General features: G+C 36.8%; 3 protein-coding genes across 5 annotated transcripts; all 3 read right to left on the reverse strand.

Moving 5' to 3' along the window:
- Positions 1–18651: 18651 nt before the first annotated feature.
- Positions 18652–29601, reverse strand: LOC134839441 (uncharacterized). The gene is made up of 10 exons (XM_063854989.1): positions 28577–29601; positions 28165–28363; positions 27669–27853; positions 23224–23544; positions 22104–23020; positions 21139–21913; positions 20789–20954; positions 20219–20520; positions 19482–19811; positions 18652–19383 (listed from the first exon to the last, which is right to left on the reverse strand). Exons 1-10 carry the CDS (start codon positions 29364–29366, stop codon positions 19088–19090), a joined length of 4281 nt encoding a protein of 1426 aa, XP_063711059.1. The 5' UTR covers positions 29367–29601; the 3' UTR covers positions 18652–19087.
- Positions 29602–30961: 1360 nt separating this feature from the next.
- Positions 30962–46273, reverse strand: LOC134839259 (negative elongation factor E-like). The gene is made up of 5 exons (XM_063854754.1): positions 45986–46273; positions 43862–44053; positions 36984–37152; positions 34288–34443; positions 30962–31400 (listed from the first exon to the last, which is right to left on the reverse strand). The coding sequence occupies exons 1-5, from the start codon at positions 46178–46180 to the stop codon at positions 31099–31101; spliced, it is 1014 nt and encodes a 337-aa protein (XP_063710824.1). The 5' UTR covers positions 46181–46273; the 3' UTR covers positions 30962–31098.
- A 14737-nt stretch (positions 46274–61010) lies between these two features.
- Positions 61011–64066, reverse strand: LOC134839260 (transformer-2 protein homolog beta-like). 3 transcript variants are annotated; one of them, XR_010162374.1, is made up of 7 exons: positions 64006–64066; positions 63295–63526; positions 62808–62996; positions 62342–62499; positions 61924–62096; positions 61654–61792; positions 61011–61417 (listed from the first exon to the last, which is right to left on the reverse strand). XR_010162374.1 is itself a non-coding variant. In XM_063854755.1 (6 exons), the coding sequence occupies exons 1-6, from the start codon at positions 64032–64034 to the stop codon at positions 61779–61781; spliced, it is 795 nt and encodes a 264-aa protein (XP_063710825.1). In that variant the 5' UTR covers positions 64035–64066; the 3' UTR covers positions 61465–61778. The 3 variants fall into 3 exon arrangements, 2 of the variants coding, with proteins under 2 accessions (XP_063710825.1, XP_063710826.1); XM_063854755.1 differs by lacking the exon at positions 61011–61417 and having other exon boundaries at positions 61465–61792; XM_063854756.1 differs by lacking the exon at positions 61011–61417 and having other exon boundaries at positions 61468–61792; positions 63301–63526.
- Positions 64067–72089: the final 8023 nt, after the last annotated feature.

Below are 72089 nucleotides of genomic sequence, written 5' to 3' on the forward strand. Positions count from 1 at the left end.
ATAGCAGGACCAAAGCTGCATTAGACAAACAAAAACATTATCGTCAAAAATTATTCAGTAAAAGCAAAAAAAAAAGACAGAAACTAATCTTGAAAGATTAACTTTGAAAAATAACAACTAGTGAAGCATATAACATGAACATAGCAGATAGTTTGAGACTAGAAGCTTGTCTCAGTTGAATTATGATTTCTATTTAAGAATTCTATTAAATCTATTTAAGTGCGCTGCACTCGAGTAGGTCGCTTATCTGCTAAGCATCTTCAGCATCAACAGAAAAACACCTATTCCAAATAAAACCTAGACTGCTTGTATCAAGGTGAAGCCCTGGATGTTCCGACTGCCTTTTAAGGTTTTTGGAGCAGTAATAACATTGAAAAATTAATTGTAATAATATGCAACGAATTTTTTTTTCTAAAATTTGAAATCATCCCCCCCACAAGCCACATAAAGTACAAAAAACTGCTTTTGCTCCTTGTAACAAATCAGCAAATAAGCTTCTTTCAACCAATTTCGAACGACTTCTAAGACGGATTAAATCTCCGCTTACGCGTTAAGAGCGCGAAATATATCGCGCGTTAGTTGTCACAATTTGGCCAAAATGGCAATATTTAAACCCCCATAACTTACAAAAAATGTTCACAGATGAAATATCTTTTCAAATTTAAGCTCAAGACAATAATACCTTTCGAATGATATAAAAAATTAGGTCAAAAATGGCTGGTTAAAAAGTCGAAATTTGTCTGAAGAAAAAAAACCCACCCCGAGCACAAATATTCCGTTACTTTCTTATCGAAAGTCGGAACAATAAATTCGAGACCAGATAGAGCCAGGCCTACGAGCAGCAACAAAGAACATCCCTCCCACGCAGTGGCGGATCCAAGATTTTCTGGAGGGGGGCGGATTTTCAGAAAATTTTAGAAAATTTTGTCGACCTTTTTTCATGTCAACCAAATGGAATTCCGAGCTCTCGCAAAGCGCTAAAAAGACCTTATATTGGCCAAATTTTCTGCGCAGCAGGCCAAACAGGCCAAAAAAGCGTTTTTAGGCATTTTGGAAAACTCTGACCAGAAAATTGCTTTTTTTTGGGCGCGCACTCCCCTCAAAATTAGTTTATATTGGCGCTGAATTTTTAGAGTCCATCGCCAAAAATGGGTATCTCAAAATAGTATCAAGGGGGACCCTTTGGGTCGGCAGGGACTCGAAACCCTGAAAAGAGAAGCGTCCGCCCCTCCATCCCCCCTCTAAATCCGCCCCTGCTCCCACGGTGATCTCTAGGATAGATGGACTTCTCAAAAAATCATGACAGCAGCCGCGGACATCAATTTTAGCTCAAAAACTTCTATGAAACTTAAAACATAGCCAACCGACAGTAGGAAAAGAGTCATGCACGCAAAAAAATACGGACTTGTGTTCTGAAAAACGTCAACTTTTGAAAATGACTTTAAACTTTAAGAGCAGTTTGTCTGAAAATCTGAATTTCTTTTGATATAATAAATCCAATTTGAGCAGAGGCAAATGTAGGATTTTCTCGAAGGGTTGGCGGATTCTCAACGAAAACATGCATTTGTCATATTTTTTTAGGTCGACCAAATTGATTGTCATTTCAAATCACTATAACGACATTGTTTTAGGCCACTTTTTCTGCGCCACTGGCAAGTTTTTGAGAACACAGGCCAAAAAAGGCGTTTTCAAGCTTTTACGGAAATTTTTAAGGGCTACCCCTTAAAAATTAGTATATTTTGGCGTCCAAGGCGCTTTAGAAAAACTTAGGGTCGGTCTGGGGCCGTTTCTTAGAATACTACCAAAGTGGGGACCCGCAGGGGCGGCAGGTTGTCGAATCCCTAAAAAAACGCGTACGCCCCACCCACTCCCCTAATTCCAACACTGAATTTGAGAACACTGGATTAATAGGTAAATTTTTTATTCCGTTGCAAAATATGAAAATTAAAAACCACTTTCAAAACTAGACGTCGATCTCATTTTCCGTGACCTGTTGTTTGCCTTTATTTTACTACAAAAGTAATAAATTTAATGTACAAAAAACCGAAAATCAAACCGTGAAAAATGAAAATTGAGCAAGCCATGTACCAAAGGACATCACAGAAATATATTACAGAAAAGTTTTCAGCAACAATAATCAAGAAGGCTGAAAACAACACAAGACTGACAATGGTTGTTTTACAATTGTGCAGACTACAAGCAAACGTTCAACGAGCTTAAGAGGTGGCAAAATTGTGACAAGGAACGACTGCCAAAAAAGCTGATTTGTCACTTCAGCTAGTCCCACAGGACAACATCAGAGAGAAAGTATCATTCACGTGAACATTTAGCATCAACGCCTGCAGGATAACTTCAACTCAACACCAACCGACGCAGGGACATTCACATTAAATCAAATTTCGTTAAATAATGATTTAAATAGTACAGACGCCAATATGGACAGTTTTCTAAAGCAATGAACAAACAGTTACAAATGGCAGAGCCAAACTGCGGACAATTATGCAGCAAGTCAAAACAAACAAATTAGATTTTTTTTCTAAAAACACTTCAGATGAACACCAACATGCAGAAGGATCCGGGTACTATCTATTTCTGTAACCTGAAATAAGTCAGAAAAAAACTAGCCGAAACACTAATGGCATCAAAACTCCTCGCCTGCTCAAGAAAGCCGCTCCATTTATGGCCAATGACAGCAATTCATCTGTAGCATCGGTAGCACACGAGCCAACCAGATAGATGGCCTCAGTTATTAACAATTGCATCGTTTTACAGCCTCAAGTTTTATATTGAGACAAGACGACCTGGAAGAAAAAAAACGCATAAATGGATAGAAAAATATGCGGTTGGGCAAAAAAAATGGGACAGCAAAAACTTAAAAACAGGATTCTAAACATGACGCACGCGGATACTACAAGCAAAGACAAGTCGAAAATCTTCTTATAATTTTGACTAACTGCATCTCAATCTTTTGCCCGGAGATGCATGAAATCAAATTTCAGTAACCATACGAAGCTCAACATTAGTTGCTTACTGAGCAAAATACATCAACAGATGATTTAACGAGGAATCCAAACTACTACCAGTAGCAGGACCCATGCGACTACATACAACTCTCTGACTCGATCCATTTCGTATGCCCTGAAATTCGTCACCACCTTCTTCCCGGTTTGGGCGACCGATCATAAAGTTTTTCAATACGCGTTTTTAGCGCCAATATAATCTAATTTTGTGGGGAGCGAGCGCCAAAATTTTTGGTTAAAAACTTTTAAAATGTGCCCAAAAACGGAGTTTTTTGGCCTGTTTTTGTCAAAAATACACATGCGGTGAAGAAAATTTGTTCAAAGTTAAGATATTTAATGTGTTTTAAAATTTTTGAAAAGTCAATGTGGTCGAACTAATGAACCGACTTAGGTGTAGCGACTGAATTAACATTTTAAACTTTGTTTATTTTGAGATCGAACGTTAAACAAACCTTAAATTACGTGTAATTGAATTTTCGTTTTAACGAGAAAATGCCAAACTTTGGATTAAAAATGCCAAAATTTGTTGAATGTAACTTAACGTGAACAATTTCGACCAAAAATTTCCGAAAAAAAACTAACCACAAAGCTGGGTCTCAGATCCCCAAACATTGTGATTACTTTTAAAAACACGGCTAGAAAACCTTAATTAAATATGTTTCCACAGACAATTATGTACTAAATCCATAAGAGATGAATTGACTCTTTCCTCGACTCTAATTGCTCATGCTCTGAAATAATAAATTAATATCTGAGTAAATTGAATGCGTTCAGGGCCTTACAGCAGCTAAATTATATCGTTAATGTTTGTCAAAAGTCTCTGGGCATCGGGCCTCTGGTTCCGTACTCTCCCGGAGATATTTTTGTTATCTCCCATTTTCTGATGCAGCGGAGGGTTCGGATCCGTCCTGAATGTCCCACTGGACCTTCCTTTTCCTCTGTATTTTGCTAATAAGCACCTAGTCTTATCCTTTGTATTACGATAAAGAGGCTTCGTTTATCTTCTACATTCTTTCTCTTCTACATTCTACATCTTCTACATACTTTATTTTATCGACTATTTTCCGTCTTGCTCAGCTGTTGTGTTTCCCTGCATTTCAGGTCAAATTGGCCGTTTCTCGAATTTCTCAGAAATGATCCAGTCCGAATCTAAATTTTGGAACATCCTGAAAATTTTGAACATTCTGAGCCTCCTTCTCACTGTAACTTCATGGACAACCCCTTTAACGTTGTTTTTGGCGTTCGGAAGGTTCGAGTGTGCCTTTGGGGGGAATGTCACGGTTAACTAAGACTAAACCAAACACGAAAGTCAAGTTGACTTAATTAGTCTGGCTTCACCTAATTTAACGTTAAGTTAAGTTAACTAGTTAACATCGAATTTTGTGTCGTTTTAACGTATCTTAACCTAATTTAACGTTAAATGGGAACTTGAGCCTAATAATACGCCTACACGTTACGTTTAGGTTGAATAAGGAACCCAGAAGTTTATTTCATTGAAGGTATTTGCACCAAGCGTAACGTTAGTCAACGTTAAACTAACTACGGGAAACAAAGTTGAGCCCAGTCAGTTAGCCTCGCCTAATTTAACTTGAAGTTACGTTAAACACTGATTTCAGAAATTGTCGATACTTAACGCGCTTACAAATAAATAAACGTTAAATGAGAGTAAAACGATCAGGTTTGCTACACCTGAATTAACGTTAACTAACGTCAAGCAGTGTAATCTGAACTGAGCTTCCTTTAACCGACTTCAACCTATAAATTTATAAATTCGAAAAAAGATAACAAATCAAGCCGTAGAATTTGTGTGTGATAAAAGCACGATGAGGTTAAGCCAAACATCTTCGAAATTTTGCTTGATTCACAGCTATTTGCGTTTGTCACGGGGCATTTTGAAGCTAGATTCTAGAATCTTGCAAGTAATCATGTTAATGCATGAGCATGTTTTGCTGGACTGACTGAAGTCTGAAAGCAATTTTAAGGTTTTGTTGTTTTGTAACATATTGATGTTTTGCTACTCCTTACTTACCGTTAGTTTATTTTGAACAATGTTAATATAGGTTAAAAATTGTGAGCCCTCTAGCGGGCGGTTTCTGAATTTTCTATAACTGAGTTAGTTTTTTATTAACAAATATGGTACAGTCAAGCGTAGTGATTTCCCGATTATGCGGACCGAAATAAAAACTCGGGTCCCGCTACACCTAACGTACTCTAACTTAACGTTAAAATAAACTCGTTAAACGTTAAAAAACGTTAAACACTATTAACAACGTTAATAGTGCTTAATCAATTTACACGTTATTTAACGTTAAACAAGGTTAAACTGATAGCAGAAAACAAGTAGAACTAATAAGTATAATTGGAGTGTGGTCTGTATTCAGACAACTGCAAATTACTACTCGTCAGTAAGCAGAAAACAAGTACTAACTAATCAAAATAAGGTGAAAGCAAACTCTGAATATATAAAAAATTATTTTTTAATTTCTTCCTTGTCTCGATTCTGGTTGGTTATTACAGTTTTTGTCAGCTTAATGACGAGTAAGAATACGCGGTTGTCTAAACACTGCTACGTAACCATTCTGTTTACACCATATTTAACGTCAAGTTAGATTGATCAATTAACCATTGAACTTGTTTCGTTTAACGTATCTACAATTAGCTTACCGTTAAATTAGGTTAAGACGTTTACAGAAACCAAGTTGAACCAAAGTATTTTGTCTAACTTGGCCAAACATAAATGAACGTCATCATGTATACTTGTTGTTCAACGTTAAACCACGTTAAATTACGTGTATTAGCAAGTCCGATTTAAAGTTAATGCGAACCGAAACAAAAAACCCAAGATTAATGAAACTTTGTTACACATGATCTAACGTCATTTAACGTTCCACAAAAATAAATCAGGTAAAATTGCGTCACCTTCTTGCGGCCGTGACAAATATTGCGGCCGTGGGAAAAACGCAGCATCATGGAAACTTTGTTACACGTGATTTAACGTTCACACAAGGTAAATCAGGAAAAACTGCCTCGCCCTCTTGCGGCAGTGGCAAAAATTCGTGTAGCGTCAACCTTCAGAATCATTTGATCGGGCGTGTTTCACATTTCAGTCAAACTCAATTCAATCTTCCAATCTCACCAAAACTCATCAAAACATGACAGTGCCAGTGTCAGAACCGACAGGGACAGCATCTCAGCGAGAGTCACCGTGAAAACCTGGCTGACTCCAGACAAACTGTAAACACTTTCCACTTGTTCTTCTGTACCTTGTTCCGTGAGTCTTTAGCTGGTTACAGCTGTTTATTGTACCTTGTATTATGTAATTTTTACACGCTGTTTAACGTTAGCCAACGTTTTAAAAAGTTTCCATGATAGCTTATCTCTTAACCTTCGTAGACGCTTTTTAACTTTAAGCAAAGGAAAATAACGTTGAGTTAAATGTATTCGCCCCCTTCTTGATCAGAGAGGCGCAATATCCGCCACAAATTCTAGTTAAGAAACTACTGGAGACTGGTGCGGCAGTGATTTTGAAATGGAAGAGGAGTAATGACTACTGATCCTCAGACAAGAACTTTCCACAGCTGAGCTTGGTGGAAAAGTATCTGGAAGACGTCGCAACAAGGGACTCAACTAACAGCGATCGAGGTGATGCTCTTGATGATTAAGATGGTGCTCCTGATTCTTCTACTGCTGATGAGTGTGGTCTTGGAGCCGGTTCTCCTCCGCTTTTCATCGTTAATGTTTGTCAAAAGTCTCTGGGCATCGGGCTTCTGGTTCCGTACTCTCCCGGAGATATTTTTGTTATCTCCCATATTCTGATGCAGCGGAGGGTTCGGTTCCGCCCTGAATGTCCCACTGGACCTTCCTTTTCCTCTGCATTTTGCTAATAAGCACCTTGTCTTATCCTTTGTATTACGACAAGAGGCTTCGTTTATCTTCTACATTCTCTTTATTTTATCGACTATTTTCCGTCTTGCTCAGCTGTTGTATTTCCCTGCATTTCAGGTCAAAATGGCCGTTTTTCGCATTTCTCAGAAATGTTCCAGTTCGAATTTAAATTTTGGAACATTCTGAAAACTTTGAACATTCTGAGCCTCCTTCTCACTGTAACTTCATGGACAACCCCTTTAACGTTGTTTTTGGCGTGCGTCGGAAGGTTCGAGTGTGCCATCGGGGGAAATGGCACAGTTAACTAAGGCTAACTCAAACACGAAAGTCAAGTTGACTTAATTAGTCTGGCTACACCTAATTTAACGTTAAGTTAACTAGTTAACATCGAATTTTGTGTTGTTTTAACGTATCTTAACCTAATTTAACGTTAAATGGGAACTTGAGCCTAATAGTACGCCTACACGTTAAGTTTAGGTTGAATAAGGAACCCAGAAGTTTATTTCATTGAAGGTATTTGCACCTAGCATAACCTTAGTCAACGTTAAACTAACTACGGGAAACAAAGTTGAGCCCAGTCAGTTAGCCTCGCGTAATTTAACTTGAAGTTACGTTAAACACTGATTTCAGAAATTGTCGATACTTAACGCGCTTACAATGAATTAAATGTTTAATGAGAGTAAAACGATCAGGTTTGCTACACCTGAATTAACGTTAACTAACGTCAAGCAGTGTAATCTGAAATGAGCTTCATTTAACCGACTTGAACCAATAAATTTACAAATTCGAAAGAAGATCACAAATCAAGCCGTAGAATTTGTGTGTGATAAAAGCACGTTGAGGTTAAGCCAATAATCTTCGATATTTTGCTTGATTCACAGCTATTTGCGTTTGTCACGAGGCATTTCGAAGCTAGATTCTAGAATCTTTCAAGTAATCATGTTAATGCATGAGCATGTTTTGCTGGACTGACTGAAGTCTGAAAGCAATTTTGAGGTTTTCTTTTGTAACAAATTGATCTTTTGCTACTCCTTACTTAACGTTAGTTTATTTTGAACAATGTTAAGTTAGGTTAAAAATTGTGAGCCCTCTAGCGGGCGGTTTCTGAATTTTCTATACCTGAGTTAGATTTTTATTAACAAATATGGTACAGTCAAGTGTAGCGATTTCCCGATTATGCGGACCGAAATGAAAACTCGGGTCCCGCTACACCTAACATACCCTAACTTAACGTTAAAATAAACTCGTTAAACTTAAACAACGTTAAACACTATTAACAACGTTAATAGTGCTTAATCAATTTACACGTTATTTAACGTTAAACAAGGTTAAACTGATAGCAGAAACCAAGTAGAACTAATTAGTATAATTGGAGTGTGGTCTGTATTTAAACAACCGCATATTCCTACTCGTCAGTAAGCAGAAAATAAGTACTAAACAATCAAAATAACGTGAAAGCAAACTTTGAATATATAAAAAATTATTTTTTAATTTCTTCCTTGTCTTGATTCTGGTTGGTTATTAGAGTTTTTGTCTGCTTAATGACGAGTAAGAATACGCGGTTGTCTAAACACTGCTACGTAACCAGTCTGTTTACACCACTTTTAACGTTAAGTTAGATTGATCAATTAACCACTGAACTTGTTTCGTTTAACGTATCTACAATTAGCTTACCGTTAAATTAGGTTAAGCCGTTTACAGAAACCAAGTTAAGCCAAAGTTTTTTGTCTAACTTGGCCAAACATAAAGGAACGTCATCATGTATACTTGTTGTTCAACGTTAAACCACGTTAAGTTACGTGTATTAGCAAGTCCGATTTAAAGTTAATGCGAACCGAAACAAAAACCCCAAGATTAATGAAACTTTGTTACACATGATCTAACGTCATTTAACGTTCAACAAAAGTAAACCAGGTAAAATTGCGTCACCTTTTTGTGGCCGTGACAAATATTGCGGCGTGGGAAAAACGCAGGATCAAGAAAACATTGTTACACGTGATTTAACGTTCACACAAGGTAAATCAGGAAAAATTGCCTCGCCCTCTTGCGGCAGTGGCAAAAATTCGTGTAGCGTCAATCTTCAGCATGATTTGATCGGGCGTGTTTCACATTTCAGTCAAACTCAATTCAATCTTCCAATCTCACCAAAACTCATCAAAACATGACAGTGCCAGTGTCAGAACCGACAGGGACAGCATCTCAGCGAGAGTCACCGTGAAAACCTGGCTGACTCCAGACAAACTGTAAGTACTTTCCACTTGTTCTTCTGTACCTTGTTCCGTGAGTCTTTAGCTGGTTACAGCTGTTTATTGTACCTTATATGATGTAATTTTATACACGCTGTTTAACGTTAGCCAACGTTTTAAAAAGTTTCCATGATAGCTTATCTCTTAACCTTCGTGGACGCTTTTTAACTTTAAGCAAAGGAAAATAACGTTGAGTTACATGTATTCGCCCCCTTCTTGATCAGAGAGGCGCATTATCCGCCACAAATTCTAGCTAAGAAACTACTGGAGACTGGTGCGGCAGTGATTTTGAAATGGAAGAGGAGTAATGACTACTGATCCTCAGACAAGAACTTTCCACAGCTGAGCTTGGTGGAAAAGTATCTGGAAGACGTCGCAACAAAGGACTCAACTAACAGCGATCGAGGTGATGCTCCTGATGATGAAGGTGGTGTAACAAAGTTTCCTTGATGAGTAATGACTACTGATCCTCAGACAAAAACTTTCCACAGCTGAGCTTGGTGGAAAAGTATCTGGAAGACGTCGCAACATGGGACTCAACTAACAGCAATCGAGGTGATGCTCTTGATGATGAAGGTGGTGCTCCTGATTCTTCTACTGCTGATGAGGGTGGTCTGGGCGCCGGTTCTCCTCCGCTTTTCATCGTTAATGTTTGTCAAAAGTCTCTGGGCATCGGGCTTCTGGTTCCGTACTCTCCCGGAGATATTTTTGTTATCTCCCCTTTTCTGATGCAGCGGAGGGTTCGGATTCGTCCTGAATGTCCCACTGGACCTTCCTTTTCCTCTGTATTTTGCTAATAAGCACCTTGTCTTATCCTTTGTATTACGACAAGAGGCTTCGTTTATCTTCTACATTCTCTTTATTTTATCGACTATTTTCCGTCTTGCTCAGCTGTTGTATTTCCCTGCATTTCAGGTCAAAATGGCCGCTTTTCGCATTTCTCAGAAATGTTCCAGTCCGAATCTAGATTTTGGAACATTCTGAAAACTTTGAACATTCTGAGCCTCCTTCTCACTGTAACTTCATGGACTACCCCTTTAACGTTGTTTTTGGCGTGCGTCGGAAGGTTCGAGTGTGCCATCAGGGGGAATGGCACAGTTAACTAAGGCTAAACCTAAAACGAAAGTCAAGTTGACTTAATTAGTCTGGCTACACCTAATTCAGCGTTAAGGTAAGTTAACTAGTTAACATCGAATTTTGTGTTGTTTTAACGTATCTTAACCTATTCAACGTTAAATGGGAACTTGAGCCTAATAGTACGCCTACACGTTAAGTTTAGGTTGAATAAGGAACCCAGAAGTTTATTTCATTGAAGGTATTTGCACCTAGCATAGCCTTAGTCAACGTTAAACTAACTACGGGAAACAAAGTTGAGCCCAGTCAGTTAGCCTCGCCTAATTTAACTTGAAGTTACGTTAAACACTGATTTCAGAAATTGTCGATACTTAACGCGCTTACAACTAATTAAACGTTAAATGGAGTAAAACGATCAGGTTTGCTACACCTGAATTAACGTTAACTAACGTCAAGCAGTGTAATCTGAAATGAGCTTCATTTAACCGACTTGAACCTATAAATTTACAAATTCGAAAGAAGATAACAAATCAAGCCGTAGAATTTGTGTGTGATAAAAACACGTTGAGGTTAAGCCAAACATCTTCGATATTTTGCTTGATTCACAGCTATTTGCGTTTGTCACGAGGCATTTCGAAGCTAGATTCTAGAATCTTTCAAGTAATCATGTTAATGCATGAGCATGTTTTGCTGGACTGACTGAAGTCTGAAAGCAATTTTGAGGTTTTGTTTTGTAACAAATTGATGTTTTGCTAATCCTTACTTAACGTTAGTTTATTTTGAACAATGTTAAATTAGGTTAAAAATTGTGAGCCTTCTAGCGGGCGGTTTCTGAATTTTCTATACCTGAGTTAGTTTTTTAATAACAAATATGGTACAGTCAAGTGTAGTGATTTCCCGATTATGCGGACAGAAAAGAAAACTCGGGTCCCGCTACACCTAACATACCCTAACTTAACTTTAAAATAAACTCGTTAAACTTAAACAACGTTAAACACTATTAACAACGTTAATAGTGCTTAATCAATTTACACGTTATTTAACGTTAAACAAGGTTAAACTGATAGCAGAAAACAAGTAGAACTAATAAGTATAATTGGAGTGTGGTCTGTATTCAGACAACTGCAAATTACTACTCGTCAGTAAGCAGAAAACAAGTACTAACTAATCAAAATAAGGTGAAAGCAAACTCTGAATACGCGGTTGTCTAAACACTGCTACGTAACCATTCTGTTTACACCATATTTAACGTCAAGTTAGATTGATCAATTAACCACTGAACTTGTTTCGTTTAACGTATCTACAATTAGCTTACCGTTAAATTAGGTTAAGCCGTTTACAGAAACCAAGTTAAGCCAAAGTTTTTTGTCTAACTTGGCCAAACATAAAGGAACGTCATCATGTATACTTGTTGTTCAACGTTAAACCACGTTAAGTTACGTGTATTAGCAAGTCCGATTTAAAGTTAATGCGAACCGAAACAAAAACCCCAAGATTAATGAAACTTTGTTACACATGATCTAACGTCATTTAACGTTCAACAAAAGTAAACCAGGTAAAATTGCGTCACCCTTTTGTGGCCGTGACAAATATTGCGGCGTGGGAAAAACGCAGGATCAAGAAAACATTGTTACACGTGATTTAACGTTCACACAAGGTAAATCAGGAAAAATTGCCTCGCCCTCTTGCGGCAGTGGCAAAAATTCGTGTAGCGTCAATCTTCAGCATGATTTGATCGGGCGTGTTTCACATTTCAGTCAAACTCAATTCAATCTTCCAATCTCACCAAAACTCATCAAAACATGACAGTGCCAGTGTCAGAACCGACAGGGACAGCATCTCAGCGAGAGTCACCGTGAAAACCTGGCTGACTCCAGACAAACTGTAAGTACTTTCCACTTGTTCTTCTGTACCTTGTTCCGTGAGTCTTTAGCTGGTTACAGCTGTTTATTGTACCTTATATGATGTAATTTTATACACGCTGTTTAACGTTAGCCAACGTTTTAAAAAGTTTCCATGATAGCTTATCTCTTAACCTTCGTGGACGCTTTTTAACTTTAAGCAAAGGAAAATAACGTTGAGTTACATGTATTCGCCCCCTTCTTGATCAGAGAGGCGCATTATCCGCCACAAATTCTAGCTAAGAAACTACTGGAGACTGGTGCGGCAGTGATTTTGAAATGGAAGAGGAGTAATGACTACTGATCCTCAGACAAGAACTTTCCACAGCTGAGCTTGGTGGAAAAGTATCTGGAAGACGTCGCAACAAGGGACTCAACTAACAGCGATCGAGGTGATGCTCTTGATGATGAAGGTGGTGTAACAAAGTTTCCTTGATGAGTAATGACTACTGATCCTCAGACAAAAACTTTCCACAGCTGAGCTTGGTGGAAAAGTATCTGGAAGACGTCGCAACATGGGACTCAACTAACAGCAATCGAGGTGATGCTCTTGATGATGAAGGTGGTGCTCCTGATTCTTCTACTGCTGATGAGGGTGGTCTGGGCGCCGGTTCTCCTCCGCTTTTCATCGTTAATGTTTGTCAAAAGTCTCTGGGCATCGGGCTTCTGGTTCCGTACTCTCCCGGAGATATTTTTGTTATCTCCCCTTTTCTGATGCAGCGGAGGGTTCGGATCCGTCCTGAATGTCCCACTGGACCTTCCTTTTCCTCTGTATTTTGCTAATAAGCACCTTGTCTTATCCTTTGTATTACGACAAGAGGCTTCGTTTATCTTCTACATTCTCTTTATTTTATCGACTATTTTCCGTCTTGCTCAGCTGTTGTATTTCCCTGCATTTCAGGTCAAAATGGCCGCTTTTCGCATTTCTCAGAAATGTTCAGTCCGAATCTAGATTTTGGAACATTCTGAAAATTTTGAACATTCTGAGCCTCCTTCTCACTGTAACTTCATGGACAACCCCTTTAACGTTGTTTTTGGCGTGCGTCGGAAGGTTCGAGTGTGCCATCAGGGGGAATGGCACAGTTAACTAAGGCTAAACCTAAAACGAAAGTCAAGTTGACTTAATTAGTCTGGCTACACCTAATTCAGCGTTAAGGTAAGTTAACTAGTTAACATCGAAATTTGTGTTGTTTTAACGTATCTTAACCTATTCAACGTTAAATGGGAACTTGAGCCTAATAGTACGCCTACACGTTAAGTTTAGGTTGAATAAGGAACCCAGAAGTTTATTTCATTGAAGGTATTTGCACCTAGCATAGCCTTAGTCAACGTTAAACTAACTACGGGAAACAAAGTTGAGCCCAGTCAGTTAGCCTCGCCTAATTTAACTTGAAGTTACGTTAAACACTGATTTCAGAAATTGTCGATACTTAACGCGCTTACAACTAATTAAACGTTAAATGGAGTAAAACGATCAGGTTTGCTACACCTGAATTAACGTTAACTAACGTCAAGCAGTGTAATCTGAACTGAGCTTCCTTTAACCGACTTCAACCTATAAATTTACAAATTCGAAAAAAGATAACAAATCAAGCCGTAGAATTTGTGTGTGATAAAAGCACGATGAGGTTAAGCCAAACATCTTCGAAATTTTGCTTGATTCACAGCTATTTGCGTTTGTCACGGGGCATTTTGAAGCTAGATTCTAGAATCTTGCAAGTAATCATGTTAATGCATGAGCATGTTTTGCTGGACTGACTGAAGTCTGAAAGCAATTTTAAGGTTTTGTTGTTTTGTAACATATTGATGTTTTGCTACTCCTTACTTACCGTTAGTTTATTTTGAACAATGTTAATATAGGTTAAAAATTGTGAGCCCTCTAGCGGGCGGTTTCTGAATTTTCTATAACTGAGTTAGTTTTATATTAACAAATATGGTACAGTCAAGCGTAGTGATTTCCCGATTATGCGGACAGAAAAGAAAACTCGGGTCCCGCTACACCTAACGTACCCTAACTTAACTTTAAAATAAACTCGTTAAACTTAAACAACGTTAAACACTATTAACAACGTTAATAGTGCTTAATCAATTTACACGTTATTTAACGTTAAACAAGGTTAAACTGATAGCAGAAACCAAGTAGAACTAATTAGTATAATTGGAGTGTGGTATGTATTCAGACAACTGCAAATTACTACTCGTCAGTAAGCAGAAAACAAGTACTAACTAATCAAAATAAGGTGAAAGCAAACTCTGAATATATAAAAAATTATTTTTTAATTTCTTCCTTGTCTCGATTCTGGTTGGTTATTACAGTTTTTGTCAGCTTAATGACGAGTAAGAATACGCGGTTGTCTAAACACTGCTACGTAACCATTCTGTTTACACCATATTTAACGTCAAGTTAGATTGATCATTTAACCATTGAACTTGTTTCGTTTAACGTATCTACAATTAGCTTACCGTTAAATTAGGTTAAAACGTTTACAGAAACCAAGTTGAACCAAAGTATTTTGTCTAACTTGGCCAAACATAAATGAACGTCATCATGTATACTTGTTGTTCAACGTTAAACCACGTTAAGTTACGTGTATTAGCAAGTCCGATTTAAAGTTAATGCGAACCGAAACAAAAACCCCAAGATTAATGAAACTTTGTTACACATGATCTAACGTCATTTAACGTTCAACAAAAATAAATCAGGTAAAATTGCGTCACCTTCTTGCGGCCGTGACAAATATTGCGGCTGTGGGAAAAACGCAGCATCAAGGAAACTTTGTTACACGTGATTTAACGTTCACACAAGGTAAATCAGGAAAAACTGCCTCGCCCTCTTGCGGCAGTGGCAAAAATTCGTGTAGCGTCAACCTTCAGCATCATTTGATCGGGCGTGTTTCACATTTCAGTCAAACTCAATTCAATCTTCCAATCTCACCAAAACTCATCAAAACAAGACAGTGCCAGTGTCAGAACCGACAGGGACAGCATCTCAGCGAGAGTCACCGTGAAAACCTGGCTGACTCCAGACAAACTGTAAACACTTTCCACTTGTTCTTCTGTACCTTGTTCCGTGAGTCTTTAGCTGGTTACAGCTGTTTATTGTACCTTGTATTATGTAATTTTTACACGCTGTTTAACGTTAGCCAACGTTTTAAAAAGTTTCCATGATAGCTTATCTCTTAACCTTCGTAGACGCTTTTTAACTTTAAGCAAAGGAAAATAACGTTGAGTTAAATGTATTCGCCCCCTTCTTGATCAGAGAGGCGCAATATCCGCCACAAATTCTAGTTAAGAAACTACTGGAGACTGGTGCGGCAGTGATTTTGAAATGGAAGAGGAGTAATGACTACTGATCCTCAGACAAGAACTTTCCACAGCTGAGCTTGGTGGAAAAGTATCTGGAAGACGTCGCAACAAGGGACTCAACTAAAAGCGATCGAGGTGATGCTCTTGATGATGAAGGTGGTACTGCTGATTCTTCTACTGCTGATGAGGGTGGTCTGGGCGCCGGTTCTCCTCAGTATACTCAGATACAGTCTTTTCAGATCAATGATCCAACAATAAGGAAGCAAGTTCAGTCGACCATCAACAAGTCCGCGAACTGTTTTCTCCTAGACATTCCCGCTCTGACTTCTAATTAAGTGAGTTAACCTTAAAAAAATTTTTTTACTGTTGGTATATCTTGTTTAACGTTAAGTCGGGTGTTGTTCTGACCTCCAAAGTTTTTTTGTTTACCGTTGTTAATCCTTGCTTAACTTAATTCAGGTGTTAAAATGACCTCCAACATTTGTTTTACCATTGTTAAATCTTATTTGACGTTAAGTCAGGTGTTATGATGAGGCGTTTTTTTTGGTGTCCGACTTAATTTGTTACTCGTTTTAGATACAAACAGCTGCACCAATCTTGATTACTTCCGCAATCAGCGATGGCGGGCTGAATCTTTTCTCTGATGGGACGTCCTGGAAAACGAGTCCCGTAAAGGAGAGGGCCAAACAAGTCGAGGAAGTCGTGGTCCTGGACGATAAAGGAGCTCGCATTTCAAGTTCTGTTCAGGTGCAGCTGACTCCTCATCGGATATTATACCTCGTTAACGCTTTTTAACGTTAATTTATGTTTTAGCGCAAAGTGGATGTTGCAGTCAATACAAACTTGAACAGGCAAACACAAATAAAATCTATAGAGACGCTACTCCAAAAGTTTCTGGTACAGGATGCGGTCGCACTGGAACATCTAATCTGCATGAGTATGTCAAGTGCTTCAAATGGTGTCAGTGGCTCAAGTTCAATTATATGGTCACCTTTTTCCACACATAAATTTTGTCTACACCTTTCTTAACGTTATTTGATGTTAACCAGTAGTAACTTTTACAGAAACTTTTGTTTGAAATCACCCCCTTCCAACCAATGCCTGTTATTTGTTGTAAACATATAATATGTTTCAGAAAAGGGCTGCAGCTATTCGATCTGAGTAAGGGCCTGTGTCCGTCTTGGAAGACTGAGTCTTTCATGACGATAATGAGTGACCAGATCGCGTTGTGTTACTCAACAGAGGGGAAAAGGGGAAACTCTCTTTCGCAGATGATGGCATCCTATTCATCTTGGTTTAAACGCTGCAGTGTCATTGTAAGTTAGTTAACGTTCTTGTGTCTAGTGCAAAAATCGCATTTTAACGGAAGTTAACGTTAAGTTATGTTTTTGAGTTAATCAATGGTGTTTGTGTTTCAGCTTCCACGACGCATCCCCAAACCATGACACCAGTGCAACAGTGGAGGGTTTTAATCAGGCGTGGTTAGGTTACAGCAGAATTGAGCCATGTTCTTCGGCGCACCCTCAACCAACCATTCCAACAGTACCATATCCCCGACGCGGGTCGAGAGGTCGCTCATCATCTTCAAGCTCGCCAGGCAACCGCTCCGGTCAGTGCCGCCAAGATGCAATAGTGGTGCCTAATTCTGGTTTTGATGATGATGAAGAAATACCAGAATCTCAACAATGAACTCAACTGCCTCTGAAAATCTTCTCAAAACTCAAACTCATTTCGCATTTTCCTTTCGTAATCGTGCATTCCATGATTCATCTTTCTGATTTCGCAACGTTAAGCAACTATGAGCAGACCATCATATTTTAAATTAGTTCAACTTGTTGAATTGAGTTAAAACATGATGATCTGCTTATAATTGTTCAACGTTAAATTAGCTTAAACAAGGTTTACGGATCATTTTTGAAAAATTACTTTAATCTTAAGTAACGTTAAACGGATCTTCATATTTCAACCTAAGTTAAACTTCATTTAACCCAACTTAACGTTAAATCACGTGCAGAGTTTTGAAGACATTTAACCTAACTTAACGTTAAATTAGGTGTAGCGCTAAGAGCTTGTTTACATTTTGACCAAACTAACCTGGACCTAATGTTAAATTACCTTAGATTAGGTGTAGCGTTTGAAAACTAGTTCATTCAACTTAACCTCCTCATATAACCCAACTTAACGTTAAATAATGTTAATTTCGAACGTTAAATCACGTTTGGTCAGAGAGCAATTAGCGCCTATTTGGTCCTAACGTGTAACCGTTACAGGTAACGAAAGAGTGCTACACTTAATTTAACGTTAGAATTAAACTAAACCACTAGACGTCATTTAACGTTAAATAACGTGTAAAACTTCGAAGTTTTGCCCACAGGGACTCAAGTGAAATCCTGATGCAAGCTATAACCCGCAATCGAAAAGAATTATCGCAAGGAAAAGGAAAAGTTCCTTCAATCAATGAGCGTCTTGAACGGCGAATTTGTGGAAAAACTAGTTTTCGCAACTGAAATTTCTGCGCCGATATGAGTAAACGATAAATTAATAAATTTTTTCTCCAAACTCATCAAGTTGTTCTTTAAATTTTCCGCCCAAGTGACTAAAACCGCATTTTTGGCCCGTTTATCAAAATTTCGCTCTCGACGCAGGAAATTTGACCAAAATTGGGCCTTCTCAATGCTAGCTTTGGGATAGCTTAGTCCTTCGGGAGAAAATTAATTTAGTCAGCCTGTTTTGACTGATTTGCAAAAAGAAAGGGGGGGGGATTCGTTACTAGGTATCATAGCGGCGGGAGGAACAGATCCGGAATTTTCTCTGGTCAATTATTCCCGGTAAGAAAAAGCCTGTAAAACACTTGAATTCAATCAACTCTCAATAGTAACACTTCTACATACATACATATTTACAACTGCACAGCGCTTGATTCATTTTAGACAACTTGGAGAGAACACACTTGAGAAATAGAGAGAAAACAAAAACACAATTCAGTTACAAGACAAACAATATTGGTGATTAACTTCATTAGTGGCACAATCTTTAAAGCGTTAGTAGGTCGGGTCGTTCTAGAAACCATCGGAAAACTTCATTATTTTGAGTCACGACTTCAATTGCTCCAAATTTGCAATAAACAACATAGCCAACTGGAAGTTGGAAAAGAGTAATGAATGCAAAGAAACAAAAAAGCTCAACTTTTAAATCTTAAAGAAAAAAATACATGCCCATTAAGCTTCTTGAATTTCCTGAACAATAGATAAATTTTTTATTCCGCTGGGAAATCTGACCTTCCCAAACTAGAAGTCGATCACGTTTTTCGGGACCTTATACTTTTACTGTTCGATAGTGGAGTTTGCCTTCCTTTTAACAAAGGAAATGAACTGAATTTAAAAATAAAAATCAAAAGTCAAACCGCGAAAAATCAAAACTTAGCGCCAACAAATTTCCTGAAAAAAAATCACTATGACCTATATGAAAGTACTCACTACGTTCATTACGCTTAAAAATGAAATTTGGTATAAGCTTTTTATCTAGCAACCATTTTGACAGATGGGTTCAGAATAAGGAGCAAATTTGATAAATTTCAAGCACGCAATTCATTTCAAAATGATATTTAAAAAAAAAACTCATCAAATTATGTTAGCCTGGAGTTCAAATTCATTGTTTAGTAGGGGGCATCTTTGACCAAATGTGAAAAATACCGAGTCCTTTTCATTTTGGCGTACCGTGCCGGTTCCTTGGACAATCCCAAGCTTCCAATTCCAACAAAAGTTGGTGTGCTTTTCGTAAACGTTTTATTCATCTTCGGCTTTTCATCACTCAGAGGCGAACTGGCAAAAAAATTTGGTATAATTGCAGTGTTTCGACAATGAGGTGCAGCTTTCTGAGGGCTGTTTGTACTGACTTCTTCTTGTAAATTTTCAATTGCTGTCAAAGTGGCTACCTTCGATTCCGATGAGTCTAAAGATACATCAGGAATTATCAAATATGCAAAATGACCTGTCTTTTCCCAAAAAAAACCCCACCCTCCTGACAATATAAGTTAAAATTATTCTTACCTTCACTCCCTACGGTTTCGTCCTTTTGGTCACGGTTGTTGACCTTGACCTCATGGACAGTTTTGGATGCAACGTCAATTGCCTCTGTCGTTTCTTTCGTACTAGGACTACTTTGACCAGACTGAGTGCTACTGCTATCATCATTGTTACTTTGAGTCGTGCAGCTACTTCCACTGTGTAATGTATTGGCTGGGGATGCCGAAATAGATATCGATTGGGTGACGTCAGTCGCTAGTTCAGTAGTCACCGAAGACGAGTACTGCCGCCAGTTTGATCTTTCATTTGTTGTGCATTTGTGGTCTTCTGTTGTAACTCCATTCGAAGCAACGCCTATATTAACAAATAAGACCAGTTCTACCCGAATTCATGACACTAGCTTAGTACCAAAGCTTCCTCAAAAACTAAAATACAGTTAACTGGACAGTTGCTCCAATCAAACAAGTTTCCTATTAATCGAATGATACTAAGTTTCACTGCATTTGCTCTACTTATATCATCTACGATTTTTTCTTAATTAAAGCACGCCTTTCATAAATCTATAGACTTTTCCCCCACACCTTACACGAGCATCATTTTTCTGGTATATCGAGGTGTTTTACAAGCTTAAATATGTTTGTGATAGCCTAATTAGTCTGCATGTCAATTTTCATAAAAATCCGACAATGTGAACAGTAATTTCAATTATAAAAATTTGCAGGTGGGGAAAAGGAAAAATAGCTAAGATATATTTAACGAACCTCGACTGGAGGTTGTGCTCCTCAGAGGAGGCGACTTGCTCCTTTGAGGCATAGGAACTACTCTAGTAGTCAGTCGACTAACTGACACATCTACACCAGCAGAGCTAGTTTGAGTCGAGTCTCTTTTCAGCTCGGTAGTATTCGAGCTTATTTCCTGTTCCTCCTTTTGGTCGTTTTCCTCCTGTTCCAAGGTTTGCTCGGGTTCACCTTCATTAGTGCAAGCTTTGATAGTTGTTTCTGTCTGCTGCTCGACATTTCGGTCTATATTCGAATCACCAGACCGATTTAAGCTGACCAGCGATCTAGAATATAAGAAGACTCATCATATCCAGATAAGACGAGCTAAGATCATAAAAGCCTGACAAAAATGCTCATTGCGAAATATTTAGTACTACAAATTGTATATTCAACATAACAAGACACAAATCTGCGCGCAATAGAGTTAAATCACAAAATGATATGGGGAACGCAGCCGGTTAAACATCTTTTTTTTCCTGCGCTTTATCAAGATGATTTCACGATTGTAAAAAAAAGCATTCGTCAACAACAAAAATAACTAACTGATCTAACCTATATTTGCTAATGAGGGAAGTGCTTAATTCTGTAGAGAATGCTGGCAGCTGAGACCTCGACAACTTCGGACTGTTACACGGACTCTGGACATCAGAGATCGAATGAATTGACTTCGATAAATGCGTTTGTTTTTCTATCTTGTCATTATCAGATGGCTTGACTTCTAAACAGGTAGAAAAAAGATGCGAAATAATTAATGACAAAAAATGTGAAAATTTCTGCCATTTTGGCACAAATAACAAAAAATTATTCACTCTGGACAAACTTGAATTTTATTTTCGGTAACTCAAAACTTGACATTTTTCTTTTAACAAAAAATGTAGTTTAAAAAAATATTCAATCCTTACCTAAACGACAAAATGAAGAAATCTTCCGTCTATCCAAACTTTCTACGACACATGATATGCTTCCGTCGTCCGATAACTTACAATCGTTCAAGTGTAATTCGAAGCTGTTCACGCCGCTTTGAACCTGACATAAGCGGTGATCATCTTTGATACAAATTTCGTTCATCAACCAAGACACTGATTTTATATCTTCACTATTAACTTCATCACTTAAGCTGACTTTAAGTATAACCTCTTCTCCTTCAAATGCGATTGTATCTTTCAAGATGGTTGAAAACTTCATAAGAGGTTCCTGCTCAGTAGCATTATTATCCTTCAATGATAGCTCATTCACATTTTCCATAACATTTAACAGAATGTCATCTTGCGTTTTTGTTGTTTTGATATTTAAAAGTGTATGTTTAGTTGAACTCTGCTCTTGCGAGACTCCAACTTGAATTGGGGGAAAAGAGTCCGCTGATTCGCCCAGTGCCGTTACTGCTCTGACAGTGACAGAAAACTGTTGCTTGTTCACATCCAGACCCTGAATGACCGCGTTTGTTTTCGCGGCTGAAACCACGCCTCTCGGGACCCCGTCGACTACCAACTTATAACTTAGCACTGACACTTGAGGGTAACCGAGATTCTCCAAAGGGCTTCCCATTGTCCCTGTGTTGGGTTCCGGGTGTTTCCAGGAAATTAGAAGGGACGAGTTGTCTTTGATCTTCACTCGGACGTTGGTGGGAGCGTTAACTGCAGTTGGCGACAGGAGGGCAGAAGCAGAAAGGAGGTCAACCTTAATATAAAGTATATGATTTCAATCTAGTATTTATTTATAACCGAGTCGTGCGTAACCGAATCGTTTCGATCTCTATTTTAAATACAATTTTTAAAAAATCATGCCGCTTTCATTGACTTAGTTTTTAAATTATATATCTAGTCGTTTAAACTAAATCTGAAAATTCAGTCAACAATTTGATGCCAACCTGTTCTGATTCTGTGAATGTATCATCATGCACACTCCCTGTACCTTCCTCAACGCCATTTCCATTTTCCTCGTCCGGCTGGGTCAAATGATCATCCAAACCCCAATGACTCAGATCCTCTTCAGTGAGCGACATTACTCTCAGCGAACTAGTTGAAGTGTCATTTGCCTCAGTCATCTGAGAATCTCCGTTTCCAGACGTGAACTGACATGACATTCTAGAAAACTCATCACGCAGTGCATTTAATGTATCTTTTAATGCAGGCTCCACGTTTCGGTTTTTTCTCCCATTGGTGTTATCAGCGTCCAGTTGTAGTGTTGAGGTTTCATTCAATGTTTGTTTATTACTCTGAGTCGCAACACTTTTCTGTGAAATGATCTTCGAGAAAAGTTGGAGAGTGATAGCTTGAAAACTCCTGCTATTGTTAATTTCTTCGGTTAAATGTCGGACTTGAATTCGCAAACTTGCTAAATTTTTGGTCAATCTTATTGTAGTCCAATTCGATTTTCGGTAAAGGTACCCGCGCCAGTTAGCTTGAATGATAACCGCAGCTTCAGTAAGTAGAGCTAATAAAGCGTTATCGGATGGTAAATGAAGTCGACCTGAAGTACTATTAGCGTTTCTAATACGATTGCCAAACTGTATTTGCACAGGGCTTTGGCATTCATTTGATATTCGTACCTCGCTTCGATTCGGTTTAACGCGCATATCTCTAGATGAACGAACTTGTCGGTTGCTTGATTCTTTGTTATTGTGTGTTACTAAGTCCGATACTATACTTGATGTTTGCTTCTGTTGATTTGCAGGTGTAGGCGATGCTCGTATGATAGATATGACGTCATTGGGAGAAGTGTGAGCTGGAGCTGGGACAGGAGGGAGGTCTGGCCCGGGCATTAACTCCGAAAATGACACTTCGTCTAAAAAAGAACCATGGTTGCTGATTACCCTACCCAAGTGAGGACTGCATTCGGAAACTATTCGATCTTCTGGCAAAACTTCTATTTCGGATAATGTCAATGACAAGGGGTACCGAAAAGAGAATGATTTTGAAACAATCTATAAAACAATCTCTTTTATTGTTTTATAGATTGTTTCAAAATCAAAGAGTTTCCTTACGTACCTAGATTGGATGTGGCAGCAAGCGTAGTCTGTCTCGAGTTTCTCACATTCGATTCAATCTCTGCCAATGGGATAGCGGGCGGACTTTGAGCTGGTAGGAGAAAACTGGATGACACCAGTAGAGATGAGCCAGCAGATAATCCAGCGTCACTCAAGTCCAGTTCCTCCTCGATTTCCTCGTCATCTACATGACTGAGAAATTGTCTTGACTGTGAAGAATGGCCGTGATTGGCAGGTAATCCTGGTCGATGAGTAGTTGAAGATTGAATATTGCTTGAGGGTTGTACTGAACTTGCTTCAGCATCGTTTCTTTTTGGTGTGCCTAAGACAGAACAAGACAATTTCGCTCAAGAAAAAAAGCTATGTAAGCCTTTTTTTCAACTGCTAGCAGCTCAGTATTCTAGATAGCAACTGCAACAAATAGTTAGATAACAATCCGCCAGTCGTTGATACTCTATTAGAACACCATGAACAAACACATTAGTGCGCCAAGCTCGTTTTTATAGCAAAGCACATATTTGTGGTTTCAGGTGTCTGGATTCTCCTCCACACACACACGCACACCCGCACACAAACACTCACGCACACAAACACGCACACACACAAACACACACATCATCTTTTGCGAGTGTAAGAGACTTTTTTCAGTTATTTCCACAAATTAATGATGACCACACAAAATGCCGGCAACATATTTTGGTCATTGGATTCCTGTGACAAGCGTTTATTGACCATTGATGTGGATTCCGTAACATATCGCTGGACTCCACAATTTTGTCAGTAGATTCTGTAGTTAGTTTTTCCTTTTGTCGCCGGATTCCACTGTTAGTCAGTAGATTCCGCAGTCAATTTGTTAATTTTTTGACAGGCTTCCACAAAATTGATTATTGAACTACAGAAAAAAATGCTGAAAAAGAGCAAATCGATTGCGGAATCAACTGAACAACAGTGAAATCCGGCGACATTTCGCTTCAATTTGCTCCAACTGCCAAAATGCATTTACCTGCGGAATCGAAAACAAGCATGCACTTTGCCACTGAATTTCAAATTTTTGCTCGCTAGCCAAAACTCAGATTTAGCATTTAGTGCTTAAGCATTTGTCTTGGATTCTATCAGATTCCGACTTGAAATTTTTTTTCGATATGTTGTGGAATTCAAGGGGCAATGTATGCCGAAACCAAACCATTACCCGAAGTAATCAATGAAAAAATTAAAAATTATTGATAAACAATAGACGGTGTCCCAAAGTAGGATACAAACTCAAGATGCGAATAAAGTGACAAGACAGATAAAATTTTGCAAATACATTCAGTATAACAAGATACATATTTCTCGCGCCACTTGCAATTCGGTTACTGGAAAAGATAAATAGCTTTCCTTTAATAAATTAATTTATATCGATTTCAAACAAATATCCAAAGCGGAGCTTCGCACCACAGCCGATACTACACAAACATAGATACTACGCAAATAAGCTAGCGAACAGAAAACGAGACGAAGTCAGCAAGTAGAAAAAAAACATGAGAAAAAAACGTAGATAGAATCTATGTCCGATTTGAAGGAATTTTCGAAAAAAAGCGGAAATTTATGAATCTGTAATTAAGACACCAACTGAGCCGAAAACAAAACTGTTGTCATACAAATTTCGAGCTATGAAGTTTTGAAATTCCCCCTCACTCTCGAGAAACACAAAGCATAAAAATTGATTTTTCTTTCAAGCAACGCAATATTAGGTGATAAAGCCAATATGATATAAGCCGACACCATTTAAAGCAATTAAACTTTTTAAAAACATTGATAAAAATTACTAAATCAGGGCTGGTAAGTTTGAAAACACAGAGACGAAGCTGAGCTTCGCACCACTTGCGATACAAAATTAAGCGCCAAAAGTACAAAAAAAATAATGAGTTTCAAACGGAAAAAGAAAAACCTGAATGAGTTTCGAAGAAATCTTAGGCTAACAAATCAAGAAAATTTCACTCAACAATTAAAGAAATCAATTACCTGAAACAAAAGAAGGACTCGGGCTTATATCCATTCAGTTCTTTCTCAAAACCAAACTGTTCATTGAATCTTGCAGCCAAACAATTTGCATATCCAACAGGAACAATCGGGGATAAAAAAGGCCCTAAAAGCTACTTGCTATTGTATCAGATCAAAATGAACAAAAAATGTAAAACTTCAAAAAAATTATAGCAAAATTACAAACAATTGCCCCGAAAAAGAGCATATAAAAATCTGAAAATAACTCTCAAAGCCTAGAAAAATAACCCAATTACATCAGACTTATCCAATTTGAAAGTTATACGCAACGGTAAGAGAGCTAGCTGGCTCACAGCAAAAAAAAAACGACATTAAAAAGGCGCCAGTAAAGGAAATAAAAAACAAAATGTCATTTTTTTTTCAAAAATCTCAGCTATACGTTATACTCCTGGATTCCGTGCACCACTTGCCGCCACATTCTTTTGTAATTTCCAACACTTGCCACAGTCCAACACTTGCCGCCACATTCCTTTTTAATGTTTTCATTACTTGTATGAAAATTTTACTGTTATAAGACTTATTTTATAATTTTTTAATATGTTAATATGGCTACACGAGTAAAATTGCTACGTAATGCACGACGAACAAATGTTCAGATTGCTTGAAAAATTCATTGTGCTTGACAATGTTAGAGCTGTTTTTCAAAAACGAAAGGCGGAGCTTCGAATATTAGCAACTCGAAAAAAACCACATATACTGGAAACAAGTTCTGCATCCAGTGAGTTTATTCTAACAGCACCGAATTACAGGGTTGGCAATTTTCAAATTTAAAAAAAACCATTATCTTTTGTGAAGCTTTTTATATATAATTTCTTTGAAAAAATTAAAACTGACATAAAAAACGTCACATCTCGGAAACTAAAAGAAACTGAGCAGTCGCATTTGGAGGCAAGATTCGCAACCCCCGAGAGTACTCTGACAGCCCCCAACTACAGGTTTGAGAAATTCAAAATTTAAAAAATAATAATATCAAGTTTTCTGAAAACTACAAGGATTTGAGCAGTCATACTTGGAGGCAAAATTCGCAACGAGTACACTGACAAAGCTTTAGAGATAAGAACTTCAAATTTTGTGGAATTTTTTATATCTAAGTTTTTTGAACAATTTAAAAAAAAACAGAACGAAACATATCTCGGTGCAAAACATATCTTGGTGCATTTGTGCAGTCGCATTTGCACGCAAGATTTGCAACAGAGAACTCCTAAGAGTACCATAATGGTATCCAATTAAAAAATTGAGAAATCCAAATTAAGAAGAAATCATAAAGTACGTTATATCTCGAAAACTACAAAGACTTGAGCAGTCACATTTGGGGCAATACTCGCAATCCTTGAGAGTACTGTGAGGGCACCCAATTACAGGGTTGGGAAATTCAAATTTGTATATTATTTTTTAATTTGAATTTTCTGAAAACTTTTGAAAAAATCACAAAAATCGTCGTATCTCGTACACTTAAAGGATTTGGGCATTCATATTTGGAGGCCAAATTTGCAACCTGGGAAACCCGGACAGCATCCCACTATTGGTCTGCTTATATTCGGTTAAATGAACACTGAATTCAAACTGGAAAATCGCAAAAAGTTCTTAGCCATTGCAATATACGATGCAGCTCAAACATGAAAAAATCCTTTCGTTAAACATGCAAAAATAATACGTTGAAAAAGCTTAAACATGGCGAGATAGTGAAGCCCGCATTTAAATATATAATAGATGGATAGATCGATATTACTCGACAATTTTTCGTCCATGCAAAATCAGGTTAAAACGTTTAAGCACAGAAGCTATGCTGCGCTTCGCCAACAAAAGCAAGAAAACGACAAAATCAGCTCAAACAAAAAAAATAAGAAAGGTATAAATAAGTCTCGAACTTTTAGAACTTTTGAAATGTGTGGGATTGAAGCTGTGACCTCGAGGTTTGGAGTCTCACGTTCTCGCAACTTCGCCACGGTCCATTTAAACTCCCGTAACACTAGACACGAAAAAAAACAGCTACAGATACTGATAAATTGCAAACGCTGTGCAGTAAAAAACAACCAAATATAAATGAAACAAATGCTAAGTGCGCATCGAACCTCGTACTTCTGGAATAGGAGTCTCAAGTCCTTCCATCTGTACCACGATGGCTTGCAAACGCGTCTAACACTAGCCACCAAGTAAGTAACAAAGAGATACCATGAAAATTCCAATGCTACAGATCGTAGTTATAGCAAAAGTACCTCCAAATGAGCACTTTTATTTGCGACTTAGGTTGGAAAAAAATTTGAGTCTACGCGTAGTCTAATACTATTAGACTACGCTCGCATTTGTAAAAAACTAACAACAACCATAAGACAAAGTTCCTCCCAACTCTTAGTGGTCGGAACAAAAATAAGCGAGCAAATATTCCCTAACGGTTGAGCATACCTTCCTGTTGACGCTTTAGGCTTTCGTCATTCCGCACAGGAGCTCTTTTTGCAAAGGGAGCCACAGTTAAAGTGGAGAACTCGTCCAGCGAATTCTGTGTCGCGTCCACTCTCCTATCCCCGTTTATAGCCACTGCACTTTCAGATACCCTGTAAACACCTCGGTCTCCACCTCCCATTTCGGCCCTAGAGAAGGCAATGGTGTCGATTTGTATAAAAGTAAATAAATAAATAAACACATAAATAAATCATAAACAAAGAAATGAATAAATAAAATATATGCCCTGAAAAGCTTCAATCAATTTTAACTCAAACCACTTAAATATATCAAGCCCGATTTTAATTTATTGAATGAGAAAAAAAACCGAACGTGAAAAATGAAATTTGTGCGTCTAAAAACATACAAAACAATTTAAAGTTATCATCGACCATGTTCAAAACAAAATAACAAACCTGGTGCTGAAACTGTTCATCTTATTTAATAAGGGAAATTCTACCTTGATGTATTGGACGAAGCAGTGTTGCTGTGTAATTGTTTCTGGTACTTCAGCTGTTTGTTCAGCACTCTCGACAATCTGATGTCTTCGCTGTTCTCTTCTGGTTCCGACTGTGGATCAGAACTGTTCAGGGGACAGTGAGTTTTCAGATAATCAATTAACGTGTTCATTTCTCCCGGTCGGAACTTTCGACCCTTTCCTAAATATCATTAGCTACACATTGGCCATTTCAAAAAATTTGCTCTGAATAATTAAACTTCAAACAAATTTTATTATTTTTTCCAGGTTCTGGTCATGAAGCTGCACATACGCAGTGCAATCTTCAATTATTTTAAATCATTTTTCCGTTGGTTGGATTAACCAGAACTGATAGAGACCACTATCAAAAGTTAGTATCGCGAAGAAAACCAACCTTGTGTGTAGAGCCATTCAGCTTTTAAGCTCTCTCTGTGCGTAACTGGTGACGAATCTAACATGCTCAAATTCAGACACCAATTTAGGATATAAGGTCTATAGTCCAGTTTATTCAGACAAAACTCAACACAGGGGTTCTTGTGAACAGTCAATTGTTCCAATTTTGGCAAACATGACAAGTAGCAGAAATGGCAGAGGTCTGAGACTTCGTTTTCGGCTAGGGAGAGTGTCGTTATGCTCATAGGCAAGCATTGAGGCGCTGTTGAGAGAGAATTTATTAAGTTACCCTGCAACATCAAAGTTTTGAGTCGGGTCAACGATTTCACGTCTGCACTAAGCGCCGTCAAGTTATTATGAGACAGGTCCAGATAAGTTAAATTCGTGTTATGACTCACCCCGTCCAGTGACTTGATGTTATTATTGCTCAAATTCAGCCAAACCAGATTTTTCAATTGGTTCAGTCCTTCTATAACTGCAATGCTGTTATGAGGAACATTCAAAACTTTCAAATTTATGAGCGTTGACAGACCTACTAATCTAACTAATCTATTGGACGCCACTGATAATTGCTCTAACGTATTGGCAAGAATTTCAAGGTTCTCAATTTTGATGATCTGGTTTTTGTCCAGCATCACTTTTTTCACAACTCCGTTCGCGGCATCATCAGGCAGTAAAATTTTTCTCAAATTTTGATTGGTCAGATTGAGAACACTTAAAGCGCCATTGGTAGATGTTGCTGCGCTTCGTTCGTGCGAGCTGTCGGGAACTGTAGACGAAGAAACATCCATAGTTAATGAAGATTCGCTTATTATAATTGTATAACTAAACTAAGGCATGCATCACAAGCGTTACAGATATCTATGAATATACTGATAGACAAAGGCAGTAGGATGAAAGATGCAGAGACATGAGTTCTGAAAAGAGAAAAACAGGCATCAACCTAGTGCAAAGTTCAGCATTGCAATAAATATGAAACCATAGAATTATTCGACTCTGGAGGCACAAATGATCTATGGAAGCGTTTAAGGAAAACTAACTATCGTCTCTTCACATTTGTACCCGAATAAATGTACATTTAGACAGAAACATAGCCAATCCAAGATTGCAACAGAGTAATGAACGCAAGTAAACAAAAAAAACACTGACTTGGTTGAAAAAATCTCAACTTTCGAATTTCAAAAAAAATATAGATACCCTTTAAGCTCTTTGAATTTCTAGAACGATTTATGATTGGCACTTTTTTGATAACATTAAGCCAACTTGAGAAAACTGGATCAACAAAGTTCTTATTCCGGTAGAAATCTAAAAATTAAATTCCACTTTCGAAACTAGAAATCGTTCACGAATTTTTGCGCCATTTGCACCTTCATTTTTGGAGAGTGCTATTTACGTCACTCTCAGCAGATTGATTTCAATTGAACTCAAAAAGTGCATAGAAACTTAGTGCATCAATATTTTGAGACTTTTTCCTTAGAAAAAAAAATCAGCATGACCTATATGAGTCTTTACTACGATCATTACTCTTAAAAATACTCAAACAAAACACCAAAACCTTCTTCTCAATAGTCAGCAAGTTTGGGATAATTAAGAAAAATGTCAAGAATTATACGGGAAACAAATATAAATTTCGTTTAATTGTATGAAGGTAGAAATTTCAACGGTAAAAATGTAAACACACTGCTTTCTTCTAAGAAATTTAAAGTAGCATCATAGGTACTCCACCCTGGCAAAAAATTTTGCGATGGACTATGTGATCAAAATATTTTCCTGGTGATTCAACCAAGGAAGAACATTTTTAAACAGAGACGAAGTTGCCAATCGCATACACAAGCAAAAATGTGACCGATAACGCTACTGGAAAAACTGAATGCGTTAAACTTTGAGACTACAAAATTTTTTAAATGACGCACGCCAATTATGAGTCTACATAGTTGCTAAGTGACGCAAGCCAAATATGACGCATTAGCAGTGCCAGTCAATTTGAAAAAAAAAGAAATTTAACAACTAAAATGCCTCAATTTATTGAGTGGACGCATTTTAACTAGTATACGAATAAGTTCATTTAAAACATCTGACCCTTCCCCGTTTCAAACCCTCTGATTTTGTTGCGGGTCTCCTTCCCAAACAACCTCTACGCTACAGATGCTTAATACCTTGAAGCTCAACTGCTATTTTTAATATAATAGTCTGCGTTAATATCCTTAGCATTGGCTGTACTTAATAGCTGGTAATTGATCAAAATGAACACATTTTGTCGCAACAAAATTTGCGACTTGGGTTGGAAAAAAGAGAGTTCATACTATAACACAAGCTTTGCTTGTGTAAAAATAATTATATACACATAATCGAGCCTTTTTTCAAAAATTTGTACAAAGAAAAAAAACTAATTCTAAGCTTTATTCTAATGCTGATCCACATCTAAATTCCAGAATTCAACACCAAAAACTAGCGTTTTCAAGGCTCCGAAAGGTGCGACAACTTTAACTCCAACAATAATTGTTACTTGCTGATAGTATAAACTTAGAATGGTTCATCGTCATATACAGGTATATTCCTCTTCTTTGTTCTGTCGATTTCTTCTGCTGTCTGCTTAATTGGCTTCACAGCTGCACTGATTCTGGACCAGTCGTGTTTCAAATCCTGTGCTTTGTCCATGTGTCGTTGTTTCTTGGCGTAATACACTCGCAGTATCGTGTTTTGCAAACTCGCAAGTATAACAAGTTCCTCCCCCACTATCTCTTCTGTGAGCTGGAGCCCGTCTAGTTTTTCTATCGCAACTTCGGCTGCTTGCACTGAAGAGAACGTAACGAAACAACGGGTAGCTGAAAAAAAAAACTACTATATTGAAAGAGATAATGATTAGATGGATGAATTGTAATTAGTTTATTTACAGCCAGGGTCGTGTTCAAGGGGAGGGGGACCACCCTTATCACTACCCAAAAGGCCTTCGCTTTGGTAATACTTTATGAAGCCCATTTTGAGCCAGCCTAAAATTTCTAAAACTTTCTCAAGGCGCCAATATATATTTCAGAAAGTGGAGCGCGCGCGTCAAAACACGCATTTTTTGGTCAAAACATTCCAAAAATTGCCTAAAAACAGCCTTTTTGGCTTTTGCAAAAAACGATTTTTACCGTGTTTAGAGAAATTGGAAATTGATATGATTAACCTGAAAAAATCTGTAAAATAAGTTTAAAACCATTTTTTGATAATTTGCAGGCAACGGTGGGTTATTTTCTACAGATCTTACGTGCAAACTATGACATGGACTGGGTTTTCCACACAAGGGGATGACCGGTATGACAAAGAACTAGAGATACTGATTGATTTGTTGTTGTTTTAAAACGTATTTCAGGCTATTGATACCTAAATTTTGGTAATCTTGTGGCCTGATTTCTGTCTTTTGCCGAATAAAACGGCAGACAAAAAACAACAAGAAACATAGCCGACAGACAGTTGGAAAAAAGTCAATGAACGCAAGAAAGCAGAAAAAAACGGATTTGTTTTTTTGAACACCTTTCGAATTTCAATGATAAAAATATAGAGGGTCTTAAAGAGCTTTGAATTTCTAAAACAATTTATGATTGATATTTTTCGGTAAAATAAACCCAATTCAGAAAATTAAAATCTTATTTCTAAACTAACTTATAAAGGAATCAAAAGTCAAAGTGCGAAAAAGTAAATTTGAGCCTGAACAAATTTTAAGACTTTTCCAGAAATTAATTTAATTTAACAAAGAAGCGAAGCGGAGCCTCGCTTCACTTGCCATGCAACTAACAAAGTAAAACATTAGTCGTAGAAAAAAAACAGAGCCAAAAATGTTTAAAAACAACTAGATCTACCAACATTTATTTATTTTTGTATGTCTCGATAAACGTTCACTCTAGGTAAACATGCCAGTAATTTAAAAAAAAAATTAGCGACGGTACAAAACTTACGAAGAGAAAACAAAGCCGACAATCTTTGAGCAGACATAAGTTGAGCCGAAAAAAGGTTTACAAAAAACAACAATGAACAACACCAGCACTTGCAACTACTATGAAAGTTGCTAACATCACCAGAAAAAATCAAAGATGTGGCCAATAAGCCTACAATCTTTGAGCAGAAACCAGTTGAATCGAAAAAAAAGTTTAATTTTTTTTAACCTTTCAAGTACCTCCCTGAAAAACTACAGTGAAAGTCGCTTACAGCACAAAAAAATAGGGATGAGGCCATTAAAAGACCAATTTAACCGAAAAAAAAAGAAGATTTTTATTTAAAAAAAAACTGAAATAATTTAAGTCCCTCCCTGAAACCAGAACGAACAACACTTGCACTTGCAAAGAATGTTGCTGACAGCACAATCGAAATGCGTGATGTGGCAATTTAGCCGACAAAATTTGAGCAGACAAACGAAAGTCCGACAACTGAATTTTTACCGAGAAAAAAATTCAATTGCATACAATTGCAAAAAAACAAGGTCCGGCCGAGACTCGACCCCAGACTTTAAGGAAGGAACCTGAAAAAGAGAAGGAGTGAATAGAACGGCCATGCACGGAAGAAGTGAATAGAACGGCCAGGCTATCTGATTCAATTGATTTTGTTAAACTAGTTAACCCGAAAAAAGTCTTCATTATCCCGCTTGCGATTAGCAAGCGTTATTCCCATTTGGTAACGCTTGCTAATTGCAAGCGTAAAATTTATTTGGCAGAAAATCAATTATGACATTAAATTCACGCTAAAACCTGAGGTAAGCACCGAAGCGGACAACCTGAAAAGTACTGCTATAACTTAACTTAGACTGCCCTTTGACATTTCAAACAACGATATAAAATATGATTGAATAAAAGTACAGCAAAAAATTGCTTTTTCCACACCTGCAAGGAATAAACTTGAGTTACAAAAACAACGAAAACAGTCAACTAGCGACTAAAAAGACTCATTTCAATTATGTCTAGTTTAATTTTTAGCATCAAAAACGTCATCCACTGGCTATAAATTAGTAAAAGAAACGAAAACCAGCAAACTACTGCACTTAGGCAGTTAAAAGAAATGGTAATTCGGAACAGATTTGAAAAATACAGTCTACGAGTTGATCATCAAACACTAAAATAGTCTTCTTAAAACTATGAACGTAAATCTGAATGGCAATATCATTTTTTAATCAGTCCAAATGTAGCAGTCCATTTCGAAATGACAGATTATAAAAGTTTGTCCCACGATTACGTAAGGATTTGAGTGTAACCTCATTGTTGGTACATTTTGTTTAAGACTACCTAGTCTGATGAACCCAGTATTGTATTTGTGATTCGGTTTTGTAACGTATTCATGAAAAATTGAAGTCAATTTGTCCAGACTTTTGAGAGCAAATTTGCAGCTTCGCAAAAACGAGCGATAAACCGGCAAAAACTCAGGAGCTTCAAAAAGTACTAAATTCGAATTTTGCATGTAATAATTCGGAATGTAATAAACTAAAGGCAACCACGCTACCTTTGAAAGTTCCAGCAAAAAAAAACGAAAAAAAATCATGACCTATATAAGAGTCTGAACCACGTTCATCGACTCTTCAAAACCAGAAAACTTTAATTTTTTAAATTTTTTTGTAGGAACGGGCTACTCTTGATAATGTAAGCAATTTACGGTCCGATGTCAATTTATGAGTAAACTAATAATAGCGAGAAAAAAGTATTTGCTTCTTGTCATCTTCCAATTTGCAGAATGTTTTGAACTTACACTTGTCTGCAGTGACATCGATTACTTCGCCGTATGGTACACACAGTTTCCTTGCAAGTGTCTTAGTCATTCCTAAATTCTTGATGAAGATCGTGTTTCCCTTCTGGCTGAACGGTTTATCGTTTGCAGTCTCAATATTTTGCAGCTCAGCTGAATCTAAAATCAACCAAGACAAAAATTAGACATATCAAGCAGAAAAACTGTTTAACAACAACTAGCGTGTAACGCACCTTCGAGGCTTCGAATTATTGAGAACCCTGTAAAAACCGCACATACTGGAAAAAAGATCTTCATCCTTTGACTGTACTCTGACAGCACCCGATTATAGGGTTGGTAATTTCAAATTTTGTAAAATGTTTTTTTTTTATTCAAACGAAGTTTTTTTAATTCAAACGTTGAAAAACGATAAAGTCTTTACATCTTAGTTCATTTTCAAATGACATGAAAAAACATCACATCTCAAAAACTAAAAAAAACTGAGCCAGCACATTTAGACCCAAAATTTGTAACTCCTGAGAGTACTCTCACAGTACCCAACTACAGCGTTAGGTTTTCTAATTTTTTTTTGAAAATCCACAAAGAATGTCGTATCTCAAAAACTACAAAGATTTGAGCAATCAAGTTTGGAGGCAAAATTCGCAACCCCTGAAAGTACTGCGACTAACTACAGAGTTGAGAATTTCAAACTTTGAAAAAAAAATATTTAAGTTTTCTGAAAACTTTTTTGAAAGAATCACAATAAACCTCATATCTCAAAAACTACAAGAATTTGAGCAGTCATATTTCGAGACAAAATTTGCAACTCCTGGGAAACCCCTGACAGAGCCTCACTATAGAGATGGGAACTTCAAATTTTCAGAAATTTTTTATATCTAAGTTCTTTGAACAACTTTAAAAAAAGACATAACAAACGCCACATCTCGGAAACTAAGAGCGTTTAAGCAGTCGCAATTTGACGAAAGATTTGCAGCTTAGAGCTCCTGAGAGTACACTTACAGTACCCAACAATAAGCTTAGGAGTTTCAAATCTTTTGAATTTAATAATCTCAAGTTCAAGTTTGCTGAAAAAATTGAAAAATTCATCTCGAAAACCAGAAGGATCTGAGCAGTCATACTTGAACGCAAGATTTGCAACCATTTAAGATACCCTGACAGCAAGCCACTATTTGGGTTAGTTTTCTTATATCTAAATTTGTGAAAATCATAAAACAGGTCATATCTCGAGAACTACACGGTTTTAAGCCTTCATATTTGGAAGCAAGAATTGCAACCCTTGAGAGTACTCAGACAGCGCCCAATTGCAGGGTTGAGATTTTCAGATTTTGTGAATTACTTTGTAGTTTGGGTTTTCTGAATTTTTGAAAAACCACGTAAATTGTCGTATCTCGTACACTATAAGGATTTGGGCATTCATAATTGGGAGTCAAATTCGCAACGTGGGAAACCCTGACAGCATCCCACTATTGGTCTGCTTATAATCGGTTAAATGAATACTGAATTCAAACTGGAAAATCGCAAAAAGTTCTTAGCCATTGCAATATACGATATAGCTGAAACGTGAAAAAATTCTTTCGTTAAACATGCAGAAATAATACGTTGAAAAAGCTTAAACATGGTGAGATAGTGAAGCCCGCATTAAAATATATAATAGATTTGTGAACTACTTTTTAGCTTGGGTTTTCTGAAAAATGTTTAAAAACCACATAAATTGTCGTATCTCGTACACTAAAAGGATTTGGGCATTCATAATTGGGAGTCCAATTCGCAACCCCTGGAGAACCCTGATAACATTCCACTATTAATTTTCGTTAAACTTCTTTCGTTACACATACAAAAATAATGCGTTGAAAAAGCCTAAACGTGCCGAAATGGTGAAGCCTGCATTTAAATATGTAATAGATTGCAATAATTTGAAATTTGAAGTTTTTTTATTCCTTAATTTCTTGCATGCCTTAATAATTTGAACCTTAATTTTGACAACTTTTATTGTATTCGTGTTGGTACTCGCCAGGTAAAGACAAGGCTGATTATGAGAAAATTCAGCAGATATAACAAAAGCAAAAACCCTTTAAGCTGAAACATTTTGAGAGAAAACAAAAAAGAATTAAGACAGGAATTATACAAAATCAGAGCGAAATGCTAATTAATAACTAATACAGCGTTACAGTTCTTGTAGAATTAAATTCTAGTAGAATTAAATTTTGGAGGTCGGCGCGAGGTAGTCGAAATATGCCGAAAAAATTCATTCGGCCGAAGCCACAAGTCTATTTGGGTTAAAGAATTTGTGTTCTTGGAAAAATTAAAAAGGTGTGCGAAGAGTTTGGAGGGAGAGAGACGTTTGGTTCTATTTAGGAAGATAAATGAACGTTAATTGGGAAAGAATTCTTCTTGTGCAGCATGGGAGTGATTCTTCAAAGGGAGAGATATCAGGGGTTTTGAAAAACCAACCCTAACCCATAGTTGCTTTCCATCATTCGAGTGTTGGAAATCATAATGTATATAAATTACAAAATGAAATTTTTGAACAAAGTTTTACGGGGAGAAAAATCTATTACGGGTTACAAAAGCTTTGCTAGTCGTAACTTTAAATATAGTTTTTGGAGAACGCTATATGGCCGATTCGGTTGATACCACATTTTAATGTTAATGTTTCAAAACTACCAATTGCTTTTGATCCACTACGCTGTTATACGTGCCTGGGTCTTTAAATTTGGTGTCTGTTCGCTGTTGCAATGGTTTGAAAGTAGTGGTTGGTTTCGGAGGACAGTCATCGTCCTCCAGATTCTTTCCCTTCACAAACTCCATTTTGGGCCTCTTCGAGCTGAACTTCTGTTTCGTAGCAGTCTTAGGGGTCAACGACACGTTCTAAAATGAACATCGACCGATTTTCAGAACTGAAAATTGCCATGGTATTGACGACTAGCAATTTCGAAAGTCCGGATATTAAAATCAAAACATAGTCACTTTTTCAATAGCTGTTACTACACTATATCGCCAAAAAGGCTCATAGACCTAAATTTCACGTTTTTTTTCTCAAAAAACTGGAACTTGACGAAAAAGATCAGATTCATTTTTACCGAGAAGTGAACTAATAACCAACAGCAGCACCTTTCGACTTGATTACAAAATTTACTCTCGTACGGATAGATTTATACAGTTTTTCACAAAATCAGAAGAGATGGATTTTCTAGCGTTTTCGATGATTTCTAAGTTTTCTTTGGTTTGGGTCAATCCAGTCATTCGTTTCTTCATCAAAGCCCACACATTCTCTATGATGTTTAGATCAGCGCTGTATGGGGGCCATTCGATGGTCTGAATATGACTTTCGGCCAAATAATCTCTTATGATTTCTGCTCTATGAACAGGGCAATTGTCTTTCATAAGCTTCCAGCCAAATTTTGCATAATCCTTGATCAAATTTTGGCCAAGTACGTCCCTATAAGCTTTAGCGTTGTATGGCAGAGGACAATTTACTAATCCAAAACTACCGTCAGGTGTAATGAACCCCCAATACATAAAAGAAAAACGGCAAGAATTCTTCAAAACAGTACTACGGCTTATAACGCTCACCACGTTGACGCCAAACTCGAATACGACCATCTGTGTTCAAGGCAAATCGGATTTCGTCTGAGAAAATAACTGCATAAAAGTTGCATTTCTTCTTCCGAAAAGCAATGTTCTTCTTGCCCAAATTTAGTTTCAGAGCCGCGGAACTGCTTGAAAAACCATGTTTTTTCAAAATACGTCTGACCGTAATTGCTGAGATGGTTTTCCTACTGGAACAAACAAAATTCGACTTTAGTAACTTGATAGATCGTTTTCTGTCTTTTTTTCTTTAGATTTCTGACCAAGAAATTGTCTTCTTTTCCTTCAATTTTTGATTTTCTTCCACATTTAGAAAGCCCAGAGAAGGTAGAGTTTTTAAGATCAGCTTTGTAAACACTGTACGCAGTTTGTCGGTTTACCTTCAGCGTATTGGCTATTTTTCCGAAGGTCCAAGCTTGTTGTAAGCGAACAATTTCAAACTTAGTTTCTAAACTCAACGTGTTTCTGAATTAACTGAATAAAACGCACAAAAACGTGAAAACATTTCACATCAAAATTTACGGGCCTCACTTTTTTGTTCAATTCCTAAACAGGACTAATAATATTTTGGTGACAACTAATCTAAAAAACAGTTTTTCAACAGACACTTTTAAGAAAAAAAAGCCTGTATGAGTATTTTTGGCGAGATAGTGTAAGTACGTATACCTTGGTTCAAAAAAAGTGGCCGCTGAAATAATAGATTTTTCTAAGCATTGAGCAAACAAAATAATATAAGAAAATATGAGTCTGTTGCGTCTTTGTCTTGCCTATTCAGTCCCAGTCCATTTCTCCACAAATTTTCCTTCGTTTTCAAGACACTGGCCCAAACGCGTCGGGATAGAACCCATCAAATTTTTTCTTACCGCTGGCAAAATTACATGTTGAGATTCTTGAACATACTGAATTAGTTCGTCTTTTGTTTTCGGATTTTTCTTCTCAATAAAGGATTTAAGCATCATCCACACATTTTCCACTGGATTAATGTCTGGAGAATTGGGTGGCCACTGCAAAAATTGTACCGAATTTTCGGCAAAAAAATCTTTAGTTTGTCGGGAAGTATGGGGTGTGGCGCCGTCCTGCTCTAGTATCCAGCCATCGGGAAATAATGCAGTGGCGTAAGGAATAAAGTCACCAACAATTTCGCAGTACTTGGAACTATCAATTGTACCTCTTTCGATGATTTTCATGTAAAAACCTTTACTCGATATTGCTCCCCAGACCATAATTTTGGGTGAAAACTTCGGGAAACCTTTTCGCGGCGTTTTTCGATAAGAACTCCAAAGCTTGATTTTATTCCGATGAAGTTGGAACATGCACTCGTCAGAAAGCCAGGTTTCTCCGAAATTGAAGTTCTTCCATGTTCTGCAAAATTCGATTCTTTTTTGCTCATGGACCGGTGTGATATTCGGGATGATTTTTGCAGTCTTTTTCTGCACGCCGGACGATTTCAGAGCTCGGAAAACTGTGGATTTACTGACGGATGTCCTAGCTAACTCGTTATAACGATCACAGACATTTTGAGTTGATGCCGACGGAGATTTAAGCGCAATTTGACATAAGCGTTTTTTCTCATTGCCAGAAATTTGGAGAGGTCGGCCGCTTCCTTTCTTTCTTTCCAAGGTTCCCTTTTCTTCCAAGATTTTCATGTTACGTCGGAAACTACGCGGTGGCATTTTCACCAGTTTCGACAGATATTCACGTTGTTTGGAGTCGTTGACATAGAGAAATTCAAGTAAATCGCGTTTCGCTTGCATTTCAAAATTTTGTGTTGAAGAATGATGTGTAGCATTTTCATTAGCTAAGTACCTGTCAATTGATTCACACGGCGACAAAGTCTGTTCAACTTCTTTCTTTTTTATTTTTGCCACATTTTGCCAAAATTTGCCGCTTTCGAGCTATACGCATTTTTCAAAAATATTGCCGCGGCCATTTTTTTTGAACCAAGGTATACAAACTCAACGTCAGCTTTCATCCATCTATGCGATAGTGTAATAAAAATAGCCAACAGGAATAATCAACAAGGAAACCAAAAAAACTACTGATTTTTCAGATCTTTTTAAACAAATCTGGATATCAAGAAAAAAATAACGCAAAACTACTACTTAAACTCAAAAAACAGCACAGAGGCGATCCAACACAAACATAAGAAAAAAACAAAAAAAGTCGTAAGAAACGTCAAAAATGTTTTAAAAAAACTAGGTCTACCAACACTTACTTTTTTGCATGTCTCGATAAACGTTCATTCTAGGCAAACATCCCAGACAATTGAATATTAAATTTGCAACCAAACAAATGTAGGAAGAGGAAACAAAGCGACAATCTTTGATCAGACAAGTTGAGCCGGAAAAAAGACTTGATAAAAAAAGTTTCAAGTCCCCCTGAAACTACATAGAACAATACTTGCACCTGCAACTACAATGAAAGTTGCTCCCAGCACCAGCAAAATCCGTGATCTGGCAACTAAGCCAAAAATTGAGAAAACAAACAAAAGTCCGACAACCCAATTTTTACTGGAAAAAAATTTCAATTGAATACATACTGGAAAACGAGTTCCGGCCGGGACTTGAAACCCTGACCTTAGAGTAAAAAGTGACAGCGTTAATTCTAGGCCAAGCGAGAACGAACCTGCAAGTTGTAAGCTTCAATAAAAAAGGAAGTAAGAAAAACAAGTAAGATTTCTAAGAAAAGTTGTTTACGGGAAAAAAGTCTAGTTCCCGATTGAAAGACATTTGCTCTCGCAAGTGTAATTATCATTGACATTTCTATTGATTTCTCTAGCTTTCTCAAAGTGAGATAATTTTACTGAGAAAGTTGGATCAACCAATAACTTCATCAGGTTGGGAACTTTGAAATCTACTTGGTGAATTCAAAGTTCTTTAAGAGCACAGTTTCTCAACAATTTAGCAATAATATTGAAGTAATCTTAGAAGAATTCAAAACTAGAGCTAAAAAAGATGAAATGAGCATGAAATGTTTGTCATTTATCATTTTTGCGGACTATTGTCTACTTTTGCAGCTTTTCAGGCGTTTATCGGATTAATTGAGCAATCCCACTGGCTAATATGAAGCGCTATGATCGATCTGAAAACTCAGATGAATTTTCCTACACAGAAGCAAAGTGGACCAAAAAAACTGAAATGCTAATGAGCCATCAAATTATAACAGTCAGAAAAAATCGAGAAGATACTGTGAAAATTTTTTTTTTTATCAAAAATTTTGAGGCAAATTTTTGCTGTTTATCATATTTAAAAAAATTGAAAACAACCAAAATAGCGTTTCAATTAAGTCAACTAAACACAGAAAATTTTCCAATGAGACGCTGTGCAATTAAATTAAGGAAACAGTAATTAAATTATTGAAAAAAAGGCGAGCACTAAAGCCGACAAATTTGGTCGAAAAAAATTTTACAGTTAAAAAATCTTCAATTTAACAGCTGTTGAAGTTCGCATTCAGAAAGCGTTCAATCTTCCAATAATAAAAACCAAATAAGCAATGTAGTTAGCTGGTAGAAATATCGGAAACTCGGAAATATCTTGGAAATCACCAGGAAACATCATTAACATTATTTCAAAAACAATTTTTTTAGGTCGACCAAATTGAATTTCTGAGCTCTCCCAAAGCTCTATAAAGACCAACAGGCCAAAAAAAGGCGTTTTAGGCATTTTTTCAGACCAAAAAACTGTTTTTTTCGACGCGCGCTCCTCCCTCAAAGTTTAGGATCCGTCATCCAAAAATGGATATCTCAAAATAGTACAAAGGGGGACGCTTTGGGTCGGCAGGGGGTCGAATCCCTGAAAAAAGGCGTACGCCCCCCATCCACTAATTCCGCCCCTGCATGTACTGCATGCATATGGCATGAAATCTGTAAACAAAGTTCTTTACGGGAAAAAAGTCTTGTACCCGGTAGCAACACACTTGCTAATTATACAACAAATCACGCATTATGGCTCATTGTATTAGCAGCTGTGTTTTCTATGGTCGATCTCGCCAAAGTATTCAAAAATAAAGGACGAAATAACAGTAGACAAATTCAAAAACAGAATTATCTGCCAAACAACTGGTTATTTAGGTTAAACGCTCTATCAAGAACTAGAGAAATCGGACAGCCAAACCAATCTGTTTGCTCCGATCAACAACGGTGAAAAAGGAACGTTGTATTCGGCTTAGTATCTTGGTCATGTCTACTAGCTTGAGTACCGTGCATTGTTAAAGTACAAATATCTACATACTTGATTAGAATTTAACAACAGAGGTGAAGTTGAACTTCGCAAAAAGCAGTATAAAACAGGCGAAGCTGAACTTCGCATACACAAGCAAAAAATAGTAGATATAGCATTATGCAGAATGGTCTAAGAGCACGAAAACTTAAAAATAATAACTTTTATTGATTTATACGGGCAAACTGATAAAAAAAATTGAACAGAATCGTCAATAATACTAAACTGAATAAATTGAGCATGAAATAAAAAATTTCATTAATTTCAGTTTGCAAATTTTTTACAAGAAAATCTCAATTAAATTATTCAAATTATGCATAAAATACTAGTTTCTTTAGTTATTGACAATTCTAATACTTAATTTACCAAATAGCTAATGAAAATTGTTATATTTCTGTTTTTCTGCTCTTGGACGAATTCTGCTCTTGAGCCATTCTGCTTGCCGTGCCACCCAACAATATGGTCGATAACGCTACTGAGAAAAACTGGTGGCGTCCCTCAGGCTTGAAATTTATTTTGGCTTAATTTCAGCCAATCAGAATTGAGTATTCAAAAACCTCAGCGAAATCACAAAAATCTCAGCAAACAAAACTAGGCAGGCCACTCGTGCGTGTCAATATGGACCGATTATATAACAAGCAGATGAATGAAATTAAAGCCGGATCGAACGCGGATTGGAACAATTTTAATATTTCTGGGATACCGATTTACGAAAAAAGGAAAAACAAAAAACTAAATTTATTATACCTGCATCAAGTATGATTATTATATTATGATTTTCTGTTAATATTGACTTCGATTTTGAGAGAAAGGCATTTAGCCAATAGAAACAGCTAGCGATTTTGATTGGTTGAAATTTTTCCAGAATTCGGTCCCTCCAGCATGAGAACCCTCGACGGAAAAACTGAATGAGTAAAACTTCGAGTCTACAAAATTTCTTAAATGACGCACGACAATTATGAGTCTACACAATTGCGAAGTGACACAAGCCAATTATGACGCATTAGCAGTACCAGTCATTTTGAAAAAAAAGAAATTTACCAATTAAGTATATAATTTAGTTGGAGAGCGCAACTGAACTTTTAGTAGATGAAATTAAACTGAAATCGTACATAGATGCCTAGAATCATTCATAAATGCATTATTACGTATGAATTCACGTCTGTAAAAAACTAAAGCATTTTTGGCCTTTTCCTGAAAAAGAAAATACAAAAAATCCATCACGACCTATAGAAGTGTCTGAACTACGTATACCGACTCTTAAGATGGAAAAGAACAAAACCTTGAAACTCCTTAAGCTTTTCAGCAAAATCAATGCTTTGGAAAGTAAGCCGACCAAAAATAAGACAACTGATAGTAAGCAACAGGCGCTTTTCCCAGAAAAAATCAAACTCCAAATAAAAAAAACTAAGTCCAGCCAGGACTCGAACCCTGGACGTTAGGCACACAATGAACGCACTTTACCAAAAAAAAACCAAAAAAAGAAAGGCTTGGAAGTAACTGCCGTTTCAGAATTCAGCAAGGTTAGATTGCTGCAATGGTAAATACTTAAACTACTATGTCTTATTATGTACAAACTCTACAGAATTACGTAATAACAGCACCAACCAAAAACCTAGTTTGGAAAAATGCGTGTTTTTCTTTAACTTCGGAAACAAAAGTATTGTGATTGCTCGCGTTGATTTGAAAATGATGAGCTTAAGTAATATAGACACCTGAGTTTACCGAAAACTGTTTAGCATTTCTAAATATCAATATTCAAACTCCATTACCTCCTCAGCCACGTCTTGTTTGAGCAAGGATCCGACAGCTTCTTCATTCTCCTGACTTTTCTCTGTCTGTTCCTTCAGATACTCTTTCAGCTCATCTTCTGGGGTCTTCAGGGCCCTCGCAGTCCGCTTGAACCCCCCTGTACGACTACCACTTCCTTTGGCCGTGATCAACTGACCACTGGCAGCCAATTTCTGAAGCAGATTGTAAGATTACTGAAAAAATCAAAACCATCTACGGCCGATTTAACAGCAAACTCGAAACATAGTTGATGCTACTGATTTGAACGATAAACTAAGCAACCCGAGAAAATAATACAACTCTTGAAATAAAATAAAGAAAAACTAACTTCTCTTTTACTACACAGATAATGACTGCTTAAAACTTTAAACTTCACATCGAGTAAGCTCCATTTCCAGAAAAATCATCAATATAACATTTATCAATAAAAACGCTTTTCACGAATTGATAGCAAAATAGTTAATTTTCAGTTTGAATAATTGCACGTTAAAAAAATTTTTTAAAAAAGAAAACAATAAGCCTTTAATATCAAGAATATCTGAGTCTTAAGTCGGAAAGCGAGTCACTACTGTACTTATCGAAATTGCTTAACCCTTTTCTTTCAAGAACGAAGAGATCAAATGCGATGTATAAAAAAGTTAACATAAATTGTCGAACTAATAATCCGAAAAAGTTTCCTAGCTGCCATGAATTGGCGAAGGGCTTAAGATAGCGATGCCGGAGGCTTAAGATAGCATTAAAGGGGATTTGATTGAAACACTGTTTCCTATTGCTTTGTGGATCCATTGTCAAAATGCTGTGTGTGGTCTAGCCCGAACCACAAATGCAGTTGAAGGGTGGCATCTAGGTGTAACCGCTTTGTTTCAAGGTAGCCATACTTCAATATTTACGTTTCTTGAAAAAATTCAACTGGATTCCTTAAACCAAAAATTCAAAATTTTGAAGGCATCCAGCGGTGCTATCAACTTATCCCGGAAAAAGTACCGTGATCTGAATGAAAAAGTTCAACAGATAACTAGTTCATACACAGACTCTAACTTATTGTCTTATATCCGTTCACTTGCCCATTTAACCTATTAAATTTTGTTTTAGTTTTTGCCTAATTTCTCCCAAATTTAAATTTGTTTGATCAACTTTTTTTATTGACGTCTCCTTGCACCCGCCGAAACGCAATACTAGGACTCGCATTCGAAATTGATGTCTCTAGCAAATTGATCCCAGAGCAATTGCCCTTAATTACGGGACGCTAGGTTGGGGGTAGGGGCCTGATGGCCATTTGAGCATTGCACTTAGCAAAAAAAAGTTGATCAAAGTTGATAATTGATATTTTTATCAAATAGAATGGCAAGTGATTCGTAATGAAAATGATTTCGAAGCTTTAGAATTTTGCAAAAAAAAACTCCATTTCCATTTTGTACCGACTTGAGTTGTCTTGAAAATCAGGCCATTTTTGTCAAAGTTGGTTTTGATTAATTGGAAACCCTTTTCAAGTTCATTTGTAGTCTAAGCTGTTTTGAAGTTTGAGTTTCAATTTGAAGGCCAAGTGATTAGCAAGGTCATTTATGTTAGAAATTTGTGCAGCAAAATTTTTGCCGTTTCTTTGATTTTAACCGACGCTTTGTTTTTGCTTTGATCGATTAACCGCTTTATTTTCAATTCTCAGATTCTTTGTTTTTATACTATGGTATCTTATGTCGTGGGTAATTTTAGAACGAGGCATCTTTTGGAATGGTATCTTATTGACTGGGATCTTCTCGTTTGGGATCTTAAGGTAAGGGATCTTTTGTCATGTAACCAAGATAGCTGGCTCATTTTAATCGAGCATCTGGATCCACCAATTTGGACAAATGAATTTCCAAAATTGGTAAAGTGTCGATGTAGTAACATAATGAAATAGTTTTTTGATGTGGATAGTGTTTATTATGGTCATATATTTTTATCCCAAATGATTGCTAAGGTATTTAACCAACTAAGTGAGAATTTGCGGTTCCGGCCATATGAAAACTGGTAACAACTGGAAACAAGAAATTGTTTGCATCTCAAAAAAAATTCCACTCATCAACTAGGTCCTTGAGCAATATGCATAAATTTATGCCTATGCTTACCTTGGCGATCTCTGTAGCTTCACTTGGAGTCTCGCAAGCAGCCAGCTTCTGGTTGGATCTCTTTTGCTGTTCCTGCATGAGTCTGTACTTGGCCTGTAGTTCTTCCAGCTCCTTCTTTCTCTTCTCCAGCAGAGCGTGCTTGGCCATCAACATACTCTCCTCTGGAGACAATTCATTCTGACTCACTCCGCCCATCGCGCCACGTCAGTCATGCCAGCAGGTCATTACACTCAACTGAAGGAAGTTCTAATTTTCTGACATTTATTGCCTGAATTTTCAATCGTAACTTTACTCATGAGTAAGATTGGTTAACATATATTTCAATACACCTATGGTTTTCTTCAGAAAAAAAATTCGAGCCTATCAAACATAATTCGATTGCTCTCAAACTGGTCATACTTGATACTATATAATAAAACTTCTGCTGACATGTTCACCAAACCAGAGCCAATAGACACATGTCAATAAAAACATCGTTACGGCTCTTTGAACTTCAAGAATCTCCTATAATACACAATTTTTTCATAAGACCATCACAATTAAAGAAACCTGGTTCAATGGGTTATCTGTCTTCCGCCGAGAAAATTCAAAAAAAACCCAATTTCGAAGGTTTTTACGCTATTTGTACTTACGTAATTAGAGAGCGCAATTTGCCTTTCGTTGAGAAAATTATTTCGAATCGAACTTCAAACGAAAGTCAAGCCCCGAAAAACCAAACTACAGCGTGAACTATTTATACGAAAAAAAATGCAACCTAAATATGTGCCTGCATTTACTGACGTTCACTGCAGCTTAAAAATCAGCAAGAAGAACGTCATAACAAAAAACAATCTATAAGTGCACTAGAAATTCTCTTTCTCACTCATTCCTAGATCTATTTTGGTCTGAAAAACGGGGAAATTCAAACAAATTTATATGTGATGAGCTTTTAGATGCTACCTAATTGCGGCACCTAAAATCTGGCAGAAAACCACCCTGCGCCATAGTTAATACCGTCACTTCCTGATATGGTCGGAGCAAAAATGAAGTTTGTTCCGATATGAACTTTAAGGTAGCTTTGAAGGAAGGTGATTCAAAATTGGCAGTCAAGTCAAGCGAATTTGGCAAAGGAACTTTCGTTCGCTACTTGCCATTGCCGCATTTGAAACTCACCAATGCCGAGCTTGAAAACGAGGATGAACATGTCCATTTGCGATGCTAATCGTCTCCCATGCAAATCGCTACATCCTCGTGTATTTTTTGTCAAGACGAAGTTTCGAAAAACTTGTGATCGTTCCTTTCCAAATCAATTTCTATTTGAGCAAAAATTAACTTAAAATACTTGCAGAACATCATCATGAGAACATCAATGTCAAAGAAAGCGACAGAAAACTCAACCATCTTCGTACTGTTTTCTAATAGAAATAGAACAACTTGTCTGCTATTAGAAATTAAGGTACAACAGTACCGCTCGTACATCAGGGCATCAGCCCTGAATGTTCAGAATGCCCTCTGTCTTCGATCACAAATTTATTTATTAAAAACTCTTATAAAAACTGCGTAAAATGAAAATTTTTAGATTAGGTGTTTTTTTAATTTTCATTTCTTAATTTGTATACCGCCACAAGCTGTGTAAATTACCAATAGATATATTTAGCGCATGGTAGCATAATAAGAGAAAATTGCTAGCCTCAGTTCAAATTTAAGGACTTAATCTCTTACACAGAGGCGAAGCTGAGCTCCGCTTTGCACCACTTGCGGTGATACAACAATCAAACAAGGCACTATTCTGTGAGTTTAGCATCAGAAGAAAACTTACCAAGCGGAAACAAAGCTGAAAACACTTTAGCAGAAACCCTTTAAGCCGAAAAAAACTCGACGAGACTTAAGACTTACAAAAAGTTAACAAGTCCCCTTCACCCTCAGCGCACACACAAAAAGCGCCACTAAGCCGATATAATAAAGGCCGAAACCAATTAAGACAAAAAAGGAAAATCCAAAAAGCCGGAAAGACTCAAAAATTTGAGAATAAAATATTATCAAGTCCGTCTCAACCTCACAACACACAAACTTTTTTCTCTGGTCAACAGACGCAATATGAGCCCATTAAGCCGATATAATATAGACCAAAACCAATTAAGGCGAAAAAAGAAAGAACAAAAATGCCATAAAAAACTGTTGCCATGAAAAACGTGAACTATAATTTCTATTTAAATTTAAGCAAAATATGCGATCCAGATAGAAGCAAAGAAACTAATTTTCACTTGAAACGACTCAAAAACAGGTCACAAAGCCGAAATCATTTGGACAGAAAAAAAATTAAGAAAAAAAGAAGAAAATACAAGATTTACAAACAGCAGAAGTAAAGCAAAACACTAAAAGCAACTACAATGTGAATTGCACATAGCAAGAAAAACAATACTAAGACGTGGCAAGTAGGCAGACAAAACATAAGCCGGCAATTCTTTTTGAAACGGAATATTCCCCGTGTAAAAAAACAGGTCCCGGCCAGATTCGAAACCGGGACCTTTGCGGTACCAAGCAAATTTGTTACCTCCAGGCTAAGTGGGCCGGAAACGCAAAGAATTTGAAGAGGGCCGGGAACGCTCGGAAGATATCTCTAAGGACGAATCTAGAAGTACTCAAGAGGGTAATCAATAACTTTTAGATGCTAAAAACGAAATTCCGTCGAAAATGCTTAGGTAAAAAGTTGGCGAAAATTGAAGATTCCCTCACAGAGAGTCGAGTATCTTCGCGCTCAAAAACCAACAACAGCAAAAAAAAACATAGCCAATTGAAGATTGGAAAAGAGTAGTGAACGCATGTAAACATAAAAAACATACTTTAAACTCTTTAAGATTCTAGAACAATTAATGATTGGCGCCTTTTTGATAATATGAACCCAACTAGAGAAAACTGTATCAAAAGGTAATGTTTTTATTCCGCTGAAAATCTAAAAAATTAATTCCACTTTCGAAACTAGAAATCGTTCACGTTTTTTCGCGCCTTTCCACATTCGTATTTGGAGAATGCTATTTACGTCACTTTCAGCAGTTGAATTTCAATTGAACTCAAAAAGAGCATACATACCTTAGTCCATTCATAAATGCATCAATATGCATGAATGCACATCTGTAATTATTAGAGACTTTTAAGTCTTTTCCAGAAAAAAAAAACAAAAAAATCAGCAAGAACTACATAAGAGTCTTCACTACGTTCTTTACTCTTAATAACAAACTTCAGACGTTTCAAAATCAAAAAAATATATAGTCAGCGCACAATTTGAAATGTTATTTCACCTCAAGGTTTAAAACACAAGTCAACCGGAATTGAACCTTCTTATTCAAACGCTTGTTATAATCTGCCAAAAAAGATATTCTGGCAGATTATAATAAAACAAAATTGGTTGCTTTGGTGAACACGATCAAACTCTTGAAACTCAATCCAAGGAAAAAGATCCCGTTATACCCTGCAGCGTCTTCAAACTTGACGTTTTGAAAACAAATAACCTCTCCTCAAATTACCATTAAGTCATACAAATCAATGCTTTGGAACAAAAAAATAACAAATCCAACTCAACTTATAATCGCAATGGTTGAAAAATGTTATTGATTTGTCGTTTGAAACGAGTATAATTCCCATTTCTTTGTCCACAAAGAAAGGCGTATCAAATTTCAATCAAACTAATTCTCATCCAATATCCTTTCTCATGGTAGTTAAATCTTTGATCGTGTTAAGTACAAAAGGGTATAAGAGTGCCTGGAATTTTATTCCTTAATTTATGCACACTATTCTGATTCGACAAAAAACATAGTGCTGCTGATGCAATTGCTTATGTAACCAAAAAAAAAACGTCTGTATCACAACAAGTTAAAACAAGAAACATTTATCTTTATTTCAAGAAGAGATTGGACACTTGATCATCATATTTTGTTCCATATTGCAGAAATCTATGGAATACAAGGCCAAACATTACACAGAGGCGAAGCTGAACTTCGCATCACTAGCAATGCAAAAAATTGGGGAAAATTTTTTCCAAAAAAATGTCGAAAAAATATATTTATTAAAATGAATAAGACTAACTTTGAAACAAAAACAAAAAACATATCAATACATGAGAAATAAGCATCGGGAGCAAATTGTCACCAACGCTTGAGATAGTTTATTTGAACTTACCTTGACAAACTGCTTTCATTTTTACTTAAAAATGAAAAATTTAACTGGAAAAGAAGCTTCTTCAAGCAAACATCGTAGTATTTACATTGATTATTTACATTGAGCTATCTTTGAAAATTCATGTTAATTTTCCGCATAGCAAAGTCAGAATACAATGCGGGATAATTTCAAAAAGGGGAAATATTTTCCGAAACTGGTACAATACATATAGAGCAGTATTGATGGTCTCAGTATAATAGCCAAATACTGAGTCCATTTTGCAACACCGTGTTACGCGTATGAAGGCACCATTAATACGAAAATGATGCTTCTTCTAATGAAACAAAAAAAAATACTTCAAACGAAAGTACAATAGCATTCATTCATAATTTATACTGAGAATTTAACATGTTCATAAGCTTCATGCTCATGAACTATTGAAGTTTGTTATAAGATCACTTGCGCGACTACATTGCAAACTTTTTAAAATAATTATTTTATGATAATTCCATTAACATGTCACCCAGAAAAAAATTACAGCATTAAACACAGAGGCGAAGTTGCACGTCGCATAAGCAAGCAAAAAGATGACGCAACTGGGAAAAACAGAATGAGTAAAACTTCGAGTCTACAAAACTTCTGAAGTGACGCACGCCATTTATGAGTCTACATAGTTGCTAAGTGACGCAAGCCAATTATGACGCATTAGCGGTGCCAGTCAATTTGAAGAAAAAAAAGAAATCTACCAACTAACATGCCTCAATTGATAGAGCGGACGCAGTTTAACTACTATATGAAAACTTTCATTAAAAACATTCGACCCTGCCCAGGTTCGAACCTTCTTGATCTGTTCCGAGTCTCCTTGCCTACCTCTCCACTACTGATCCATGATACCTTGAAGCTAAAGGGCTTTTTGTAATATAATAGTCTGTGTTAATATCCTTAGCATTGGCTGTACTTAATAGCTGGTTATTGATCAAATTGAACACATTTTGTCGCAACAATATTTGCGACTTAGGTTGGAGAAAAGAGAGTTCATACTATAACACAGGTTTTGCTTGTTTAAAAACCAAATTAAACATAGAGGCGCAGCTGCGCTTCGCAAACACTAGCGAGAACACAAAAAGCAGCTCTATAGTGAGAAATAAGAAAAGAAAAATAAACCCCGAATTAGTAAAAACTTGGGTACGTGTCGGATTCCATCGATTTCGTAAATACTTGTCCGATTAAATTTCGCGTTAAAGCTTATTCTCAAATTTTAAAAAAGCGCCTCACACTATCTCCGTTGTGACAAAAACATTAGAAAAATAGTGTAGCCTATGAATGTCGGAGGGAACAATCTACGTTCCAGAAACCAATTGAAGAGTTTATTTGGCAAGGGAAAGGAGCATGCAAGAATCACAATATCTAACTACAATACATGTTTGTTTCTTTGCGCAACTTACCAATTCTCTGTTAATGTTAATCTTCGACCTCTTTTCACCCGCCCGTTTATCTTCACTTTCAATTCACTTTTCACAATCCATTTTTTTCAACCATCCGTCTTTCGAGTTATCAATCGCTCTGCAATAATTTTCCAAAAACCATCTCCAACCCAACTCTTCAAACATTTTCATTTCAATTGATCATCTTCAGTTAATCTTCTATTTCATTTCATCATCTTCAATTTCACTTTTTCAAATCTTCACACATTTCTCCGTGTCTTCTCTCTTAAAATAAAAAAGAAAATTAGGCAAATTTTTCAGTTCGAAATTACTGCAAGTAAACGTGTTTTAAAAACTCAATTATAATAATTCAAGCAGAACAGTTAACCCTACAACAGCAACTCAAAAAGAAATCAATATCAAAAATACTTACACGCAACGTGTAATTCGGGCAGATTAACGAAATATGTATACAAAGCAGAAATTAATTCAAATATAACAGACCAGTTTTTGAAACTAACATGTTCTGTTTGCATTTTATCATCAATCTATCAATCTTCAAATTGTGCAGCTCTCAAAATGTAAGAGCAGCCCAGCCTTCTATTGCAGTTTTTTCTCACTTCATCATCATGATCAGCATCATCGTTTAATAGTATCGCCCTGAAAAATTAATCCCGGATGGGGTTTTAAAAATTGATTCAATTGATAAGTAGTTAATATTGATTAATGCATTAGTCATTAATTATTCAACTCTGCTCACTTGGGGGTGATCTGGAGTAAGACCTTCGAGGGGAGCGTGACCTGGACCGCCTTCTGCTCTCGTACCGGGGTTGGGGAGCATATCTGTCTCTGTCTCCATAGCGTCCACCACCACCTCCTCCGCCTCGTCCTTCGTACTCATAGTACCCTCCGCCACGACCACCGCCTTCATATCTAGTCAAATTGTTCTTTTTTACACTGTTTTTAGATACACTGATTTCTTTTACACTGATTTTATTTGCTGTTTTCGGATTAGATTAGAAATTCTCTTAAGTGCATTGTCTGTGGAAAAAATAAAGAGTAAGAGAGAAAATCGCGCCACTAGTTAAATGCTTAGCAATTAACCATACAGACAAAATTGCATTTCAAGCTTCTAACTTGAATTGTAAATGTGGGGATGGGGTAGGATCCTATAATGGGGTAGTCCCCTTCACCCTCAGCGCACACACAAAAAGCGCCACTAAGCCGATATAATAAAGGCCGAAACCAATTACGACAAAAAAGGAAAATCAAAAAAGCCGGAAAGACTCAAAAATTTGAGAATAAAAAATTATCAAGTCCATCTCAACCTCACAACACAAAAACTTTTTTCTCTGGTCAACAGACGCAATATGAGCCCATTAAGCCGATATAATATAGACCAAAACCAATTAAGGCGAAAAAAGAAAGAACAAAAATGCCAAAAAAAAACTGTTGCCATGAAAAACGTGAACTATAATTTCTATTTAAATTTAAGCAAAATATGCGATCCAGATAGAAGCAAAGAAACTAATTTTCACTTGAAACGACTCAAAAACAGGTCACAAAGCCGAAATCATTTGGACAGAAAAAAAATTAAGAAAAAAAGAAGAAAATACAAGATTTACAAACAGCAGAAGTAAAGCAAAACACTAAAAGCAACTACAATGTGAATTGCACATAGCAAGAAAAACAATACTAAGACGTGGCAAGTAGGCAGACAAAACATAAGCCGGCAATTCTTTTTGAAACGGAATATTCCCCGTGTAAAAAAAACAGGTCCCGGCCAGATTCGAAACCGGGACCTTTGCGGTACCAAGCAAATTTGTTACCTCCAGGCTAAGTGGGCCGGAAACGCAAAGAATTTGAAGAGGGCCGGGAACGCTCGGAAGATATCTCTAAGGACGAATCTAGAAGTACTCAAGAGGGTAATCAATAACTTTTAGATGGTAAAAACGAAATTCCGTCGAAAATGCTTAGGTAAAAAGTTGGCGAAAATTGAAGATTCCCTCACAGAGATTCGAGTATCTTCGCGCTCAAAAACCAACAACAGCAAAAAAAAACATAGCCAATTGAAGATTGGAAAAGAGTAGTGAACGCATGTAAACATAAAAAACATACTTTAAACTCTTTAAGATTCTAGAACAATTAATGATTGGCGCCTTTTTGATAATATGAACCCAACTAGAGAAAACTGTATCAAAAGGTAATGTTTTTATTCCGCTGAAAATCTAAAAAATTAATTCCACTTTCGAAACTAGAAATCGTTCACGTTTTTTCGCGCCTTTCCACATTCGTATTTGGAGAATGCTATTTACAGCAGTTGAATTTCAATTGAACTCAAAAAGAGCATACATACCTTAGTCCATTCATAAATGCATCAATATGCATGAATGCACATCTGTAATTATTAGAGACTTTTAAGTCTTTTCCAGAAAAAAAAAACAAAAAATTCAGCAAGAACTACATAAGAGTCTTCACTACGTTCTTTACTCTTAATAACAAACTTCAGACGTTTCAAAATCAAAAAAATATATAGTCAGCGCACAATTTGAAATTCGAAAATATCTCTGGTAAAAACGCCTCTACCACCGAGAACTGACCAGACTGTTTCTTTTTCCATTAGAACTTTTATATTCGACAGATCCATCCATTATGCTGTTTTACGTAAATGCCACATCCCCTAGTATATATACCAAGCATCACAAAATGCGCTTTGATAAAGCGGTTGAAACGCAGGCTAGTAAGAAATACTGATAATCGAGCATCACAAAGAAGTGTGACATAATTTTGAACAAAAAAACTCGTATTAAAAATCACGCGTTTGCTTGTGTTTGTTATTTGTTTCGTTCAACTTGTTGACAGAAAAAAAATCTCGTACCAGATATGATAACACTAGCAAATGTAATTTCACCTCAAAATTTACAATTAGGTTTAAAACACAAGTCAACCGGAATTGAACCTTCTTATTCAAACGCTTGTTATAATCTGCCAAAAAAGATATTCTGGCAGATTATAATAAAATAAAATTGGTTGCTTTGGTGAACACGATCAAACTCTTGAAACTCAATCCAAGGAAAAAGATCCCGTTATACCCTGCAGCTTCTTCAAACTTGACGTTTTGAAAACAAATAACCTCTCCTCAAATTACCATTAAGTCATACAAATCAATGCTTTGGAACAAAAAAATAACAAATCCAACTCAACTTATAATCGCAATGGTTGAAAAATGTTATTGATTTGTCGTTTGAAACGAGTATAATTCCCATTTTCCATCAACTAATTTTCACTTGAAACGACTCAAAAACAGGTCACAAAGCCGAAATCATTTGGACAGAAAAAAAATTAAGAAAAAAAGAAGAAAATACAAGATTTACAAACAGCAGAAGTAAAGCAAAACACTAAAAGCAACTACAATGTGAATTGCACATAGCAAGAAAAACAATACTAAGACGTGGCAAGTAGGCAGACAAAACATAAGCCGGCAATTCTTTTTGAAACGGAATATTTCCCGTGTAAAAAAACAGGTCCCGGCCAGATTCGAAACCGGGACCTTTGCGGTACCAAGCAAATTTGTTACCTCCAGGCTAAGTGGGCCGGAAACGCAAAGAATTTGAAGAGGGCCGGGAACGCTCGGAAGATATCTCTCAGGACGAATCTAGAAGTACTCAAGAGGGTAATCAATAACTTTTAGATGGTAAAAACGAAATTCCGTCGAAAATGCTTAGGTAAAAAGTTGGCGAAAATTGAAGATTCCCTCACAGAGAGTCGAGTATCTTCGCGCTCAAAAACCAACAACAGCAAAAAAAAACATAGCCAATTGAAGATTGGAAAAGAGTAGTGAACGCAAGTAAACATAAAAAACATACTTTAAACTCTTTAAGATTCTAGAACAATTTATGATTGGCGCCTTTTTGATAATATGAACCCAACTAGAGAAAACTGTATCAAAAGGTAATGTTTTTATTCCGCTGAAAATCTAAAAAATTAATTCCACTTTCGAAACTAGAAATCGTTCACGTTTTTTCGCGCCTTTCCACATTCGTATTTGGAGAATGCTATTTACGTCACTTTCAGCAGTTGAATTTCAATTGAACTCAAAAAGAGCATACATACCTTAGTCCATTCATAAATGCATCAATATGCATGAATGCACATCTGTAATTATTAGAGACTTTTAAGTCTTTTCCAGAAAAAAAAAACAAAAAAATCAGCAAGAACTACATAAGAGTCTTCACTACGTTCTTTACTCTTAATAACAAACTTCAGACTTTTCAAAATCAAAAAAATATATAGTCAGCGCACAATTTGAAATTCGAAAATATCTCTGGTAAAAACGCCTCTACCACCGAGAACTGACCAGACTGTTTCTTTTTCCATTAGAACTTTTATATTCGACAGATCCATCCATTATGCTGTTTTACGTAAATGCCACATCCCCTAGTATATATACCAAGCATCACAAAATGCGCTTTGATAAAGCGGTTGAAACGCAGGCTAGTAAGAAATACTGATAATCGAGCATCACAAAGAAGTGTGACATAATTTTGAACAAAAAAACTCGTATTAAAAATCACGCGTTTGCTTGTGTTTGTTATTTGTTTCGTTCAACTTGTTGACAGAAAAAAAATCTCGTACCAGATATGATAACACTAGCAAATGTAATTTCACCTCAAAATTTACAATTAGGTTTAAAACACAAGTCAACCGGAATTGAACCTTCTTATTCAAACGCTTGTTATAATCTGCCAAAAAAGATATTCTGGCAGATTATAATAAAATAAAATTGGTTGCTTTGGTGAACACGATCAAACTCTTGAAACTCAATCCAAGGAAAAAGATCCCGTTATACCCTGCAGCGTCTTCAAACTTGACGTTTTGAAAACAAATAACCTCTCCTCAAATTACCATTAAGTCATACAAATCAATGCTTTGGAACAAAAAAATAACAAATCCAACTCAACTTATAATCGCAATGGTTGAAAAATGTTATTGATTTGTCGTTTGAAACGAGTATAATTCCCATTTTCCATCAACTAATTTTCACTTGAAACGACTCAAAAACAGGTCACAAAGCCGAAATCATTTGGACAGAAAAAAAATTAAGAAAAAAAGAAGAAAATACAAGATTTACAAACAGCAGAAGTAAAGCAAAACACTAAAAGCAACTACAATGTGAATTGCACATAGCAAGAAAAACAATACTAAGACGTGGCAAGTAGGCAGACAAAACATAAGCCGGCAATTCTTTTTGAAACGGAATATTTCCCGTGTAAAAAAACAGGTCCCTGCCAGATTCGAAACCGGGACCTTTGCGGTACCAAGCAAATTTGTTACCTCCAGGCTAAGTGGGCCGGAAACGCAAAGAATTTGAAGAGGGCCGGGAACGCTCGGAAGATATCTCTAAGGACGAATCTAGAAGTACTCAAGAGGGTAATCAATAACTTTTAGATGGTAAAAACGAAATTCCGTCGAAAATGCTTAGGTAAAAAGTTGGCGAAAATTGAAGATTCCCTCACAGAGAGTCGAGTATCTTCGCGCTCAAAAACCAACAACAGCAAAAAAAAACATAGCCAATTGAAGATTGGAAAAGAGTAGTGAACGCAAGTAAACATAAAAAACATACTTTAAACTCTTTAAGATTCTAGAACAATTTATGATTGGCGCCTTTTTGATAATATGAACCCAACTAGAGAAAACTGTATCAAAAGGTAATGTTTTTATTCCGCTGAAAATCTAAAAAATTAATTCCACTTTCGAAACTAGAAATCGTTCACGTTTTTTCGCGCCTTTCCACATTCGTATTTGGAGAATGCTATTTACGTCACTTTCAGCAGTTGAATTTCAATTGAACTCAAAAAGAGCATACATACCTTAGTCCATTCATAAATGCATCAATATGCATGAATGCGCATCTGTAATTATTAGAGACTTTTAAGTCTTTTCCAGAAAAAAAAAACAAAAAAATCAGCAAGAACTACATAAGAGTCTTCACTACGTTCTTTACTCTTAATAACAAACTTCAGACGTTTCAAAATCAAAAAAATATATAGTCAGCGCACAATTTGAAATTCGAAAATATCTCTGGTAAAAACGCCTCTACCACCGAGAACTGACCAGACTGTTTCTTTTTCCATTAGAACTTTTATATTCGACAGATCCATCCATTATGCTGTTTTACGTAAATGCCACATCCCCTAGTATATATACCAAGCATCACAAAATGCGCTTTGATAAAGCGGTTGAAACGCAGGCTAGTAAGAAATACTGATAATCGAGCATCACAAAGAAGTGTGACATAATTTTGAACAAAAAAACTCGTATTAAAAATCACGCGTTTGCTTGTGTTTGTTATTTGTTTCGTTCAACTTGTTGACAGAAAAAAAATCTCGTACCAGATATGATAACACTAGCAAATGTAATTTCACCTCAAAATTTACAATTAGGTTTAAAACACAAGTCAACCGGAATTGAACCTTCTTATTCAAACGCTTGTTATAATCTGCCAAAAAAGATATTCTGGCAGATTATAATAAAATAAAATTGGTTGCTTTGGTGAACACGATCAAACTCTTGAAACTCAATCCAAGGAAAAAGATCCCGTTATACCCTGCAGCGTCTTCAAACTTGACGTTTTGAAAACAAATAACCTCTCCTCAAATTACCATTAAGTCATACAAATCAATGCTTTGGAACAAAAAAATAACAAATCCAACTCAACTTATAATCGCAATGGTTGAAAAATGTTATTGATTTGTCGTTTGAAACGAGTATAATTCCCATTTCTTTGTCCACAAAGAAAGGCGTATCAAATTTCAATCAAACTAATTCTCATCCAATATCCTTTCTCATGGTAGTTAAATCTTTGAGCGTGTTAAGTACAAAAGGGTATAAGAGTGCCTGGAATTTTATTCCCTAATTTATGCACACTATTCTGATTCGACAAAAAACATAGTGCTGCTGATGCAATTGCTTATGTAACCAAAAAAAACGTCTGTATCACAACAAGTTAAAACAAGAAACATTTATCTTTATTTCAAGAAGAGATTGGACACTTGATCATCATATTTTGTTCCATATTGCAGAAATCTATGGAATACAAGGCTAAACATTACAAAGAGGCGAAGCTGAACGTCGCATCACTAGCAATGCAAAAAATTGGGAAAAATTTTTTCCAAAAAAATGTCGAAAAAATATATTTATCAAAATGAATAAGACTAACTTTGAAACAAAAAACATATCAATACATGAGAAATAAGCATCGGGAGATAATGTACCCAGCGTGAACAAAGCCGAAAAGTTCTTGTCAGAAACCTTTAAGCCGATAAAAAAATCAACAAAAAACTTCAAACTTCTGAAAAGTTAATAAGTCAACCTCACCCTCAAAACATACAAACACTCAAAAAACTTCATTTGCTCGTCGTATAAAATATGCCGAAACCACTTAAGCCCAAGAAAGGAAAATCAAGAAAGAACTAAAACAAATTCAAAAAATTAAGACTAATAAGAAGTCCCCCTCAACATCAAAAAACAGACACGCACACAGAACTTTTTTCGCTCGTCAAAACAAGCAAAAAGAGGCCAATGAGCTGATATACTCTAGGCCCAAAGCTATAATTCTATCAAGATGTGAAGCATTTTGAGCAATCCAGAGAGGAGCATTAAAAAATCAATATATAAAAAATAGGCCGAAATCATTTGATCAGATTAAAATTTTTTAGCGAAAAAAAAACAAATGAAAAAAAATATACGAAGTCAAGCTTAGTAAAATTACAAAGAGCAGAGGTAAATCAGAGCACTAACAGCAATTATGAATTTTTAAAAAATAAAAAAAAAGATTACAATATGACAACTTAGCCGACAAAACATAAACAGAGTTGTTAACCCGAAAAAAGTCTAACTTCCGATTTGATAATGCTTGCTAATCGCAAGCGTTATTATGATTCAAGCGAGAAATTAGTTGAAATAGGTAATTCTTGATCATCGAGTTTTGATTTGAAGTGTGATTTTCCGCGAGCTTCATTCAGTGACTTTTATATCGAATATGTACCAATAACTTACCGATATCTTTACATAACAGGATTATACTCCTCTTTTGAAAGCTCCAAAAACGATCTGAAAGCTGTAAATGAAGGTCTCAATGCTAACAAATTGTCACCAACGCTTGAGATAGTTTATTTGAACTTACCTTGACAAACTGCTTTCATTTTTACTTAAAAATGAAAAATTTAACTGGAAAAGAAGCTTCTTCAAGCAAACATCGTAGTATTTACATTGATTATTTACATTGAGCTATCTTTGAAAATTCATGTTAATTTTCCGCATAGCAAAGTCAGAATACAATGCGGGATAATTTCAAAAAAGGGGAAATATTTTCCGAAACTGGTACAATACATATAGAGCAGTATTGATGGTCTCAGTATAATAGCCAAATACTGAGTCCATTTTGCAACACCGTGTTACGCGCATGAAGGCACCATTAATACGAAAATGATGCTTCTTCTAATGAAACAAAAAAAAATACTTCAAACGAAAGTACAATAGCATTCATTCATAATTTATACTGAGAATTTAACATGTTCATAAGCTTCATGCTCATGAACTATTGAAGTTTGTTATAAGATCACTTGCGCGACTACATTGCAAACTTTTTAAAATAATTATTTTATGATAATTCCATTAACATGTCACCCAGAAGAAAATTACAGCATTAAACACAGAGGCGAAGTTGCACGTCGCATAAGCAAGCAAAAAGATGACGCAACTGGGAAAAACAGAATGAGTAAAACTTCGAGTCTACAAAACTTCTGAAGTGACGCACGCCATTTATGAGTCTACATAGTTGCTAAGTGACGCAAGCCAATTATGACGCATTAGCGGTGCCAGTCAATTTGAAGAAAAAAAAGAAATCTACCAACTAACATGCCTCAATTGATAGAGCGGACGCAGTTTAACTACTATATGAAAACTTTCATTAAAAACATTCGACCCTGCCCAGGTTCGAACCTTCTTGATCTGTTCCGAGTCTCCTTGCCTACCTCTCCACTACTGATCCATGATACCTTGAAGCTAAAGGGCTTTTTGTAATATAATAGTCTGTGTTAATATCCTTAGCATTGGCTGTACTTAATAGCTGGTTATTGATCAAATTGAACACATTTTGTCGCAACAATATTTGCGACTTAGGTTGGAGAAAAGAGAGTTCATACTATAACACAGGTTTTGCTTGTTTAAAAACCAAATTAAACATAGAGGCGCAGCTGCGCTTCGCAAACACTAGCGAGAACACAAAAAGCAGCTCTATAGTGAGAAATAAGAAAAGAAAAATAAACCCCGAATTAGTAAAAACTTGGGTACGTGTCGGATTCCATCGATTTCGTAAATACTTGTCGGATTAAATTTCGCGTTAAAGCTTATTCTCAAATTTTAAAAAAGCGCCTCACACTATCTCCGTTGTGACAAAAACATTAGAAAAATAGTGTAGCCTATGAATGTCGGAGGGAACAATCTACGTTCCAGAAACCAATTGAAGAGTTTATTTGGCAAGGGAAAGGAGCATGCAAGAATCACAATATCTAACTACAATACATGTTTGTTTCTTTGCGCAACTTACCAATTCTCTGTTAATGTTAATCTTCGACCTCTTTTCACCCGCCCGTTTATCTTCACTTTCAATTCACTTTTCACAATCCATTTTTTTCAACCATCCGTCTTTCGAGTTATCAATCGCTCTGCAATAATTTTCCAAAAACCATCTCCAACCCAACTCTTCAAACATTTTCATTTCAATTGATCATCTTCAGTTAATCTTCTATTTCATTTCATCATCTTCAATTTCACTTTTTCAAATCTTCACACATTTCTCCGTGTCTTCTCTCTTAAAATAAAAAAGAAAATTAGGCAAATTTTTCAGTTCGAAATTACTGCAAGTAAACGTGTTTTAAAAACTCAATTATAATAATTCAAGCAGAACAGTTAACCCTACAACAGCAACTCAAAAAGAAATCAATATCAAAAATACTTACACGCAACGTGTAATTCGGGCAGATTAACGAAATATGTATACAAAGCAGAAATTAATTCAAATATAACAGACCAGTTTTTGAAACTAACATGTTCTGTTTGCATTTTATCATCAATCTATCAATCTTCAAATTGTGCAGCTCTCAAAATGTAAGAGCAGCCCAGCCTTCTATTGCAGTTTTTTCTCACTTCATCATCATGATCAGCATCATCGTTTAATAGTATCGCCCTGAAAAATTAATTCGATTTATAGCATTTCAATTAAATGTGATTTATGCTCAAGGTTTTAAAAATTGATTCAATTGATAAGTAGTTAATATTGATTAATGGATTAGTTATTAATGATTCAACTCTGCTCACTTGGGGGTGATCTGGAGTAAGACCTTCGAGGGGAGCGTGACCTGGATCGCCTTCTGCTCTCGTACCGGGGTTGGGGAGCATATCTGTCTCTGTCTCCGTAGCGTCCACCGCCTCCTCCTCCGCCTCGTCCTTCGTACTCATAGTATCCTCCGCCACGACCACCGCCTTCATATCTAGTCAAATTGTTCTTTTTTACACTGTTTTTAGATACACTGATTTCGGATTAGAAATTATCCAAAGTGCATTGTCTAAGGAAGAAATAAAAAGTAAGAGAAAAGAAAAAATCGCGCCACTAGTAGAATGCTTAGCAATTAACCATTCAGACAAAATTGCATTTCAAGCTTATAACTTGAATTGTAAATGTGGGGATGGGGTAGGATCCTATAACAAGGGATACTAAGACATCGATATGACTTACCTTGGTGGCGGGGGTCCTCTCCTCTGCGATTGGTAGTAGGAAGGGTTCGGTCTTCCCATGTACTTCCCTGGTGTGGGTGTGTGAGGCCGTGACGTCGTCGAGAAGTCAATGCGGATGTTTCTCCCGTCAATGTCCATGCCAATACATTTGTCCTTCACCTGAAATTTGAAATTCCGAACTCAATATTCATTTTTGTTCAAAGGTTTCAAACAAACAAGCTCCGAAAAGTTACAAAAATAAACTGCCTAAAAAGGTGAGCACTTGTTCAAACTGCCATGCTCAAATGAAGTTACATTAACTGGCCTTTAGGAAATCCGATTTCATTGAAGTAAGTGCGGTGATGGTATGAACTCAAAGATCCAATGAAAATTGAGAGCCAACTTTCAAAAAAAAAGAATAATAGCAGCACCACTTAACCGTTTCTGAATCCATACTTTTATACATTATCTTTTTGCACCATACTAACGTATCTTGCATCATCAGAAGTCTCAAAATTGATGAATCCGAAGCCTCTGGATACGTGCGTGTAGTGGTCAGTAATCAACTTGACTCCGGAGAAGCCGTGGTATCTGTCAAATACATCTCTCAAGTCGGCCTCCGAAGTGCGAGTACTGAGACCGAAGATTCCCAGACACTTTGAGGGTTCGGGGTCATCCTGAGACACAATACAAGCAATGTATTCTGGTTTATCACGCTAATGCAATAGCCCAACAGTTAACCATATCACAAAATGCAAGCTAATCAAAAAAGCACTGTTGATTTAGATTTCACCGATTTCAATTTTTGAATTACTGGAATCAGCGGCCAGCTTAGTTTTTATCAACCATTCAATTAGTTCGAGGCCATTATCATAACTGTCTCTAGGTTTCAATTTGTTATATTATCAAGTTAATACATTAATTAAACGTCTTCATTAATAAAATTCAGTTATAATACAGAATCGGTCAACAAACTTCTACCCTGGTGCCAACATGTCTCTTCCTATCTGACATCAGCGACGTCGACCTGGACCTCCGACTATACCGCTCCCCACCTCCCCCTCCACTTCTACCCCCTCCGCCTCTGCTTCTGGGGGGAGGAGACCTGGGTGGCGGGGATCTCGGGGACACACTCCTGGAACCAGATCTGTGAGGACTTCTTCTTCTGTCCACATCACGTGATCTCTCCCTGCGGGGACTCGGCGACCTGCAAATTCACAACTAATCAGTTTTTTATTAGCTTGATTATAAGTCAATTCAGCATGACAGACAGCTAAATGCTTCTTAATCAGAATCGTTTAATAGTGCAGCGACAACCAAAACTAACTGGGAAAGATTCAAAAAGTTAGTTGAATGAAAGGAAATAACTTTGGTAGAAGCATGCATTTTTTATCTAATAATTGGGCATAAACGACAATTCCATGAAACAATTCAGATCAAATCTCACTGCCGCAAAGACAAGGCCGAATAACTCAATTTTCTTTAAAGCCATTTTTGTTTAGCCCTAAAAGGTCAAATTTACCAGCAATTATGCATGATTAAAGATCGTCCACTTTGAAAGAAAGTTTAATCTCGAAATTAGAAACACTTAATTTTATAGCTGATAAATTTGGAGCACATTAGAGGTTTACCATCATTCAGGTAGTCATCATTGTATTTATTACTTGTCTAGACGACCAAACTTACCTCGATACACTGCGACTTGATCCGGGCATGTCACGATAACGGTAGGAATCTTCACAAGATATAATCTGAAAAGCATCATCTTACAACAAGATAAACCTTCAAGATGTTACATTTGATGTTCTTTGAACTACCTAGATAAGTATTAAATTTGAAGACAGACACTTAACAATTGAAGAAACTTTTGTTAAACTAAGAGGCGTTTCCAATTATTTCACGAAGCAACATAAATAAGGAGTCACAGCTTCCTTTTATTCATGTTTTGTTACCCCAGTCAAACACTTGACAGTTAAATGGAAAGAAGCGTTATATAAATTCCATTCGTTCATTATGCAGATTTTAAAATCACCGACAAAAACTGTTTGAGATCAAAAACTTCGTGCACAGAGGCGAAGTGGAGCTTCGCATCACTTCCAATTTAACAAAATCAAAAAGAGCAAAAAAGTTGAGAAAAACATGGTCTAACAACTTGCCCAGCAAAACATTTGAATGTTAAAATATAAGGACAAAAAGAGTAGCCATCCATGTTCAAGTAGCACAGAACTTTCGGATCAGTTATCATTGCAAAAAAAAGCAAAAAAAACGATAAGCCCGCATAATATATTTTAAATTATCAAATATTTGCAATAAAACTTCGTTTCGTTAAAACGACCAGAGTTCATCACTGCAAGGAATATTTTTATTATTAAGAACTCTCGGTCTGTTTTGTGCTCAAGCAAAGAATAACAGTGCAGTTTTTATTTCATTCCACTGAAACTTATATGATACATTATGCTAATTTAACACCACTATTCTCCAGGGAAACTTTGAAATCAACGTTCACTTTTGATGAAATGCGCAAATTTTTGCTGAATTAGTTCAATTAGCTGGAGAGCGTTAAGCCCCCTGTAGAACCCATCTCCTCCTCATCGTGGTGCAGGGGTGTACCTGCACTGCTGCCAGCAGTGTGGGGCTAACGGAGCTCTGGCATCCCAGGGAGTGGCGAACCCTCGGATGTATTCAGCCACGTACCCATATGAAAACTCGATCAAACAATTCACTGTCAGCTACGGTTCCCGCGGTACCTGGGGCCCCCAACTCAGCCGCATTGGGGAGCAAAGCCAAGTCGGTCAATCATTCCAAATCTCAAATCAATCTAGCTACTTGGAACACACGCACACTCCTTCCACCGGAAAGCCTCGCACTAATGGCTTCAACGCTAAAATCACTGAATATTCAAGTGGCCTGCATCCAAGAAACCCGATTGCAAGGATCCCCCTCCATCAACATCAACGATGTTGCAGACACTCCCTCCTATAAATTTTATTGCTCCGGATACGATGACAAGCAGGGGCTCCATGGTGTTGGTATAGCCGTTGAAACAAAACTAGCCAACCACATTATGGAGTGGAGACCAATGGGACCACGCCTATGCTACATCCGCATCCATGCCAAACCAGCCCCCCTCTCAATTATCTGTAGTTATGCCCCAACTGAAGACAAAGCAAACGAAATCAAAGATGAGTTCTATGATGACCTCTCCAAGCTGACGGGCTTGGTCCCAAAAAAGGATCTGATGATCGTTGCAGGCGACTTCAACGCAAAAATTGGAAGTAGATGCAACTCCGAAGCAGCCAACATTGGAAAATTCACCATTGACGATCGCAACAGCAATGGTGATCGACTCATCAGCTACGCAATGAACAACAACCTCGTCTTATCGAACACCACGTTTCAAAAATCGGTGCACAAACTCCCAACATGGATATCCAACGATGGAAGAACGCAAAACCAGATTGACTTCATCCTGATATCCAGACGATGGAGATCTGGCATAGATGATGTCCGCACGGTGGGCCAAAAAAACTGCCTAATTCAGTCTGACCACAAGATGCTCAAAGCCAAGCTGAAGGTCAAATTGAAGGTATACACAAAAGCCCCCAAATCTTTCCGACATGATGTCAACACACTTAGAAACCCAAAAGTCTCCGACGCCTTTCGCAAGGATCTAAACCGCACATTGGGTAGCCTGCAAAACGAAAGCGACGTCAATGGCTACTGGACGGGCATCAAAGACGCGCTGACAAAATCAACGGAAAAGAACATTCCCAAAAAGAAGTCAATCCGGAACCCTTGGATCTCGCCAACGACCCTACAACTGGTGGAAAAACGAACCAGGGCCAGGACAGCAAAATCCAAAAAAAAACATTTCCAGGGACATCAAACGGTCGGTCAGGGTAGATAAAAAGAACTTCTACGAGACCATCGCTGATGATCTCATTGCGGCAGATGCAAACGGAAACTCGAGAAGAGTACACAATGCTGTAAGGAAACTAACCGGAACAAAAGCCCCAAACATCGATACAGTGAAAGACAAGAATGGAAAACTTATCACTGATACAAATGACAAAATTAAACAATGGGCCAACCATTTCGAACAACTACTAAACCGGCCAACAAAAAATCTAGCGACCCCTCAAATTCGCAGCCAAGCCCTCTCACAAATCAACACTGATACACCCAGTTTGGACGAAATCTCGCTCGCAATAAGAAAATTGAAGACAAACAAAGCAGCAGGAAATGATAATATCCCCCCGGAACTTTTTATTCATGGCCAACATGAACTTCTTCCCCACTTGCAACGCCTTCTCTCACTTATTTGGAAAGAGGAGAAGATTCCAAATGACTGGAAGACAGCAGTCATAGTCCCCATCCACAAAAAAGACGACAAAGCCAAATGCTCAAACTATCGTGGCATCTCACTCTTGAATATCGCTTTCAAGATCTTAGAGGCGATCCTTAAAAACAGGCTCGAACCAGCCTATGATACAGTTGCTAGAGACAACCAGGCTGGCTTCAAAAAGAAGCGCGGATGTCGCGATCAAATATTTGCAATCAGACAAATAGTAGAACAAAGACACGAATACAATAGACAGACTGTTCTCGTATTTATTGACTTTAAAGCTGCGTTTGACAGCGTCAACCGCGAGACAATCTGGTGCATCCTCGAGAGTCACGGCCTCCCATCCAAAATCCTCCAAATCCTAAGAGCCATGTACACAGAAACGTTTAGTACAGTCAGGGTTTACAACTCACTATCTAACCCATTTGCCATTGTCTCAGGGGTCAGACAAGGTTCGATACTTGCACCATTCTTGTTCAACCTTGTAATCGACTGGGCATTGCTCGAAGCAACGGAAAACCAACCCCTTGGCATCGCCCTTGGCGATATGGTAATTACAGATCTAGACTTCGCTGATGATATCTGCTTACTTGAAGACAATATCAAAGACGCACAGACACTTCTTGATCTAGTCACTCGCGCCGCTGCAAAAGGCGGTCTTGAAATAAACACATCTAAAACGAAATTCTGCTCTGCTCATCCTGGAGACCAAATGACCTGCAATGACGCCCCCATCGATAGGGTGAATACTTTCACCTACCTAGGCAGTAACCTGCAACTCGATGGTGACGTGTTGCACGAAATCCAGATCCGCCTCGGAAAAGCAACAGGACGCTTCAAACAATTAGACAAGCTCTGGAAACAAAGATCAGTCCCGACCAGAATCAAATCGAAAGTATACAAAGCATGTGTCGAAAGCGTGCTCCTGTATGGATGTGAATCCTGGCCAGTCAAGGCATCCGATACTCAACGCCTCGACTCCTTCAACTGCAGATGCCTGAGAAACCTTGGTGCTCCGACAGACACCATGAGTTCCACCGTACAACAAAGACGCCTCAAATGGCTAGGGCACACCCTACGCATGGAACCCAACATGATACCCAACGCATGCCTGGAATTTGAGAAAGCCGACAACTGGAAGAGACCCCCCGGTGGAGTAAAGAACTCGTGGAGACGGTTAGTGAAGAAGGAACTCCGCCCATTCTTGAAACCCCAAAAAATGACCCACAAGAACTGGGAGGCAAGCTGGTTCGATTTGGCCAAAGATACTGCACTGAACAGGCCGCAGTGGAAAGCAATTGTGAGAGATATACATATGGCGGGCAATGGGCAGTAATGCTCGAAAACGCCCTACGAAGACGAAACGAAGGAGAGCGTTAAGCGTCCAATAGAAAATAAAACTTGAAGCCAGCTTCAAACGAAAATTAGAGGTCTGACCGGCCTCAACAGAAAAATGAGCATGAACGAAAGTCGATTCTGAAAAAAAACTATAAAAACCAAAAGACAGTTGAAAAGTATAAATGAACTCAAGGCGACCAAAACGGTTTTTTCTTTTTGAGAAAAACTTCTCAACTTTCAAAGATAGAAGGAATAATACATCACCATGAAGCTCTTTTATTTTTTTCTGATTGATACATGTTTGATAAAATAAACCCATTTTGAGTGGAGGCACTTAGCACAGTGGTAAGGCGTTCACTTTGAAATCGTCAGATCGTGTATTCGATCCCATGCCATGGCAATGATAGTGTGTGCGGACAAGCTCTCACTTGACCTCCAGCTTCAGGTCTACCACAACCTGACCAAATTTGGCTGCAATAGTGGTCCCACGTAAAAAGTTCTAGACGCAAAAAAACGGCCTTGAGTCCCAAAAAAACAGCTTCGCTCAGCATCAATAACACTGTCTGGAATGTGCGGAGATAATACAAATGGACTATCCTCGACAGGACTGTTAAGGCCTACTGATAGCTCCTCTGCGATTCGCAAGAACTACAATTATTATTAGAAAACCGAATCAATAGGTATTTTTTATTCAGTTAGAAAATCCCAGCATATGAACTTTTGCAGTTCGGGAGCGCAATTTTCATAACTTTTGAAAAATGAATTGGAATTGAACTCGAAAAGAAGTCAAACAGCGAAAAATAAAAATGAACAGTTTATCAAGAATTTAAAACACGACATAGCCACAGTTAGTTGGAAAAAAGTCAATGAACACAAAAAAACTCACTTGCTTTTGAACTATCTTCAGCTTTGGATCTTCAAAGAAACAAAAACAGACTTTTTTGCGTCTCAGGAAAACATTTATAATTGAATTTCCTGATAAAAATAACCCAATTTGTGAAAACTGGATTAATAGGTAAGTTTTTTTTCCGCCGGGAAAAGTAACATCCAATGTCGAAACTAGATACCGAATCCGAGCTCACGCCTATTTGAGATCAAAAATTAGATAAACAATGGCCTAGAAACAATCCTAATGTGCTTTTTATACCAAAAGGCAAATGCAATTATGTCATGTTCCAATTACCCGTGAAAACGCGACAGAACTCCACATAATTTAGTTCTTCCGGCAGAAAATTGTTTCACAATGAAACACTAAGCTTCAAATACGTAAACATGACCGGCTTAAAAATTTTAGAATTTAAAAACTCATAAACATTAAGCAAAACTCTTAAATATCGTGAGCTCACGATATTTAAAAATTGGGAAAAACTCAATAATTTCACATCAAAAATTTCACAATAAAAACTATTTTGCGAGAGAAGACTTTGCATACACAAGCGCGAAAGAAAAAGACTTTTTCTTTGAGTCGAAGTGAATGCATGCGCAAAAAATATAATTTTTCTGGAGTATGGGCAAAACAAAATTTCTTCTAGTGTATGTACAAAATAAACTGGAAATCGCCAATCATTTATTCGCAAATCGATTTAAAATATCTGAACATATCCAACAGTAAGAAATAACAGATCTGCAGACAAAACAGATATAGTCAGATGCGACAAAACTAAGAATCATTCAGTTCTAGTTTTTTTTAATGAGGAACTGAAAAACAAAGATTCAGCACGGTTCATATTGGACAAAAAATTGAGTTTTATGAGCAAAATTAATAAGCGTCTTAGTCAAATAGCTGTCGTAATTAAGGTCAATATAGATTTTACAGTATTAACTGCCGCTAAATGCGCGTGTTATTTTATTGAAAAAGATATGATTGAAAAAATATTGAAAGATGTCGAGATTTACTTTTTATCAAAACAACATGCTTCCTGCAGAATAATTAAAAACAAATATTTGTTAGCTAACATGTTTTGATATTTTCACTGAAAACTTTTGTCCTTAGTCTAAAAAAAATGAAAAAAACTCATGCCAAAACATCAAATGTCGCTTAAAAAATTTATCGAAAAGAGTGAGTACTGAAGAAGTATATAAAAACTTTCACTGATATTTTCACTGAAAACTTTTCTCCTTAGTCTGAAAAAAAAATGAAAATATTCATGCCAAAAAACATCAAATGTCGTTAACAAATTGATCGAAAAAAATGAGTACTAGAGAAGTATATGAAAACTACTAAATTTACCAGATATTTAAATATTCTAATATTGTTTAGACGCCAGCCTGGATTCACTAAGCCTTCTTCGTTGAATTGTCAACTTATATCAAAAAGCATGTAATCTTAACCTCCGTGTTATGTTAAAACAAATTTGCATGTTTGTCAAAAAAAAGTTGGACAGTTCTTACGGATTTCAGGGATTCAAACTAGCAATTGAGCCACTTCAAACATGTTCTATACAGAGGCGAAGCTGAGATTCGCACCACTTGCGATACAACATTTATGCAGGGCAATTGATTGTGAATAGGGCATCAGAAGAAAATTTACCAAGCAGTAACAAATCCGAAAATATCTTAGCAAAACCTTTTAGGCCGAAAAAAAATCAACTAGACTTAAGACTTAAAAAAAGTTAAGAAGTCCCCCTCCCCCTCAGCAAACACAAACAACAAACTCTCATTGCTCGTTAAAGGAACCACTATGATGCCACTAAGCCGATATAATAAAGGCCGAAACCAATTAAGTCGAAAAAGGAAAACAAAACAAAAACGCCGAAAAAAACTGTTGTCATGAAAAACTTGAACTGTAATTTTTATTAAGACTTGAGCAAAATTAGCAACCCAGATAAGAGCATAAAAATTACGTTTCACTTGAAACAACTCAAATTTAGGTCACTAAGCCGATAAAATTTAAGCCGAAATCATTCGGACAGAAAAAAAATATGCAAGTCAAGAAATTACAAAAAGCAGAAGTAAATCAAAACACAAAGAAATTACAAAGTAAAGTCCGCATTGCAAGAAAAACTAATTCTGCGAAGAGGCAACTAGGCCGACGAAACATAAACAGACAAATAATAACAAAGCTACCTTCGCGGACCCAAGCACCAAAAACGACAAAAAGAAACTTAAAATTCAAAAATAGCAGATTAAGACGAAAAAAATAGTTACAAAAAAATCACAACAGCGTAGGACTGAACTCGCCATGTGCGAGAAACACATATTTACAGTGCATTAGGCGAGCGAGACCGCTTTTAAACAGTAATTATCAGTCAGCACTGAGAGAGCTTTACTGAAGCAGATAAAAACATGCGTTTCAACATTGTTAACTAAATTGAACACAAAAATTGAAAACTGTGAAATCGCACTGACAAATTTGACATTAAAACCGATTTATGAAAACTGTATCAAAACTGATTTACGGTAGCCCATTTAGATATGTAAATCGATTTAGAATGAAATTAAATGAATTTTCCCGCAAAAAGATGATTTTATTGCCTAAAAACAATTTCAATCGATTTACATGGATTTTTTCGAGGCAGTGAAATCTATCAAAATCTAAACAAACTGATTAAATGTTTGTTTTTTTTTTGTTTCGAAAAACGTTTTATTTAAAACTTGAAGCAAATTTTGGTTTGAAACTCGAAAGACCTCCATCGACGCTCCAGAGAGCAAGAGTCACTCGAGGAAACCTTTTTAGCGCAATTTATTGTGATGAAGGGAATCCCTTTTGAAATTTGCAAATCTAAGGGCTACCGTGGTATAAATGATATTATGCAAAACTCCTCCAAGTGTCATTTTTTGTCAGGCGCAGTTTTAATAGGCAAAAAACATATAATTGAAAAACTCAATTTAGAACACTTCATTTTTGAGCAGAAAATTAACTGATTATTCATACATAGAGTTTCTTTTCAGACCAAACATCAACACGAACGTTAATTGAAAAGCATACGTTATAATTTTATTTCCAATTATCTCTATTCTTTCATAGCCGAGAAAATCTGATAACAATCTGTATAGAATTTGTATAAAAAAGTAAACGAAAAAATAGACAAAAACCAATTTTATTGTTACTCAAAAACTGTATGAGAAAAAAAAACGATTTTTTTTT

The sequence above is a fragment of the Symsagittifera roscoffensis genome, chromosome 2 (assembly GCF_963678635.1).
Source record: "Symsagittifera roscoffensis chromosome 2, txSymRosc1.1, whole genome shotgun sequence".
NCBI lineage: Eukaryota > Metazoa > Xenacoelomorpha > Acoela > Convolutidae > Symsagittifera > Symsagittifera roscoffensis.

Bases quoted from the DNA above. Each gene is read 5' to 3' on its own strand.
- LOC134839259 (XM_063854754.1), bottom strand. From the start codon at position 46,180: ATGGGCGGAGTGAGTCAGAATGAATTGTCTCCAGAGGAGAGTATGTTG. The intron at 37,153-43,861 runs GTAATGGAGTTT...TGTTCATTTTAG, and splicing joins AACAAGACGTGGCTGAGGAG to AACGTGTCGTTGACCCCTAA. The intron at 31,401-34,287 runs GTAAGTTCAAAA...TTTTTTTTTCAG, and splicing joins CGATGTCACTGCAGACAAGT to CTACCCGTTGTTTCGTTACG.
- LOC134839441 (XM_063854989.1), bottom strand. From the start codon at position 29,366: ATGGATGTTTCTTCGTCTACAGTTCCCGACAGCTCGCACGAACGAAGC. The intron at 28,364-28,576 runs GTTGGTTTTCTT...AATGATATTTAG, and splicing joins TGAATGGCTCTACACACAAG to GAAAGGGTCGAAAGTTCCGA. The intron at 21,914-22,103 runs GTTGGCATCAAA...CTTTATATTAAG, and splicing joins CATTCACAGAATCAGAACAG to GTTGACCTCCTTTCTGCTTC.
- LOC134839260 (XM_063854755.1), bottom strand. From the start codon at position 64,034: ATGCCCGGATCAAGTCGCAGTGTATCGAG. The intron at 63,527-64,005 runs GTAAGTTTGGTC...GTGAATTTGCAG, and splicing joins TCAAGTCGCAGTGTATCGAG to GTCGCCGAGTCCCCGCAGGG. The intron at 62,997-63,294 runs GTTTGTTGACCG...ATTGTGTCTCAG, and splicing joins ATGTTGGCACCAGGGTAGAA to GATGACCCCGAACCCTCAAA.